Source organism: Myotis yumanensis, unplaced genomic scaffold, assembly GCF_028538775.1.
Source record: "Myotis yumanensis isolate MYYU_CA2020_CCGP unplaced genomic scaffold, mMyoYum1.0.hap1 SCAF_8, whole genome shotgun sequence".
Classification (NCBI taxonomy): domain Eukaryota; kingdom Metazoa; phylum Chordata; class Mammalia; order Chiroptera; family Vespertilionidae; genus Myotis; species Myotis yumanensis.
In genome coordinates, this window is record NW_027223759.1 from 83,199,865 (window position 1) to 83,271,953 (window position 72,089).

At 41.2% G+C, this 72,089-nt stretch overlaps 1 protein-coding gene across 2 annotated transcripts; it reads left to right on the plus strand.

Moving 5' to 3' along the window:
- Positions 1-14,322: 14,322 nt before the first annotated feature.
- INSIG2 (insulin induced gene 2) lies at positions 14,323-42,465 on the plus strand. Of its 2 annotated transcripts, none has more exons than XM_070423121.1 (6): positions 14,323-14,365; positions 22,501-22,890; positions 36,497-36,621; positions 39,944-40,110; positions 40,276-40,375; positions 41,427-42,465. In XM_070423121.1, the coding sequence occupies exons 2-6, from the start codon at positions 22,647-22,649 to the stop codon at positions 41,466-41,468; spliced, it is 678 nt and encodes a 225-aa protein (XP_070279222.1). In that variant the 5' UTR covers positions 14,323-14,365; positions 22,501-22,646; the 3' UTR covers positions 41,469-42,465. The 2 variants fall into 2 exon arrangements, with proteins under 2 accessions (XP_070279222.1, XP_070279223.1); XM_070423122.1 differs by lacking the exon at positions 14,323-14,365 and adding an exon at positions 14,384-14,485.
- Positions 42,466-72,089: the final 29,624 nt, after the last annotated feature.

The window sequence follows — 72,089 nt, forward strand, 5'->3', positions numbered from 1 at the left end:
TAATAAAACTTTTAAAGTTTTTAGTTAAAAATGAAACTGTTAACTATAAGACATTCTAAATTTAAAAAATTTTCTCCACAAAATGAAAGTGAAGATTATATATTAAAATTACAAGTGCTATAAGAATTCAGAGGGTAGTAACATCATAACCATCATAGGTAATCAGGAAAATTTCAAAGTAGAAATGGGGCTTAAAGTTTGGCCTTGAGAAAATTTCAGACTGCAATTGTTGAGAAAGAGGCTTTTTAGTTCTAATGTTATCTTACAAAGAGCAGGACTCCCCAAATGCAGGTCTGAGAACCATTCTGTCCAGGTTGAAGTTTACACTGCTGCATGACTACTAAAAAAGTAAAGAGGAATATAGTGAGTATGTCTGAAAAGTAATTGTAAGCAGTGTCCTTCCTTCATTTTACTGTTAAAATATCCTTTTATGAAATGATCATGGATAGTAGATATTTTTATTTCATGAAGTAATGGCATCAAATTTGGCCTCCATATAATGGTCTTTTAAAAGAATTTTATTTAATTGAGAGAGAGAGAGAGAGAGTGAGAGAGAGAGAGAGAGAAACATCAATTTATTGTTCCACCTATTTATGTATTCAGTGGTTGATTCTTGTATGTGCCCTAACTGGGGATTGAACCCTAACGCAACCTTAGCATATCGGGACAACGCAGTAATCAATTGAACTACCCAGCACATAGGATAGTCTTTCTCTTTCTCTTTGAAATTTTACTGGATCATGAAATTCAAAGTTCTGGGTACCACCATGTAGGTCAGTGATGGAGAACCTCTGACACACGAACTCATTTTTTTGGTTGATTTTTCTTTGTTAAATGGCATTTAAATATATAAAATAAATATCAAAAATATAAGTCTTTGTTTTACTATGGTTGCAAATATCAAAAAACTTCTATATGTGACACGGCACCAGAGTTAAGTTAGGGTTTTTCAAAATGCTGACACACCAAGCTCAAAAGGTTCGCCGTCGCTGATGTAGGTGATCATTCCTGATATTTGACCTTTATTACAGGCCTCACCCATGTAGGCCAAAAGGTCAAGTACAGCTTTCTAGAAAGGAAAAGGACCACTGCATTTTAGGATTTTATTTCCTTGTTCTTGTGATACTGTCATGGGAGTAAATCCTGGTAAGGCTTAGCCGTGATGATGATAGAGTTAAGCTGGAAAGCTGGACCTGGGACATATCCCAGGTCTCTCAACATCACAGCACCCTAGAAAACACCATCTGCTTTGCAGACTGTTACTTGACTCCAGAGCTACATGCCACGTTGGCAGCAGGAGAGCTGCCAGCGTTGCCAAAGTCCCTGCTTTGTATTGATTGAACAAAGGAACTCTTTCACAATCCGTCCTCATTCTGTTGATATAGACTAGATGGCTGGATTTCTACTCTAGTACAGGTATGCTGAGTTCCTTCCTCAGGTGCCCATCTTGGGTGTTGAAAGTGCTGCTTAACTGCTTGCACTCAGGGTGGGTCCACACCTCTAAACCATGTAAACGTTCATTTCCCTCTGGAGGAAATAGGTGTGTGGACACAGTGTTTTATTACAAAATTTTAATATTTCTAAAGTTCCTCCCCATGTCTCCTGGTCTCTTACTAAGGAGTATAAAGGAATTTTAATGGTCACACTAAGGCTGGAGCTATGAAAAAAGAGGAGCTTTCTGTATTTTAACAGGCAAACTTCATACATGTTTTTACTGAAGCACTATGGCTTTTGAGCTAATACGAATATTTTGGAAAAATATTTTAGAAACACAAACTCTGATTTTATCTTTTTCAATTCATAGATAAAGGAAACTAAGACCCAGATTAGGTAGTGACTGGCTCAAGGTCACCCAGCTACTTAGCTGAAGTACAAGGACTTGAAGTTGATCTAGTGTTCTCTCTCCTACCTCCCTCCAATACCCCATTGGAATTGAAATCATTGCAATAGCCACTGCCAAGTACTTAACAATGGATATTTGATGGTGGTCCTTTAAGTCTGTTCCAGGGTGGTTTTCAGTTTTCCCTTCATCAGCACAGGAAGGCAAGGACATTGCACTGACTCTAATATTTCATGCTTAGCTCCGGATTCCCTTGGTTTTTATTTCTGACTCTTCCCTCAGTTTCTTGTAGGGCTTTATGATTTAATTTAATTTCAGCTTATGGCTGGCTTTGGTACCCAGAAGAGTGGTAATTTGTCCTTTAAATTATTCACCCAGGGGAGTCGGTGTTCTTAGAAAGCGAGGGGGGAGAACCTATCAGCTTCATCCCTCAGAGGGATACATGACACACACTGATACCTCACTCACTTGTTCTCTCTCCACAATGCCTTATCTCCTGTGTTCAGCCTGGTTCCTATAATACCGTGTATTCCTAAAGAGCTTTTCACATTCACAAATAAAGCAATTGACAGAGTATTTACACACAGACCAGTGACTAATTATACACCTGCAAGCAATGCAGTCACCTGGACTGGCAGCATTCCTCCACATCAGGTTCTCTGTAGGAAGGTGTCTTAAAGTTATTTGCAGAGAGAAATTTGGGACATGTCCTGGCTCTGACATTCAACTGTCCAGCACAGGGACAGTGTATATCATTTTGGTGCACCCCTGGCCTTTGCAGTGCAGGCCTGAGCTAGGGGATAAACAGGTTACAAAAGAAGAGAAAAAATGGGTGACCATGACTCTAGCGGATCTTACTGAACTTGCTGATAAAACCAGGCAGAAATGTAGGCAGCAGCTCACAAAGAACATGTGATGTTATGAAGTCACCTGGTATACAGATAGACAGGTGATGTTTTATGAAGAATTAGAGTACAGAATGGAGGGGATTGTTACCCTTTTCAGTTAAAAGGATAAAAGATGGATAATATTAGGAGCTACTGTTTTATGAGTCTATTATGTGCTAAGTTCTTTACATGTACTCTTTTATTTAATCTGTCATTTAATCCACTAACATCCTATTTATCACTTAAAATGTGCTAATTTTTAAAGAAGTAAAGCAATGTTTTCAGATTACACTGATAGCTAGTAAGGGAGAAGGAAATTACTGGTAAAACCTAAGTCTGTCTGACTCTTAATCAGGTCATTCACCCAAAGAAAGGGATGACAAGCATCAACAAGAGGCAAACATCTACTGTGTGTATTTGTATATATTAAAGTGTGTTATGCAGACAGAGAAGAAAAGGATTGGTAGCGTTCTCTTTATTAGGAAGCTAAAAAAGGAATTTAATATTCTCAAAGTTTAATTTTGGCAATACAGTGGGATGGAAGCAATGGAAGAGCTCCTAATAAACTGATATGGTTCAGAGGGCGCTCTTCGTTGAATTCAAACAGCAAACAGAAAAGTAATCATGTTCAAAGATAAAACAGTAATATAAGCCTGTAAGAATGTTAGATGTTAACGTCCAGCATGAAGCGTGGTGTATGAAAAATATAAGCAATCAGGAAGGACTTGCACGCTTATGTGGAGAAGGAAGAACAAGTAGCAAATGCCTTTGTTGCATGATGCCTGGGCTCGGCTAGCTGGGCTTCACTAATCAGGTGTTGTCTGCCAACTATATCTCCTCTCTTTGAATCTGGGCTGACCTTAGTGGTCAGCTATCAACAGAGTATGTAGGAGTGACACCATATGACGTAAAGGTGATGCAGCTGCTACCTGGTTTGATGCCCAGCAGTGGGTAACTAGGACACACACCTGGTGAGAAGGTCAGACCCAAAAGTATTGCCCAAAGGAAAGAGCCCATTTGCTGAGGTGGGACGTTTACCATTAGGAGGACAAAGGATATAGGCAAGGCTTAGGAGCAAGGGGAAAAGTCAAAGTATGAGAAGTATCCGGTCTAAGGAGGGAAGATACAAAACAAGTCATAGGGTCAGACTGGATACAGGTCAGACTGTGGAGTGCAAGCACTCAGGGTGAAATTATGAGCACAACAAATGTGAGTAATTTGGGACTGAAGCGGTGAATCATGCAAGACACATTTTCACAGGTGGCATAGAGATGTGCCTAAAGTTTAGCGAGCCTGATACTTACAATGTTAAAAGGGAAGAGGAGGAAAGTAGAACCCCTTCATTGCTTTATTCCCATTTTTTTAAAAGAGTTTTTATTGGTTTTTAGAGACAGAGAAAGGAAGAGAGAGAGAAACATCCATGGGAGAGCTGAACATTGACTGGCTGCCTCTTGCACGCCCTTTACCGGGCATCTAGCCAGCAACCTAGACTAGATACACCAGGCAACCTTTGGTGTATAGACTGTTGCCCAACCAACTGAGCCACACAGGCCAGGGCTTTAATTCCTTTATTTTATTTTTATTTTTGTCCAGCTGAAAGTTTGTCAGAAAGGGAAGAGTGGCACTAACATTAGTTTTTTTAAAAATAAGGTAGGTGAGTTACCTGTAAGAAAGCATTGGGTGGTCAAAATGCATATACATCTCATGACCTAGATGAGGTACATCTCTTGGACACTGAATTTTGGGGTAAAATAGTGAAACTACTGTCAATAATTTTTGAGGAACCTTGAAAATAAAGGAAGACTAAAAATGGACAAATGTCTTATTCTCAAAACAAAGGTGAATTCTGTGAACTTTAGGAGATGGGCTTAATATCTGGGGAATATTCTAGAATAAATCATTAAGGACATGATTTGCAAGCTGGCAAAGAATTCGGCATAAGTTAGTGAATGTGAAATGGTTAGCTTGCATTTCTGTATGAGTGTATCAAAGTCTAACGATATCACTCAAGATGAGCTGGGTGTATAGTAAACAGAGTTCTTTCTGATGAATGGATTTCTGTGAACCAAAAGGCAAGACTGCCTCTGGAGCCCACCACACGCTCTGTGTTTGGCATCGCACTACCCAAAATGTTTATTACGGACTTGGAATTAGAGTTTGAGGGCATGATGGGATGCTGATGCAGGCTGCAGGTAACACAAGCTGAGAGGGCTCCTCATTATGTTGAACGGCGGAATGAATCTGCACCAAAAAGATCTCAATAGGTAGTCACTATGGACATGGGTTAAGATGGAGAAATTCAATAGGAAAACCATAAACCCTTTTATTTAGGCATCCAGCCCTCAACCTCAATGAAAAAATACAAACACCCCCAGAGTCTACCCACAAGTATAAAAGAACAGGATAGAGAAAATGCTGGTTTGTGCACATAAAAAGGATTTAAGAGTTGTTTAAATTTAACAACTCAATACAACTTAATAGTGGGATAAAGCTGCCAAAAATGCTACCGTGATGGGATGTTGTGCTAAAGGAAGGATCCAGAACAAAGGACGTGATGATGCAGTTCTGCTGTTTGTTCTGGAAGTGACCCTATGGAGGGGTACTGACGGATTAAAGTATGTCCAGCAGAAAACAACAATTATGGTCAGGGGGTGGAGAACCTGTCATACAGAAAATGACTGAAGAAACGGGGTATATTTAGCCAGGACAAGAATCTGTGGTGAGTGCGGAGTGGGAGGAGGATTGAAGAATTCAAAGGTTGTCACATGAAATGGAGTCAGAGGGTGGGTGCAGCAAAGAGGCTGAGTAGAGCTAAACCCTAGGAAACCTTTCTCATATCTGGAGCTATGTATAATAAAGATGAAAGCAGTTCCCCCAAGAGGTGAGGAATCCCTAATCCTGGAGGCACTCAACAGAAATAGGAAGGTCATTTGTCAAGAAGAATAGCAAAGTGATTAATAATACCCACAAAACTATAACCTTTTACAACAGGAAGTACTTTAGTGATGAGGAAATGAAGGCTCAGAGAGGTCAAGTAGCTTGCCCAAGAATCCCCAGCTGATAATGGAGAGCAGAGCTTGGAACCAAGATCTGCCTCATTTTAAACAGGCCACATGCTTTTCCACTTCCGCAGGCTTCTTAAAATAGAGCTGAGCGTTCAGAGAGGATGCTGTATCAATCTTTAAAACAACAGCAGCTACAGCAGCGACTGGAGCTGAAGTGTCTGACAACCCCTCTGAGAATATTAAGCATCACCAGGACTTTCCAGGCCACCATTGAGCTACACATATTGTTTCTCAGTTTGGAATGCCTTGTATGGTTCTATCATACTTCAATATTAAAAATAATTTTATAAATCTAAGATCTGCTCTTGAAAAATCTAAGTCCTTTTAATTCTCTCTAATCATTATCAGAGCATTAATTCCTAGCCTTTATTTTTAAAAAAAGCAATGCTCACCCTGGCCAGTGTTGCGCGGTGGTTAAAGCATCGACCCATGGACCGAAGGATCTTGGGTTCAATTCCCCCGTCAAGGGCACATACCTTGGTTGCAGGTTTGATCCCTGCCCTGGTTGGAGTGCATGCAGGAGGCAACCAATTGATGTGTCTCTCTCACATCGAAGCTCTTCCCTCTCTCCCTCTTTCTTTCTCTCCCTCCCTCCCTCCCTTCCACTCTCTCTCAAAATCAATGAAAAAAATATCCTCAGGAGAGGATTAACAAAAATAAATAAATAAAATAAACACACACACACACACACACACACACAAAACAAACAGAAAACAAAACAAAACAAAAAAATGCTTCTCCATCTCAGGGGTTGGTGGGACATTGGGATGGAGTAGAGGGTTTAAGCATTAAAAAAAAAAAAAAAAAGAAAAAGAGAGAGAGAACTCATGAATATGGACAACAGTGTGGTGATCATGGGAGGGGGTGGGGAGGTGGAGGTAGAATACGGCACAGAGGGGATAAATGGTGATGGGAAAACATAAAATAAAAAGTAAAAAATAAATTTTAAAAGCAATGATTCTCAAATACCAAATAAAATAAAGTCACTTCAAATAATGTCTTTATTACTATGGAAAATTCTTTCATTAGTTTTTGGCAAATCTGAGTCCCAGAAGAAATCTAAAATATAAACCCAGAAGAGTTTCTATAAGTGTGTTTGTGTGTATTACATTACCTACCCTTATACACATTTCTCTTGGGAGGTTTTCAACTATCTGATCATTTGTGTTCTTCATCTATTATCAGATGAAAGCCTCTGCTTTGCAAATCTCTCTCTCTCTCTCTCTCTCTCTCTATATATATATATATATATATACACACTAGTGGCCCGGTGCACAAAATTCGGGGGAGGGTGTGTTCCTCAGCCCGGCCTGCACCCTCTCCAATTTGGGACCCCTCGAAGGATGTCCTGCCAGTTTACAGGGATCTGGCCTAAACCAGCAGTCAGACATCCCTCTCGTAATCTGGGACTGCTGGCTCTTAACCGCTCACCTGCCTGCCTGATTGCCTCTAACCACTCAGCCTGCCGGCCTGCTCACCCCCAACTGCGCGCCCCCCCCCCCCCCCCCGCTGCCGGCCTGCTTGCACCCAAATGCCCCCCTACCAGCCTGATCACCCCAAACTGCCCCCCCTGCTGGCCTGCTCGCTGTTACCTTCCCTCCCCACTGGCCTGCTCATCCCCAACTGTACCCCTGTTGGCCTGCTCACTCCAAACTGCTCTCCCCCCCGCCCCGCTGTCCTGATCACCTCCAACTGACCCCCACTGATGGCCTGCTTGCCCCCAACTGGCCCCCCTGCTGGTCTGCTTACCCCCAACGGCCCCACCCCCCACCAGCCTGATCACCCACAACTGACCTCCCTTCTTGGCCTCTAACCACCTCTACCTCGGGCCACCATGGCTTTGTCCAGAAGAACATCTGGAAGGTCTTCCAGTCTAATTAGCATATTACTCTTTTATTAGTGTGTATATATATATATATATATATATATATATATATATATATGCTAAGTGGCCAGATTATTATGAACACCCCATCAGTACTTTGTTGGGCCACCTTTTGCCTTCAATACTGCGGCGATTCTTCTTGGCATTGACTCCACGAGATGTTGAAAGGTGATGCGAGGAATCTGACACCATGCCTGATGAATAGCACTGTCCAGTTCTGTGAGATTTGATGGTTGTGGAACCAGCTGCCGGATGGCTCTTTTAACTTCGTCCCACAAATGCTCAATTGGATTGAGATCTGGTGATTGTGGAGGCCACCTAAGCAAGGTAAAGTCTCCCTCATGTTCTTGAAACCACTCCTGCACAATACGAGCACCGTGGCATGGTGCATTGTCTTGTTGGAAGACGCCATCTCCATTGGGATACGCCATCAACATGATAGGATGAACTTGATCAGCAATGATACTTAGGTATGTTGTGCTATTCAGACGTTGTTCCACACAAATTAAAGGGCCCAAATCATGCCAGGAAAACATGCCCCAAACCATAACACTGCCCCTACCAGCTTGAAGGGTTGTACTCATGCATGTGGGGTGCATGCTTTCATGCTGTTTCCGCCAAATTCTCACTCTGCCATCTGCATGATGCAATTGGAAATGTGATTCATCGGACCACATGACTTTTTTCCAATGCTCGACTGCCCAATCCTTGTGTTCCTGTGCGAATTGGAGACGTTTTATCTTTGTAACTGCAGACAGCAAAGGTATTCGAACAGGCCTTGGGCTTCCATATCCCATATGATGCAGTGTACGGCTAATTTGCCTACAAACATCAGGTGGTCATAATAATCTGGCCACTCATAATAATATATATCCCACGTTCAAAGGCTGTTAAATCGCATTGTTTACCCATATCTTCAGAAAAAATCACTTCTACTGTCGTGGTAAACAACCTGTTTCCCTATTTATAATGGTCTGGCCCTCTAGCAACTTCAGCGCAAAATTATAGCTAATTTGCCTACAAACGTCAGATGATCATAATAATCTGGCCACTGAGTATGTATATACACACATACACACAACACATATACATATACATCACTGGGCAAATCAGAATGAGTGTCACAGAGCTGCAACAACAGTGTGGTAAATTAGCATGAGAGAAATTTCCTAGAGAACACCTTGTTGTTATTATTTATTGTATTCCTCACCTGAGTATATGCTTTATTGATTTTCAGAGAGAGAGAGAAAGGGAGAGAGAGAGAGAGAGAGAGAGAGAACTATTGATGTGAGAGAGAAACATTGATTGGTTGCCTCTGGCAGGTGCCTTGATGGGGGATCAAACCCACAACCTAGGTATGCACCCTGACCAGGAATCGAAATCGTAACCTTTTGGTGTATGGGACAACACTCAACCAACTTAGCCATACAGCCAGGGCACTGGTTACATTTTTTAAAAAAATATATTTTATTGATTTTCCACAGAGAGGAAGGGAGAGGGACAGAGAGCCAGAAACATCAATGAGTGAGAAACATCGACCAGCTGCCTCCTGCACACCCCCCACTGGGGATATGCCCGCAACCAAGGTACATGCCCTTGACCGGAATCGAACCTGGGACCCTTGAGTCCGCAGGCCGACGCTCCATCCACTGAGCCAAACTGGTCAGGGCTGGTTACATTTTTTGACCTCAAATTGTATGGGCTCTTGTAATAATAGCTAGTGTTGCCTCTTTATTCTTGGTCTCTATGATTGCCTCTCTGACAAATAGTGTATAGTCCATAATCTTTCCAGTGTCTTCTCACCCTGATGTTTCATAACTCAGTGACTCTGTCTTAGAGTTGTTCTGCATTTGCTTGCTCATCCATGGTGACCTTGTTTGAGCCCTGTTTAGTTTATTTGTTGCCTGACAATACATACCAAGCCTTACAGGGATCATTGACTTTATATACATTCCATTTATTGACTTTAGTCATCACTGTTGCCTTATAGCCCCCAAAAGCACCCCAAAAGGTGTACACCAAGGCCACCCCTATAGGTGAATGCCCTTCTCACTGAAGGAGAAGAAGGGCATTTCAGGGCTGAGGAGGTTCAACCTTCCTATTCCCCATCCAGCCTCCTGCTTCGCCATGATTTTTCTTTCTTTTTATTTTTTCAGTACCCAGCATTGATCTTACAGATAATCACAGATTGCAGCAATGTAACCCTGAGAATTCAGGTTAGTTTGTCTGCTTGTAACTGTCATCACACACTCTCTTTTTTTCAGTTTGCTTGGATGTGGTATAGAGTTTATCACCGATTAAAAAATTAAAATCAGGTCTGCAATTGCAGAAAACATTGAATAAATTTATATCCAAGAAGATAAGTATCCCTATTATGAAATCTCCTCACATCTGTTAACTCCTACTGAATAGTGGGTGACCTCAGTATAGTGGGTTACAAAATGATAAATAACTTATACTGAATATTATAGGCATATTATCAAGGAAATGTATAAAAACTTTATCTACAAATATACCAGGGATTACCCATTACCATCTCAGAGTCTTTTAAACTAATACAGTAGAAAAATGTATTTTACCATGACCTAAAAAATTTAAAACACGGTCCTTAGATCTGCTTAAAAGAAAAAAAAAAAAGCATTGGATTAGGAATCAAAAGATCTGATACCTATTTTGACCCAACTACCAGGAAACCTTGGGCAAATCCATCCTGTCTGTGAGCCTCTCTCGTCCATCTCGCATCTCTGACAAAAGGTAAGAAGATCCTGCACTTAAGGTAAAACGGAGCCTACTTCATTCCTGGGCTAGTTGCCCCATGCACATCCAGCCCAGCAATTAGGTGTGTGTCCACTAAGAGTTTGTTGTGATTGTTGCCAGGGTCCTTGTAATTACTTAATGCAATACAAAATTTGTAAATTGATGAAATGAAAATATGAAAGGGCAGTTTTATGTCTCTGACAAATAAGTGAAAAGCTATGGGGACTCGGTTAAGGTGACTGTTACTAACGAAACATACAGATGTATTAAATGTGGGCTAGGTATTTGTATAGGACTGGACACAGCATTTAGAAGGTTTCACTTCACAGGCGTTTTGGACTCTATCAGTATGAGGCCATTTTATACAAAATTAAAGACAGGAAGTTTTTGTATTTACAGGGATGGGTTGAATTTGGAATGCGAATTTGCTTGAGGGCCAGCTTGTGGTACATCTTCATAGGTACTTATTTTTTAAGTTTTTGCTTCCTTCTGTTTTGCTCATTCCCTCTTATGGGTGTGGAGTGGCACTGCTTCATATTCCTCTTATGCCAACGGTACTGTTCTTTGGGGTCCCACCTGGTAAAGTTGAGGCCTCTGACTCCCAAGTTTCGCAGGCGCAAAGATTTTATATTTGTCTTCTTGCCTAAAAAGCCTGTCAAAACAGCATTTCAATATTTTCCAATCAGGAAAAAATTTCAGGGCAAGAGTGGCTTCCTTCCTATGCTTACTTCTCTAGGGCCCTACTTTCCCTTAGAGCTTGGACTGCTAATCTCTCTTTACTTTTTCAGCCCTTTGATGATACTTATATTCCAACAAAACACTTTGTTTTCAGCAGGAGGGTTTTTCTTTATAACCTGGCCCACATCACATGCTATAGACTTTCCACAAGTCACTTATTTACGATTCTTGCCGAAAACTAACCTGGCTTTTGAAATGGACACGCCCCTCCGGAAGAGGTTGGTACCGGGTAAGGCTTAGATTGCCATAACAAATTGCTCCTAAAGTAAAACTAAAGTCACGGGGCTCCTTTGCATTACCTGGTTCTGCCACCAACATGCTAAAAGACCTTATAAATTTTAGGTGCCCAAACTGTTGGTAGGCAATGATTTTATTTCACTTCTATTTCGTGATTCTTTTTCTTACCTTGTCAGTATTTTGAGAAAGCTAAATTTATATGTATCATCTAATACAGTACTTTCCAGTAAAACTTCATATGATGACAGAAATGTCCATGTGGGACTATTATACACTTGATATGTAGCCAGTGGGATTGAGAAACTGAATTTTTAAGTAATTTTGTTCTAATTAATTTAAATAGCTGCATGTGGCTAGTGCCTTGCCATATTGGGCAGTGCAGATGCTCAAACTTCTGTCTGATACTTCAGGACAAATATTAGTTATATAAGAAGGCTTCATAAAAATACTTTTGTAACCATGGTAGTACCCCAAACAATCCTACTTATTTGTTTTTGGTCTTTGTTGTGATACTCTGATGAGGGCATACATAGAGTGAGGGACACAAAAGGTCAAGAAATTTTGCCTTTTTGAGATTACAGGATGGATCATTTATTAATCTATTGATCCCTTAACAGCTATCACCTGAACATCTAGCACATCCCAGGCACTTGGCATTGGACCTCAGGAGGAAAGCAAAACAAGGGTCCTGCTCTTGTGAAGTGTGCAGTCTAGTTGGGGAAACACACAGGAAATATACAATATATACAATTAATATACAGTTTTATATTAAACAATTTTAAATCAATGAACATCTCCATACTTTCTTTTTCTGGATATTTTTAATTTGGGAAAGCGTCCAAGTCCAAGGTTCTCAAAAGCTTACTAAAGGCTTAGTAATCAACTCTTGGGCAATTATGTCACTCTAACAATATCTCACTTCAACAAGGCAAATAAACTGTGGGTGTTTGTATTAGCTAAGTAAAGAGTTTCTGTTTGTTTTGTAGTTTACCGTTTGGCCCATTCAGTTGGGAGACCAAACAACATATAAGGTTAATGGAAAAAACTTTTCTCTGAAGTCACAGATTTATCAAATTATTGATATTTTTGCCCATGTAAAGGAGCTTAGAAACAATCTAGACCAACCCCTCATTTTACAAATGAGTAAAGAAGCCTAAAAAAGTAAATTTATTGGACATGAATATGCACTTGCTGTCCCAGCCCCAGGTTTCAAGAATCCTTCACCAGTGTTCTATCGACCATATCACACCAACTTCAAAGTAATCCAAATTGTTCTGATTTCTCAAAGTTCCTAGTCAATTCATTTTCTGGAATCAATTAATTTGAGATTTTAATGTTTTCATGATAACAAAAATTTAGTACAAATTCATGAACTTGACATTCAGATCTCACATGTCTCACCATACATCCTTCCATATTCCAGGGTCTACACACATTGTTTTTCCAACTCTGAGCTCCCACCAGAATGCACTTCCTCCTATTCCTGCTTACTTACCCTCAATGCCTACTGAAAGACTACATCTTGCATGAGAACTGTCTTCAAACCTAACCAGAAGAGGACAACAGCTCTTTGTATTTCTCCTGGGGATTTTGGACTCTGCCTTATACTGCAGTAGGAATGACTGCATTGGGTGTAAGAAACTTGGGAACCGGTGCCACATAGTTCTTACTTTTTTAGCTCTTGTTCCTCCTTGCAATCAATAAATATTTAAACTAAAATAAACGTCCATGGAGGCTAAAATTTTCCATAAGGTTTTTCTTGAGGCAGTTGCCAAGTGTTTGAAAAAGCCAGGATAGGGAGACAGACATGAGTGGGATGAAAAAGACTCAGATTGCTTTATAGAGAACCTTGGTGTCAGGACATTTTGTCTTTTCTGGGTGATTTTTCTTTTCTTTTTAAAATTCCTAATCTATTCAGTGTAATCGGCCCAGATATTATATATATATTTTACTCATAGTGTAAAAACCTACAGAGATAAATTTAAGAGCTTTAGGAAACATTAGAGAAAACAAGAAAATAAAATACTTGCCTGGATGCATTTTGTTGCAATTTAATTTCTCCTTCAATTTTCATAAATAAATGTACCGATAAAAAAAGATCAGAAACATAAAAATCCACTTTATCATTTACCAGTTCAAAGTAAAAAACAACAAAGGAATTTCACCAATTGACAATCCTCTGCAAAGCTCTTAAGCAAGGCCCAAATTTCATTGAAAACTTTCCTCAAGACCACTGTAATCTGACCACACCCATATTTTAATACTGCTTCTGATAAGTTGTTATGGTTCTGTATTTTCTCTACTTTGCTGTAAACCTCTCAAGCTCTTCCTATGAAAACCGGGTTAGGTGGCCGAACCTGGTGAATGATTATCAATGAAAACCGCATAAAGTGCTGTGGAATGGAGATGAAAAAAAAAAAAATCAATTGTGTTCTCCTAAAAGAAATGATGACAGTAGGGAAGGAAAAAAGGTCATGAGTAAAGCCCAGCAAAAACACAAAGGTACAGAATCAGCATCCTCGGCGGGAGAAGCCGGCGGCCTGGCTCCAGAGCCCTCCGGGTTCGGCTGGCTGCGAGGAGAAGGGCACGAATAGCTGCTCCTGCGAAAGAGTGTGCGTGTGTCAGCGCACGAATCTCTCACACCGCCCGCAGGGTCTGGGCACTCGTCACAACTCTTGACCGCCTGGTCAGCAAACAACAGCTGATCTGGCACCCTCCCACTCCTAGACTGTCCACGCCTACAAACAGCCGCTAATTTCGGGCAGACCGGAAGCCCTTTTGCCCCGGCTCGCGGGTCTACTAACTAGGCCGGTCAGAACCGGAAGCTCTTCTGCCCCGATCTTTGGGCGCGTCAGCGCCGCCGCACCGGCGCAGTGGAGCTCAGGTCGAGTTGTGGGAGGGGAAAAGGAAGAGGTGGAGGGGGGCGGGGCCGTCCCAGAAGATGGCGGAGGCGGGGGTGAGTTGGGGTCCACCTGCGAAGCGCCAGTGCCTCGGTGCTGAGGAAAGTGGTCTGAGGAAGTGGGTGGCCTTCGGGAAGAGGAAGTGCTGGTGATTTTGCATCCTAGGAACCCTGCTGGCAAGTGCGGGAGCCAGGACTGAGGATGGGGCCTGAAGGGCGAGGGGTTCCGCTCACCTGAAGAAGGGTCGGCGAGGTCCGGACTGGGACGGCGGTGTCGGGGAGAGGTCATCTGAGAGGCCGAGGCTCCCCCGACAGTGGGAGAGGGTTGGAGAGGAAAGAAGGCTGCAGGACGGCGGGATGGGCGACCCTGGAGATCTGATGCGGGTGGAGGTCGGCGAGCTGTCCAGCATAGAGCTGTCAGGACTTGGGAGGCTGGTAAACAGAGAGACTCAGGCTCGGGAGGGTGGTGGATCCCCAAAGGTGGCTATTGCAGTAGGTTTAGAATCCACAGAAAGCTGTGTTGGTTTGGGTTGAGGAGTGGGACTGTGGCATTGGGTTGGAATTGGAAACCCTGGGAGGTGGTGTGCGGGTATGCCGGAGAACTCTTGTCAAGACCGAGAAGTCGTTGGTGATCACTATCACCCTGGGGTTTAAGAGCTGGTCAGTGGGGATCGGCAATGCGGAAAAGGAACAATAACAGAGTGTGGATGACGGGGGGCAGGGAGGTGGTGCTAAAAAGGTGACCAGGACCCATGCCCAGCTAGTGTGGGAGGAAAAGTTATTGAAATGTGGTCTTAGCCAGGTAGTCCGGGAAAATGTACCTTGAAGAGCTTACTGTGTTGCAGGCTAGATGCAGAAATGCTATAGAAAGGAATGGAGGGACCTGGCGGCTGTGCTGGCCGGGATCCGGGTTGCAGTGCCGCCGAGGATTGCACGGAAGAGAGTCCCAGGCCCGGGTGCAGGGGGAGTGAAGGCAGCCGGGCAGTGGCTAGACTGGGCGCTCCAACGTTTGGATTTGGCCTTGATAGCGAACCACTTTGTGAAAATGAATGAAGAGAATGCGGCTGCTAGTAGGGTTCCCACAGGAAAAAACAATTAGCCAGGTGTTCTTTCTATTTCCACCTTCATTCTTTCTCTGGACATGATGTTGTGTAGTGTGCTTTGAGTTCCCATTAGATATCTGATATGAAGTGACCAAGCTGTGAATCGTGTACATTTGGGGAACAGGTTGGTTCTTTTTAAACTGACAAGTGTTGCTTTTCCATATGGTGGGCTGAAAAGGAAAGGACAAAAAGTAATTCAGTAGTTTAAAGACAACTTGTTTTTATTGTTCTTAGAACATTATTCGACAACCTTTTTAGAGCCTGAGATTTGACATTTAAAAGCAGTAATGGGATGTAAATGCTGCTTGCTTAATAGTTTCTGTGTTCGGGTTTTGATGTTGAGAGGAAAGGTGAGTTTCAGTGACTTCAAGGCAAATGTGTTTCTTCCTGGAAATCTTTAGCTTATGACCCACATGTGTGTGCTTATATGTAAGGAGGGCTAAACCTTTTCATTGATTTAAGTGTGTTTTTCCTAATGTTGATGCTTATTCTGTGTTTGAGAATGCCATTGTAATTAAGAGAGCAGATGAATAAAAAAGATGTGAGGTAGTAACTTAGTTTTATTATTTATTAGCCTATGCTACCTAAGCACCTGAAGGGACAGGTTCATCGTAGGCAGCAAACATACTGCCTCCTTGGAAAATGAATGGCCTTGTTTGGTTTTAGGGGTTGGCATAATTGTGAGAATGCAAATGGTTCTTAAGCTCACTAGGAGATTTTGATTGTGGGTGTGTTTTCAGTGGCCTGTTGCCTGAAATTGTTTCAGTAGCAAATATCAGCTTTGATCTTCATTCACAAAGCCCAGGATCACTTCTAACCCTCTTTTATTCATCTAGAAGTAATAATATTAATCCACTAACAGGTAGTCATGTGTCTTTTCAGTTTTGAAGATTTGTTATTTATCTATCCAAACTATTTGCATCGTGTTGTTCAAGGTAGAATTTTTCATGTCCTGTGGGAGTTTTTTCTTTGTCAGTTATTGAAATAAAAAGCTTATTTTGATATTAACAGTAGTTTATCAACATAACTCTAAAAAGTGTTTCTTATGTGGCACTTAACTTTTTTTGTACAGTGTTTGTAGCTGGAGGACATGGAGTGAAATGGGAAGTGCTCTGGACATGGAGTCAGAGTGCTTGGGGCCAATACTAGTGCTTTTTGGTAATAGTCTTATGATCTCAGAAAGTTACTTAGCCTATGTTATTTTATAAAATGGAGATTATCTTGCCTATTTACCAAGGTTATTATTGTTGAGGATCTGTTGAGTTATTATTCTCTAAAGGGTACTTTTATACCAGAGACTTTTTGCCTGGTCAGCAAATTATTTCTTGAGTGACCTAAATTTTTCAAATATAGATTATTTTTTAATTTTGGAGAATCAAATTTATCATTGATGTAAGAGTAATATTTAAAGGTGTAGGAACTCTTTGTTTTAAGAAAATAATTTCAACACATAATCAGAAAACCAAACTTAAAAACAAACAAATTAGGGGATACTTATTACATGAGCTTTCACTTCAAAACAACTGTTCTTCTAGTGTGTGGTTAATATTATAAACAACATTCCTTTTTAGTAATTTAAGTGTTCCACAGTAGGGAATGAATGGTCTAGTGGAATTTATTTCTTTGAAGAGTCTGGCCATTTCCAGGAGTTCACTTTACATGTTTATGGTAGCAAGATCCAGTGGAACAGTCTTGATCTTGTCACTTCACTTGCCCACATTGGGTGTCATTTGCTTCTCCAGTAAAATGAGAGAACAGTTAGATCACTGCCTCTTAACTTTTTTTGGTTCGTGGACATTTTGAGTACTTGCTATAAATCGTGGAACTTTCTTCCTAGAAAATACACATATGTACAACTTTTCTCCTCCTCCTCCTCCTCCTCCTCCTCTCCTCCTCCTCCTCCTCCTCCTCCTCCTCCTCCTACTCCTCCTCCTCGTCTTCCTCCTCCTCCTCCTCGTCTTCCTCCTCCTCCTCGTCTTCCTCCTCCTCCTCCTCCTCTTCCTCCTCCTCCTTCCTCCTTCCTCCTCCTCCTTCTTTTTGCATTAGGCTCACATATCCCTTGCAAGAGATGATCTCTAATTTCCCTTCCATTTCTTAAATTTTAGGATATTGTGACTCTAAAGCACTTTAACTTTTATTTTTGCCTATAGTAATTACATACTATTGTATTATTTTGTAGTGACAAAGTTAGATTTTTGGACTTGTAAAAATTAGCTTAAAAAACTCACTCAAATAAACATCAAACAAATGTCATGTTATTTTTAAAGAAAACTTTTGGGGTGAAATAGGAAGCTATAAACCAGCACTACAGGAAAGGTTGAATAAACAGCTGTGGTAGAATAACACAAACCATTTAGAAAGTCTCAGGCAGCCTTGAAATAGAATGAGGAAAGAGTCTCCAGCAATCAGTGGCTCTCAGCGGAGAGCGTTGCCTCTCTTGGGGCATATGGAAATGTGTAGGGACGTTTTTAATTGTCTCAAATTGGGGAGAGAGCATATAGTGGCGTTTAGTGGGCATGAGCCAGGGAAGTGTTTTTGCAATGCTTAGGGCAGGTCCACACAGCAAGGAATTGTCCAGCCCCAAATGCCTAAACTCTTTGACAACCCCTGGTGAGTGATTGTGAGATGGGGCCTACCACAACTGAAATAAGTGTTAAAACTAGTTATTTTGCTCTCTTAAAAACATTATTTATTGTACATAAAATATCCTTTGCCATTCATTCCCTTTTGGAAAAAAAATGCACGAACATAAACAAAATGATTTACTAGAGCAGTTTGTATTACTAAAAATATATGTACAGTTCAACCTTGAACAACATGGGTTTGAACTGCATGGGCCCACTTACATGCCGATTTCCCTCCAACCCCCCAATAAATACAATTGGCCCTTGGTACTTCTGCTTTTGTATCCATGAATTCAGCCTACCGTGAATTTCCAATCCATGGTTGGGAATCCACAGATGTGGGGACCAACTGTATGCATTGTTCTATGCCATTTTGTATAAGGAGCTTGAACATCTGTGGATTTTGGTATCTGTGGGCAGCGCTCGAAGATACTGAGAGCCAATTTAGTTAAGTTTTCAGGGCAGGGGCAGAAATTACAGATTTTCAACTGCAAGGGCATCAGCACCCTTTACCCCCTCTCTCCCCCATTGTTCAAGAGTCCACTGAATATTCTCTGTCCTCTAGTAGCTGTTTTAACAGCAAAAGTGGGGCTTTGCTGTGTCTACTGGAAGTTTATGGAGTGAAGAGTCAGCTGTTGGTAATGCAGTATATTAAGTTGGCAATATGATTTTTTTTACACATTTGTTTTACTCTTCGATCTAGTACATTTAAATAAAATTTCAAGGTGTTTGTACACTTATTCTCCTGGTCTTTGTGTTATTATATAGTCTCCCCCTATGTTGGCATTGGTACCTTGAGAATATATTATAGTTGAGATTGTTTTCTAATGTTTACCTGTGAGCAGCAGCTTGAGTTTGGCAAAGAAAGAATTCAGAGCCAAGAGCTCTAGCATAGGAAGTTTATTTAGAAAGTCCCAGAGGTAGAAGAAGTGAGCTAGCTGGGTTGTGTGGACTCAGGAAACAACTTATACAGGCAAAAGAAAGGCCTTGGTGCTTAGGAGGAAGAAAGCAAAGGTAAATACCTGAGGGAAAAGAGCGGGCAGGCTCAGGCATGCTCCAAAGAGAGAGCATGCTGGGTCCTTTGTCTTAAGGGTTTGCGTCTGTTTTCTAAAGGTGGGCATTTTAGGGGAGCTCTCCGGGGAGGATCTCAGCTTTCCAGGTGTGTCCTTTCAGGATCCTGGCCTCTAGGGTCAGTGCTAGGATAAGGGTTCATTAGTCATTGCATCTGGTCCAAATGTCAGTCATTGCGTTGCTTCATCTGTTTTGCTGCTTTTCTGGGCCTGTAGCTGAAACACAACTGAGGCCTAGATATTATCTCTAGTTTGACCAAAACTCTGTTTTCGTGGTCAACAGATCCAAGGCGTTGCTTCTGAGATTATTGAGACTGGTCAGAATTTCATTTTCCTGAGGGCGTAATGCGTAAGGGAGTGGTCGTGTAAGGGAGAAGGACACAGGTGGGTTAGGGTGCTGGATGAGGCTGGTTTGAGTCAGCCATGTCTCAGTTTCCCCATCCCACTTGCCAAGGAATTTTCCTAGCTTCTTACTATCCTGCCTCAAACCCATCTTTTCAGTCATCCTCGTCTGTAGATCCAGATGCCAAAAGAGAAGCCTGAGGAGTTAGGCTGGAATGGGACTCAAGGTTTAGAGGAAAGAGAAGGGGTTTTGGAATCATTCAGATGTAAGGAAAAATTCCAGTTCTAATATTGTATGTCTGGTGACCATAAGCAAGTTGCTAAATCTCTTTGACTTAATATCTTCATTTGTAAAATGAGGATGATAACACCTACCTTTAGGATTATTTTGAAGATTAGAGTTACTGTATGTCTGTCATGGAGTAGGCCCTCCATAAATGGGTGCTATATCAGTAGTCATGGTGATGATGATGATGATGATGATGAAGATGAAGAAGAATTCTGTAGCTACTGAACACCTTGCTAAGTGACTAGAACACATGGCATGCCGGCATGCTGCATACTACTGCAAGGAATAGTCTGCAAAACCAAGTCAGGAGATGTTTCTGGGCAATTTCAACTGGTGTTTAGAGTCTTTTTTTTCCCATGAATCAGCTGTAACATGTATTGTTTTCCCTAGTCCTCTAAGCTGTAGAACTTAGTTATGCTATAGACTAAGAAGGTTTTCAAGGACTAGCTTGAGGACAGAATTCCCCCCTTGAGTGTTGGGCACAGAGCTTTGGGTGTGGCAGAGGCTCAATAAAAAAAGTCTGTTCTCTTGTGTTTATCATATGACACTGGTAAGCTGTGAAAGTTGCTGGTACTTACGAATATTCTCATTTTCATGCGGATTATTTCTAAAGTCAGTATCCTTCCCCTCAATTTACACATGGGTTTTATTCCAAAGCTCATTTGTAAGGTAAGTTGGAACTTGGAAGCTCAGAGGAAATATAGTTTAAATTATGATTACATGCTCAGTTGCCTTTCTTTTCTTTTTAAAAAAAATATATTTTATTGAATTTTTACAGAGAGGAAGGGAGAGGGATAGAGAATTAGAAACATCGATGAAAGAGAAACATCAATCAACTGCCTCCTGCACACCTCCTACTGGGGATGTGCCCGCAACCAAGGTACATGCTCTTGACCGGAATCGAACCTGGGACCTTTCAGTCCACAGGCCGATGCTCTATCCACTGAGTCAAACCAGTTAGGGCTCAGTTGTCTTTCAAAAGGCCTGTTTAACCCAGTGTAGTTTGATTCAAAAAGAGTTAATCCAGCCCCAAGTGGCTTATCTCAGTGGTTAGGTTAGAGCATTGGCCCACAGACTAAAGGGTCACGGGTTCGGTTCTGCTCAAGGGTACGCACCTCAGTTGCATGCTCAATCCCTGGCCCCAGTCAGGGCAACCAGTGCGGGAGGCAACCAGTCGTTGTGTCTCTCTCACATTGATGTTTCTCTCTCTCTGTCTCTCCCCCTCCCTTCCACTGTCTCCAAAAATCAATGGAAAAAAATATCCTCAGGTAAAGATAAACAAACAAGTAAACAAAAATAGTTAACCCAGTTTCATTAACCAAATGTGCATATGTAGAGCTCCCACTGTGGGCTGGGCAGGCACCGCTCTGGGTACATAGACACACTGGAGACTTAATAGTGAATAAGACCTATATAAAAAGTTTATAATCCATGAAGCAGCTATACCTATTATTAAAAGGTAGCTACTATAAGTGTCATCCTAACCTTTTAAATAAACTGCTTTGAGACTCAAAGGAAACATCATTTATGTGCTGACTTCTGATCATGCCCAGGATATGTTATATTGTTGGATGGGATAAAAGTAAGTTAATAAAAATTGTATAGTATTCTCCCATTTAAAAAATACAGTTGTATTCATAGAAAACACAGAAGGATATGCAACACTTTGGGAAGCTGAGCACCATGGTTAGAATGAGGGTTTTGGAGCCAGACACCATGGATTTGAATCCCAGCTCACCCTCTTATTAGGGGTATAAACTTGGTTAAGTCACTTAACCTCTTTTTGCCTCACCTGTAAAATGGATATAATAATTGCACTTACCTTTTAGGTTACTGTGAGAGTTATGAGTTACCATATGTCAGGTGCTTAGAGCAGCTCATAGAAAGCCTTAAGTGTTGTCTTAAATATAAAGGAAAGATAACTTTGGTTAGAGTGAACAAATACACCGATTGTATTAGCAAAGATCTAAGTTTTAGGAGTCAGGATCTATATGGATAAAATTCATCAAAATCTAGGTCATTCTTCATTTTTTTAGTTTCCTTTCTTCTGCTTCTACTCCAGCTTTCTCGCCAAAGCTCCCATGCTTGCAGGAAAGGTGGATTGGGCCCAGGCAGGGGTGGGGCACAGCTGTGGCTCTGGAGGGAAGGGTCAGGTCTAGTTTCTGTGCTTGGTGTGTGTGTGTGTGTGTGTGTGTGTGTGTGTGTGTGTAGGTGACTGAATGGTGGTCTGCTTTTTCTAAGACACTTTCGTGCAGAAATTCAAATATATAAGCATTAGACTTTAAAACATGTCGTTATGTTCCCCACTGAAGATTGTCCTCACGAACAAGTCACATTTTATTGATTTTCAGTCAGAGTATGTTAATTTTTTGTAAAGTATAAATTAGTGTATTTTCTGTAAAGTATAAATAGTTAGGTAGGAGCAACAGATTTGATCTTCCAGATTCTAATGGAAGTATCCCATGTAACCTTTTCTCTGATGTGGAGCAAACTGTTCTTACTATTATTTTAATTTTAAATCTCTTAGGTCACATATTCTATCCTAGTTAAGTGTTAAGTATTGCACTTTTTAAAAATTACATAATTCATATAAAAATGTTTTTTAAACCTTTTTTATTCAGTAAGTAACTAATTTAAATAAATATATCAGATTGTTATTTCATTGTTTGTCCTTTTACATTAATTACTATTGAAATCAGGACAATTATATAATCATTTATTAGACCCATACTAATTTTTTTGTTGTTGTTGTTGTCTCTTGCAGGATTTCTGGTCGGTCCTATTTCAGGGCAAGATGCGGTTCTGTTGAAACGCCAATCTGCTTTGATTCACAGACAAGTCGTTTCAGCTGGGAAGCCTTTTTTTTTTGTTTTGTTTTTTTTCCTGCTGGCCTACTGAACTTATGAAACCATGGCAGAAGGAGAGACAGAGTCACCTGGGCCCAAAAAGCGTGGTCCTTACATCTCATCTGTAACTAGCTGGAGTGTAAATTTGATGATTCGAGGAGTAGTGCTGTTTTTTATTGGAGTATTTCTGGCATTAGTGTTAAATTTACTTCAGATTCAGAGAAACGTGACCCTTTTCCCACCTGATGTGATTGCAAGCATCTTTTCTTCAGCATGGTGGGTACCACCGTGCTGTGGCACAGCTTCAGGTATGTGCAGGTTATTTCTGTAATGCTTAGCAAGAAAATGGGGTGAATGAGTGTGGATTTTTTTTTTTAAATTTAACTTTATTGAGGTATAACTTAAATATAATAAATGTACCTATTTTAAATGAACAATTTGGTGAGTTTAGACAAATGCATGCATTCATGTAACTACCACCTCAGTCCAATTATAGAACATTGCCGTTCCCCACAAATTCTCTTGTGCCCTCTTGCAGTCCACTTCCCAGCCCCAGCCTCAGGCTTCCACTGATCTTTCCATGACTAGGTTATTTTTGCCTGTTATAAAATGTAATGTAAAAGACCATAGAGCATATACTTGTTGGGGTCCAACCCCATTGGGTCCAGGGATCCCCAAAGGTGTGGACGGAGTCGGCGAAGAATGAATGACATGGAAACTGGTTTCAGTTCATCAGCATAGCAAGGTTCTCCCTCCAGGATCTCCAGCGAAGTTCTGGTCAGGATCTCCAACCAAGTTCTGGTGCCATGTTCTCTCGCTAGGTTCTCCAGCCAGGTTCTCCAGGTTCAGTCACCAGGTTCTATCCAGGTTCTTTTGCCATGTTCTGTCTAGGTTCTCCAGTGAAGTTCTGTAGCCAGGTTCTGTCCAGGATCTTTTGCCATGTTCTCTGGCTAGGTTCTGGTTAGGATCTGACGTTTATTGTCTTGTTACATCCGTATTTATACCAGCCGATTTTAATCCTGTCAATTTCTATTACAAAGGTTAGGGGTTTCTTATCTCCATTCCAGGGAGTAAAGATTATGTAGCTTAACTACCCGCCTGGCACTTAATTAAGAGGTTGTATCCCCTCCCTAACCTCAGGGAAAGATCCCCACCTGGGGAAACAACCTTTCTCGGAGAGGTGACCTTGGTTAAAACACATGGCGCTAAAGGGAGCAAACATATTAAGAACAGTATGCTATATATGCCAGGTCCCTTGAAACAGCAAGGATGGACCGGCTCCCGGCAAATTCCCCCTTTTTTATTTTTTAAATGATAGCGCATGTAAATCAGCGGCCACCTCTCTGATTGGGTTGCTTAAGACTCGGAAGAAGACTGGCAAGCAATGACAGTGAGCATAGCTATAAACATAGTGGATGGAGCGCACAAGGAGCCTTGTTCCTGTAGAAGGTTGCTGGCCTCTTTAGTCAAGGGATTTTAGCTGTCCTCAAGTTGGTGGTTTGGTTGTCCTTGTTGATCTGGCTAGCGGGCAGCGTCATTGGCGATGGGCTTCCCAAAGCGTCAGCGAGTTGAAAGGCTACATCAAAGGGTCCATCAGGGCTGTGCTTGATGGTGGTGTTGGTGTCCGGGGAGGAATCAGCTGTGCCCTCTGGGTCGGACGATATGGATGATACCAGGAAGGAGGAGGATGAGGAGGAGACGGAGGGTGGTGTGACATAAGGTCGGATTAGACGGTCTGGAATCCACACAGGTGAGTCTGCATCTTGTGGAAATATACAGGCATCTCCTCTCCCCCAGGTTAAAAGTACATCAGGTCCCTTCCAGGCTCCTGTAAGTAAGTCTTTCCATTTGACGAAATAAGTGAGTTTCTGCTAAATGAAAGTTTCTTTTGCTGATTTACTCAGAGTCCTTGGACTTGGCTGAGAGAGTAGCTTCCAATTCTTGCTTTTCTACCATCTGTTGGGCCTCAGATGTTAACTTCTTCAGCTAATCCCATGGTGGCACCTCAGTCCCTTGCATAGCCTTTCTTTTCTTCTTTTTTCCGCTTTTCTGTCATCGGGGCAACTCTAAGTCTTTGGAATGATGGGACAAGGAGCTTCTCTGGGTCCTTTGTGGTGATGCATGTAATGCATTTACTCAATCCAAAGCAGGCATTAAAAAGAAAAACCCCAAATGCTCTCTTATATCCATTTCAAGAGTAGGATTGGCGCTTTCCACTATTACCTGAGTCCTGATCTATCACCCCAGGGAGAGCTTTCCAATCCTGCACTTTTCCGGGGTGGAAAGGCTGCAGTGGGGTTAAGGATAAGGCTCTTGAGCCTACCTTCTCCCATGCCTCTACATTTACCTTTCCGGCACCTTTCCTTCCTCAGAAAAGCATGGACATACTTCTTGTATAAAACATTCCGTCTGACTGGGAGTAACCTTAACTCCTCTGCTAGCAAGCATATGTGTTAAAAGATCAATCAATACAGAGTCTTTTTTTCTTTAGACTCAGTATGGCACATCTTCTCAATCTAAAGATCAACACAGAGTCTTCTTTCTTTGGACTCAGTATGGCACATCTTCTCAATCTAAGTTCTGTACTATCCACCTTCTTACCCTACTTATCCTCTATAGGGGGGTCTGTAGCACCCTGGTGGAGTCCTATCCGTCCCGAGTGTGGGGGTTCTCAATGGGGGGGGCTTACCTAGGGGAATCCTGTTCCAGGGGTTCCCAAAGGTGTGGACGGAGTCGGCGAAGAATGAATGACATGAAAACTGGTTTCAGTTCATCAGCATAGCGAGGTTCTCCCTCCAGGATCTCCAGCGAAGTTCTGGTTAGGAACTCCAACCAAGTTCTGGTCAGGATCTCCAACCAAGTTCTGGTGCCATGTTCTCTCGCTAGGTTCTCCAGCCAGGTTCTCCAGGTTCTCCAGCCAGGTTCAGTCACCAGGTTCTTTAGCCAGGTTCTATCTAGGTTCTCCAGTGAAGTTCTGTAGCCAGGTTCTGTCCAGGATCTTTTGCCATGTTCTCTGGCTAGGTTCTGGTTAGGATCTGACGTTTATTGTCTTGTTACATCCGTATTTATACCAGCCGATTTTAATCCTGTCAATTTCTATTACAAAGGTTAGGGGTTTCTTATCTCCATTCCAGGGAGTAAAGATTATGTGGCTTAACTACCCGCCTGGCACTTAATTAAGAGGTTGTATCCCCTCCCTAACCTCAGGGAAAGATCCCCACCTGGGGAAACAACCTTTCTCGGAGAGGTGACCTTGGTTAAAACACATGGCGCTAAAGGGAGCAAACATATTAAGAACAGTATGCTATATATGCCAGGTCCCTTGAAACAGCAAGGATGGACCGGCTCCCGGCATATACTCTTTTGTGTCTGATTTCTATCTGTTCCATGTCTTTCAAAAATGTAATCCTAAAAACTTGATTCCCTTAGGGATGAGGCTTTCAGCCTCTTAATTTTTTTCCTATCTTTAACCCATCTCATGTAAGTTTTATTTTAGGTTATTTTGATGATGATCACCACTGTTTGGTTTGAAGGGTGTGGTCTTAAGGGTGTGTTATGGTCTTCTTTTTGAAATAGATAAAAACCTGACAGAATAGTTTTATTCAAGTTAAAAGCTTCATATTGTATGTTTTGTTTAGTGGACAGTGTATAATGGATAAAGTGGAGCATTTCAGAAGCCTTATTGATGAAGCTGATCTGTCATAATGAGTAGCTGTTTAGCTTTTTCTAATGATGAATTCTAATAGATTAATAATATTTTATATAATGAGGTCATGGAAGCCATAATTGTGTAGTAGAAGGGAATTCTGATGAAGGAGAAAATTGCTTTTTTTGAATGTCTGCTTGCTGTCACATACTTAATATACATGAATACTTTACAGTATAATATAGATACTTCTTGACTTACATCCAAAACTGGAGGTTGAAGGGTAAGAAGTTAGGTATAAGGCATTTTGAATGTCCTGGTGAAACTAATTAGACAGTTACATGAGTGGAAGGGTGTTGTCATGGCTTCAGTGTGCTTTATTTATTGATGTCTCACTATTATAACATTCATATCAAAAGAGAAGTTGTAAAGGTGATGGTGCTTAGTTTCCATAGGGTTGTTATTATTCTCTGAGAGAATAGTTGAAATAGTCCAAACAAAGAGAAGACAGCATAAATTATATTTCATTCTCTGTTGTATCATGTAAAAATTCTGAAAAGAGAAAAAGTGTTCCTAACAACTTTTACTAGTTCTTTGTTATTTTCTACCATCATGTAACTGCTGTCTGGCCACCAATAGAAGCTTTTGGTGACTTGGAAGAACATGACTTTTAGGAATAGACAAGGGGAAAGTCAGAGGAGGGAAATAGTTACTGAATGTCTACTAATGTGCCAGGCACATGCTTCCACCCCAAGGACCTGCAGGTCACCTTTGGGAGCACTGTGCCTATTTCGGGGGAAGCTGAATGATAAGAGGATATTAAGGGACCCAGGGTTCCAGAGCCAGTGACTGGTGCAGCTAGGTCAATGTCCCGGGCCTCCTCTGCTCAGGGTGCCTTTTTCAAAGCCTCCAGCCTCATAAGTGCGACGCTTGAATGGAATGCACTGGCGTGTGTTGCACCTTCTGGGCGTGGGCAGGAGAACTTAACTAAGGTTTATTGTATGTACCTCTGTTATGGAGAACAGGGTGGTGGGGGCACTTCTGCCACAAACTCACACTTACTAGTAGGAAGGAAATTCTAAATGTTAATACTACATTTCATTCACTTTGTCCCTGCTTTCCTTCCTTTTCCCAGCCACTAGGTTTCTCACACTTATAAACTCAAGATCACACCTTTTCATTTGGGGATTTGCACTTCTTCCTTAATTGTTTCTCCTGAAAGCAGTGCATTCTATGAGGCACCCAGACAAAAGAAAGTAGAGGCATTAGGAAATCTAGATTTCAGTCACCTCTGCTACTGGTTTTATTGGGTAAGATATCAGATTTGGAGAAGTTGCCAAAAATGGAAAATGAATTCTTGCATAATTGCTGCCTCCTCCCGCCCCCAATTTTAAGGAAAATATTATAGAAAAATAAATGATGTAAGAAATATCATGTGTATGACTCTGCGTGTGTATGTAGCATGCATGTATTCTGTGTATCTGTTGGTATGCATTTTCAAAGCTCTCTAGGCTCTCACCATCTTAAATCAGAAAAACTGATTATTGTCCTTTGATTTTCCTGTCCAACTAGTATTCACACACTGAGGGTCTCTGCATCCCCATTCTCTACATGTAAGCAGAAGGGTCCCTGGTTATTTCTACCTTTCTGTATAACACATAGGGCTGAGAATTTGCTACTAGGGCTTCTGGAGGGCCAACTAGTAGAGAACTCTGGTAAATTGCTTCTCTATTTTTAGTTTAATGATTAGTGTTTCGAGTTGATTAACTTCTTTATGTACAGTGCATTAGAATTGGAGTTAGAAAACTTCAACATTATTGAGGACCATAATAAAGGAATCTTTCTGAATAATAAATAGAAAAAAAGACAACTATAATTATGTGGGTAAAGTAAGTAGAGAAGTTGACTCAAAAATCACAAGTTACCAGATTGTGTTCATACTTATGAAACTAATGTCTAATTTAAAAAGAAAAAACAAATCTTTCCTGTTTAGCCATGCAGTTAGTTACCCAATTTCTGGAGAGCCCCGCAGGTCTCCTGCCTCTCTCTCTCTTAACTCCCACATCCAATTTCCAAGTTTTACATCTTTCCTCTGTCTCTTTTTTGGGCAAAGCCCTCAACCACTCTGCTTGGCATTTTCAGGTCTTTTCTTTTTCTGTCTCTAATTTTGTACCATCCTTCAGCCTCCCTCCCTGATGCAGATGTGATGGCATTATTTTTCTGGTTCCCCGTATCTGTAGGGTAAAGTCTCTATGATATGGCCCTTGCCTACTTTACCTTCCTCAGAGCCTTTCTGGATGCTGAGCTCCCTTTCTGCCTAACCCGGACAGTTTCCAGGTGATACTGGTGTTTTCTGTTCCCAAATGCTTTGGTTAGAAAGCTCTTTTCACATCATTTACCTGCCAAATGCTCCTACCTCAAGGATCACCTCTTCTGTGAAGCTTTCCTGACACCCTAACTTTCTTGACACCTCTCCACCCCTCAGCACATGCCAAGGGAAGACTGAGACCTCACTGGCCCTATCAGTGCTATGCCTAAACACATTACTGTATTTAATTGTTGCTTTGGTCACTTTGGGAATGCGGTCATATCTTACTCTTTTTTTAAAAATTTTAAATCTTTATTGTTGAGCATATTACAGATGTCCCCCTTATCCCCCCATTGCCCCCCCTCCAGCCAGTTCTTGCCCGGCCCCAGGCCTTCACCACCCTATTGTCTGTATTCTTAGGTAAAGCATATATGCATATAAGATCTTTGCTTACTCTCTTCCTGCCCTCCCACCCCCCTTCCCTCTGAGATTCCTCAGTCTGTTCCATGTTTCCATGCTGATTCTACTTATTCAGCAGTTTATTTTGTTCATTAGATTTCTTGTTTGTTTATTTTGATTTTTAGATTCAGTTGTTGAGAGATATGTACTTATTACTATTTTATTGTTCATACTAGAGGCCTGGTGCACAAAAATTTGTGCACTGGTGGTGGTGGGGTGTCCCTCAGCCCCACTTGTGCCCTCTCACAGTCTGGGACCCCTTGGGAGATAACAACCTGCTGGCTTAGGCCTGCTCCCGGGTGGCAGAGGGCAGGCCCAATTCCTAGGTACAGCCCCTGGTCAGGCTCAGAGCAGGGCCGATTGGGGAATTGGGGTGCTGCCCCCTGTCATGCACAAAGCAAGGTGGATCAGGAGGTTGCGATGCCACCCCAAGTCATGCTCAGGGGAATGCTGATTGGGGGGTTGGGGCACCGCCCCCTGTCACACTCAAGGCAGGGTTGATGGGGAGGTTGCGGCGCCACCCCCTGTCACGCACAGAGCAGGGCCAATCAGGGGGTTGGGGCACTGCCCCATGTCACGCACAGAGCAGGGGCCATCAGGGGGGTTGGGGCTTCGTACCCTGTCACACACAGAACAGGGCGGATCAGGGGGTTGGGGCGCCGCCTCCTGTCACCCACAGAGCAGGGCCGATCACGGGGTTGGGGCACTCCCCCCTGTCACACTCAGGGCAGGGCCGATGGGGAGGTTGCGGCTCCACCCCATCACACACAGAGCAGGGCCCATGTGGGGGTTGGGGCGCCGCCCCCTATCACCCACAGAGCAGGGCCGATCAAGGGGTTGGGGAGCTCCCCCCTATCAGGCACAGAGCAGGGCCGATCAGGGGGTTGTGGTGCCTTCCCCGGTTATGAACAGAGCAGGGCGGATAGGGAGGTTGTGGCCCCGCCCCCGTCACACACACAGCTGCAGGGCGATCAGGGGGTTTGGGCGCTGTCCCCTGTCACGCTGCTCCAGGGGCCAGAAGGCCTCGCGGCTCCGCTGATCCCAGTGCTGGGAGGCCTCGCGGCTCTGCTTGACACAGGGGCAGTGAGGCCTTGCTGCTCCGCTGATCCCGGTGCCAGGAGGCCTCGCGGCTCCACTGATCCCAGGGCATGAGGCCTCGTGGCTCCGCTGATCCCGGGTTTGGGAGGCCTCACGGCTCCGCTGATCCCGGTGCTGGGAGGCATATTACCCTTTTTCTATATAGGATAGAGGCCTGGTGCACCGGTGGGGGCCAGCTGGTTTGCCCTGAAGGGTGTCCTGGATCAGGGTGGGGATCCCCACTGGGGTGCCTGGCCAACCTGGATGAGGGGATGATGGCTGTTTGCAGCTGGTCACACCCCCTTCAGGGTGGGGGTCCCCACTGGGGTGCCTGGCTAGTCTGGGTGAGGGGCTGAGGGCCGTTTTCAGGCTGGCGGGCGACTGAAGCTCCCAACCTCTCCTTTTTTTCTTTCTTTTTTTTTATTCTGGAATTTATTTACCTTCTATGGCTGTCACTGGAGCTGAGAGCTGGCTTTAGCTCTGAGGCTCGGCTCCAGCTTGAGGCCTCGGCTGCTGAAAGCAGGTATCTGGTTTGTTTGGCTTCTATAATTGAAACAGTGTTGCAACTCCAGCTCGGCCAGCTGGCTGAAAGCATGGGGTTTGTTTAGCTTCTATAATTGCAACATTGTTTCTTAGAGTGCAAGCTCAGAGCCCAGCAGCGGCAGGCAGGGAACCTTGGCTTCCTCCTTCATTGGAGCAAGCAAGCCTCCTGTTCGCTTCAGCTGCCTGGCTGCCGGCCGCCATCTTGGTTGGCAGTTAATTTGCATAGCACCCTGATTAGCCAATGCGAAGCGTGTCGGAGGTATGGTTAATTACCATGTTTGTCTGTCATTAGATAGGATTGTTTTTTAATCTATTTCTCCTTATTCTTTTTCCTCTTCTTAAAGAATACCTTTCAGCATTTCATGTAATACTGGTTTGATGGTGATGAACTCCTTTAGTTTTTTCTTGTCTGTGAAGCTCTTTATCTGACCTTCAATTCTAAATGATAGCATTACTGGGTAGAGTAAGCTTGGTTGTAGGTCCTTGCTATTCATCACTTTGAGTATTTCTTGCCACTCTCTTCTTACTTGCAAAGTTTCTGTTGAGAAATCAGCTGACAGTTGTATGGGCACTTCCTTGTAGGTAATGAACTGCTTTTCTCTTGCTGCTTTTAAGATTCTCTCTCTTTGTCTTTAACTTTTGGCAATTTAATTATGATGTGTGCTGGTGTGGGCCTCTTTGGGTTCCTCTTGTTTGGGACTCTCTGCACTTCCTGGACTTGTAAGTCTATTTCTTTCACCAGGTAGAGGAAATTTTTGGTCATTATTTCTTCAAATAGGTTTTTAATATCTTGCTCTCTCTCTCTTTTCCTTCTGGTACCCCCATAATATGAATGTTGTTAAGCTTGAAGTTGTCCCAGAGGATCCTTACACTATCTTCATATTTTTAGATTATTTTTTTTTCTGCTTCTGATTGGATGTTTTTTTTTCTTCTTCATATTCCAAATTGTTGATTTGCTTTTCAGAACCCTCATTTCTACTGTTGCATTCCTATGCAAGAATTCTTTATTTTATTTTATTTTTTAAAAAAATATATTTTATTGATTTTTTACAGAGAGGAAGGGAGAAGGATAGAGAGTTAGAAACATCGATGGGAGAGAAACATCAATCAGCTGCCTCTTGCACACCTTCTACTGGGGATGTGCCCAAAACCAAGGTACATGCCCTTGGCCAGAATCGAACCCGGGACCTTTCAGTCCGCAGGCTGATGCTCTATCCACTGAGCCAAACCGGTTAGGGCAGAATTCTTTATTTTAGTTAATGTATGCTTAATTTCTGTTTCGTACTTTTTTATGTCTTTGACATTCTCACTAAGATCCTTGAAAGTCTCACTAAGTCCCTTGATCTGCTCATTAATTCCCTTGAAGCTCTCATTAAGTCCCTTGAAACTCTCATTAAGATCCTTGAGTAACCTTATAACCATTGTTTTGAACTCTGTATTCAGTAGTTTGCTTGCTTCCATTTCTTTCATTTGTAACATGTTTCTTTGTCTCCACATTTTGGCTGCTTTCCTGTATTTGTTTCTATATATTAGGTAGAGCAGTTATGTCTTCTGGAATTGGTAGAGAGGCCTTGTGTATTAGGTGTCCTGTAGGGCCCAGTGGCTCAGTCTCCCCAGTCACCTGAGTTAGGCACTCTAGTTGTGCCCTTGTGTGGGCTGTGTGCAAAGTCTTGTAGTTGAGCCTTGATTGCTGTTGGCTCACTGGGAGGAATTGATCTCAGGCCAAGTTGCTGTGCAGGAGACACCCCCTGTGGAGCAGAACTTGCTTCAGTAGGGCTTTGATGCTCACTAGTCTGCCCCTTGAGTGTGTCACTTGTGAATGTGTAGAGTTGTAATCTGGTATGGTCTGAAGCTGTCCACCGGGTGCACTGGCTCAGGGGCCTCCTGGGAGTTGCAAAGCCAGCCAATACCTGGGGCCACCCATCAGGAGCTACAGAGAGCTCTACAGATGGGTGCTACTTGTATTGGGCTAGAAAGTGCCCAGATGATGCTCAGCTGTGACACAAGGCAGGCTGGTGCTGGAGCCAAGTATTGGGCCTTTTATTGATTGGTTTGGGACATGTTGACTCCAGCTGCTGCTTGTTTAAGAGATTTTAGCAAAGTCTGAAGCTTGAGCTAGGACAGGCCATTCATATGGAAAAGCAGCTGCAAACAGCTTGGGTGGGGCTGTAAATTGGATAGGGCGGCATCTCAGGGAATCACCAGGGCAGAGGGAACAGTGTGGGTCATACTGATGGAAGCTCAGATATGGCTGCCAGTCAGCTCTGCAATGGGGAGGTCCCAGCACAGGAACAATGATCCCTGTAAGCACCCCTGTCTGGGAGAAAGCCACCCCTGAATTCCTGCCCCTACATCAGACAGTCTAGTTCTTCCCCGGATGTCCCTGGATTCCCCCCAATGCCGCCACCTGGCACTGGAGCTCAGAGGAAGTGAGACCGTGTAGGTTTATGTGTGGGCCCTTTAAGAGGAACAACTGTGACTCCAGCAGCCTCCATGTCACTCAGCCATAATCCCTGCTGGTTTTTATAGCTCGAAGTTATGGGGACTTCTCTTCCTAGCTCTGGAACCCTGGGATGGGTCTGGTTTGTGGCTGGGACCCCCTGCTTCTCATGGGAGGCCTTTGAGATATCCCTCCCGATTAAAAAACTCCACATTTGGGTGTCGGACCAACCTATTCTCTGCCTCTGCCCCTCCTACCAGTCTCAATGTGCTTTCTTCACTTCTCTAGTTGCAGGACTTCTACTCAGCCATGTTTCAGGCAGTTCTGAGTGATTGTTGTAATTTTGATGTGGTTGTGGGAGGCGGAGAGCACAGGTGTTTATCTACACTGCCATCTTGGTTCTCCTCTTTTTCTTTTTTTCTTTTTAAATCCCCAGCAAATACCAAGAACCAGAAACAGTGTAGGAGCTTATTTGTTGCATGAAAACATTGCCTATCCTATAATACTTTTTCATGAAAGTATATCTCATTCAGTGGTTTTGTTTTTTTAGCCCCTTTTCTTTGAAAAATGTTTGATTTAGCTATTCCTTTTAGTGTATCAATGCATTAAACACCTTACCATGTAAAAGTGATGATAATATTGGTGTTTTACAAACTCTTTTTGTTTATAGTCTTGATAGGCTATAACTGGTCACTGGGAAATAAATATACAGACATACATTGGAGATTTGCCAAATAAATTACCAAATAAAGCAAATATTGCAATAAAGCAAGTTACATCAATTTTTGGGTTTCCCAGTCCATATGAAAATTATGTTTATGTTATACATTAGTCTATTAAGTGTATAACAGCATTATATCTAAAATGACAATATACATATCTTAATTAAAAATACTTTATTGCTAAAAAATGCTAACCATCATCATTGCTTGCAGTGAGTTGTAATCTTTTTGCTCGTGGAGGGTCTTACCTTCAATTGGAAAAATAAATCTGCAAAGCTCAGTAAAGCAAAGTGCAATACAATGAGGCATGCCACTATCCCAAGAAATACGGTTTTGCATCAGAGAACCATCTGGTTTACCAGGACTTGTTTGCCTGTGATTTTACACAGGCATACTTATAAAATAGTCTTTCTTGTTGAAATAAAGTGGAGAAAGAGGATAAGAAGACCAGACCTACCTTTGCTGAGCTCTTACACAGTGAGCTTCACTGTGCTGTAGACATCGCTATCAGACTCTGACATGCCTTTATTTAAAGGGAAGAAAGAAGATATGTAATGGGAAGTGACAAGTTTCCTTGAATTTTCCCTCTCAGTGAGCAATGGAAAACCATGCATACTCAATGGATTTGATTTTTACTGCCAGATCCCAAGGTTGGCAGCATGGTGGTTTAAATTCCTTTTGTGTTTTTGCTCTCTCTCCTTAGTTCTCTCTCACCTGTGAGTCTGACATCACATGCATAAAAATATAGTCTGTTTACTTATTTATATCTTTGCATACACATTGGTCTTCTCTATGTGATAATTCTTTACCTATGGCATCAGCTGCTGAGGAAAATTGACTTGGAATGCCTAATCTTAGTTGATTTTACTTAGCAATAGGCAAAGGGAGGAGAAAGAGCAAGAATGAGAGTGAGGATTGACATCGGAGCTGTTTCATGACCCCTTAAGGAAAAAAAAAAAAAGAGGTAATATTCATTTAGATACATTTCAACTCTTAGGCATGCTTGTTGCCATTTTAATTTTGTAGAAATTTGAAAATGCTGTCAGTTAATTTTACAGGATTTTAGAGCCTGGCCTTTTAAATAGGAATATATAGTAAGTTCTCACTTGAAGTCCTCATAGGTTCTGCAACTTTAATTGAAATGACAGACAACAAAACTCAGTCTAATATAGACTAATTGATATAAACAAGAGTTTAAGCTCCTATAATGTTATAGTGAAATGACAGTGAATGAAGTGACATTATTCAAGGACCAGTTATAATGTAAAACTTCTAAATTTACTAGCAGTTTTTGCACCTCTGCATTACTGAAGTTTGTTGCTAATCTGTTGATGGTCTATGAACCATCTATATTTAGCAAAGGTCTAACTCAGAAGAGCACCTTCAAGTGTTTTGTGGGTTAGAAAATGCATACATTATTGCAGCCTCTTCTTTATGCTGCGCCACTGCTCTGCTGGCCTGTGAGTTTTGATACTAATTGATTTCCATTTTCCTTGAAGATCGAATGCATCTTTTGTGAGGTATAGGTAGCCAGCATCAGGCCAGGGAGAGCTTCTGACCCTCGGGGACTCAGATTTTGGGACAATAGTTTCATGCTAAGCCATAGGTAGTATGAGACATTTTAAACATGCTTTCCAACTGATGTGACAGTTGTGTCTTTGTTTCCTAGTGAGCATAAGCATCCTGTTTTTAGGAAGATTAACAGGAAATAGCTAGCAGTTTTGCTTTGCTAACTTTAATCGGTGGAAATACATTTTCCTTATAACTTGTTAAATAAAGTTTGGGTTCATTAAAAAGTCTTTTTTTAAATGATTAAGCATTTCAAATCTTCAACTAAATGAATAAAAAGTTGAGGTTTGACAAGTAAGTTAAAAATTGTGTGACAGTATTTTGATACTCAATTATGGACATTTTACATATATTTATTTATAACTAATTATACAGTTAGCAGTCAAGGATGTCTTTATAAAAGATGTGTACTGAAATGATATCTTATATTTTAGTAATGAATTTAAATTACAAATTTTAACAAAAATATGTAATTCTTATAGACCATGTTTCCTTCATTTTTCTTATGTGCAGAATGAGTCTTATATGTAGATTTCTGTTGTGAGTTATTCTGCTTTGACAATACGACCTAGAATCTCATTAAAGGAACAGGGTGGAAGGGAGTGTCAGATCAAGGGCTAGATTCAGGAGACTGAGACAAGAAGCTAGAGGGGCAAAGGTGATCTATGGAACAGGTGAGCCATAGCCATCAGAATATTGTGTGTATGGTGAGCTTGTTGTATGTGGTTAGTTCCTACCTTCTCTGTAGATTTGTGGCATTTAATAGAATGTTTCATGGTAATATAGCTTAGAGAGAACATTGCTTAGCTGCCAACTGATTTGATGCTTGTCAAGTCTCAGAGACATTAGTATTAGAAAAGTAGCATGAATCATCTAGTCCATTCTGCTAAATTGTGAATCATAGCCTGAAGTAGTGTTTTGTCTATCATAATTTAGTATACTGTTGCAATCATTTATAATGCTTCAGTGGTGTTCTCATTTATTTTTCTTTGGGGAGGTAAGTTTAAAATATCAGCAATTGACATTAAGTAACTTGAAGAGCTTTTTTAAAGAATCTTTCAAATCCTTTTGGTGGTTGTAGTGACTCTTAGCTTAAGTTTCGCCAGTATCACATTGGAGATAACATAATTTTTTCTCTTTTTTTCTGCAGCGGTGATTGGGTTATTATACCCCTGCATTGACAGGCATCTAGGAGAACCCCATAAATTTAAAAGAGAGTGGTCCAGTGTAATGCGGTGCGTAGCCGTCTTTGTCGGTATAAATCATGCCAGCGCTGTATCCTTTTTGCTGTAATGAAATGCATAATAACAAAGCAGCTCCTGACAAACCAAAGGTTAAGGGCCCCTTGCAACCTCACTGTTGTCAAATGGTGATATGCCCACTGAGTCATAAAAAGAATGTGCTTTGTATTGTCAAAACATCACAGTAGCATCTATATGTGTGGGATTTAGCCTTTCATTTAAATCCCATTCTTTCCATATAACTTAGAAAATTTGCATGTTTAAAACATTTACATGTTTTTCTTAAGTTAGGTTACTAAATTATTTACATATAGTTTTGGTTAATCTAGGATTGAAACAGGTAAATTTTCAAAAGATTCCTCTTTTTTCATTTAAGGTTGGGCAGTAAAGACTTGTGGTGGCTTCAGGTGCTGGTTTTTTTGTTTTGTTTTGTTTTTAATTTCAAGAACCTATAATTTAAAAAAAAGACTGTTATTTATTGGTTTTGATCAATACCAGCAAACCACATAAATGTTCTTAAAGGTGGCATAATAGAAATATCCAGCTTAGACCATGGTCAAAAAGAACTTTTTTCCTTAGGGTGTGTGTGTGTGTGTGTGTGTGTGTGTGTGTGTGTGTGTGTGTATTTTTCTTTCCTTAGTCCTCACCTGAGGATATGTTTATTGATTTAAAGAGAGAGGAAGGGAGGGAGAGAGAGAGAGAGTGAGGAACCTCAATGTGAGAGAGAAACATCGATTGGCTGCCTCCCATGCATGCCTGGACCAGGGATCAAGCCCACAATCTAGGTTTGTGACCTAACTGGAATTGAACCTGCAACCTTTTGGTGTATGGGATGACACTCCAACCAATTGAGCCATCCAGCCAGGCCAGGGACATATTTTTACAGTTTGATCATTTAAGAATTCTGACATTTTATTTAGTGATTAATGATCATTTTTATAGTGTCCTAGCTAGAAGGACAAATAGCTTCTATTTCCCTTCTTCCCTTCTACCTCTCAGAAAAAAATGTCTACCCCCAGAGAAAAAGTTTTTGCCCTCATAAGGCTTTCATTCTGTCATCCTCCCTACTTCTTCTCCCTACCCCAACTTTCCTTTGTACAAGAGGGTCTGGGGAATGCTAGTTCAGTCTTCCCTCGTCTAGGAGATGTTGCTTACAGAATGGTTGTGGTGGAGCCTGTGGTATTGGGAAGAGCAGGAAGTGTGACTCAGGCTGCCCACCATTTCCTCTTGTAACTGCATTGGGCTCAGGGCTGGTAGTTGGTTGGAGAGAAGGTGGGTCATGTGGCAGCTAGATTGCTATGCCTTTTACAGAAAGTATTGTGTTTTGGAGAAGCTTGGGAAGAGGAACCAAGAAAAGAGCAGGGTCCTCTATGCTAAAAACAAATCACATCTGCCGTTCTGTTCCCAGTGTGCTGGCCCTTGGAGATCTGTGGATTTGGAAGGCTCTCAGTGGCTGTTATTATGTTGGTTTTCCAGTTTCTTTTGTATTAAAAAATTTCCCAACATTTTTAGTTTGGGGAAAATTTTTGATATTTAGGATTTTATAACAAATAAAAAATGATTAGGAAGACTTAAAAAGATAGACTCATGGAATATTGTATCTAGAAAAAAACTTAGAAATCACCTAGTTCCACATTTTCTTTATTAAGATAATACAGATGAAAGCTAGGGAGGTTAGGTGCTTTGCCAAGTCTTCCATACTGTAAGGCTGGGCTATAGCTGAGACCAGACCCCAGAGATCCTGATTCCAATCTAGGGATGTTCATTCTCCTGTCAGGAGCTCCTCCAGTGTGTAAATGCTCTCTATACAGTGGACTAGACCTTTTCATCTCAGACAGTTCAACTATTTTAAGTTGAAAAATTTAATTAACCTTTTCCTAGAATTTAAAAATGTTTATATATCTAATTTAAATTCTTTGCTTTGGTCTTTCTTTTCTTTCTCAATTAAATACTTAAGTATGGCAGTCTAAGCTGGACCTCCTTTAATCCAAACATAAAGTGTTTACATATTTATAGCATAGACTTAAATTAATTTGACTTCATAAAATCTCATGGTACTGTTTTTAAGGTTGATGTTTTACCTGTTTACCATAGAAGCCTCCTTATTTTGCTTGGTTCTTAATGAAGTTAATTTAGTTAGCAAGACAGAACTCAATGTCAAAATCTACTCTTTACAAGAATGTTTTTGCATAGAGAAATCAGAGCTCACAAGCTTCCTTCATGGAGTTTGAGGCATTATGTCTGCTAAAGAATAAGCAAAACTTTTTCAGAAAGCATACTGGTAACCTGGAGGTTTCTTGATAAATCTAGCCTCAGCAGGAAGTGACCTCGAAGGAGAGGCCCCTGACAGCTGAGAAGTAAGCACACTGTGCTCAGGGTACCAGCTGGTTGGGTGGGGGTGTGTGGAGAGGTGAATAGCAGGGTGTTAAAGGAAGTAGGAAATGGTTTCGGATCCCTCTTTTGAAATTCTGCTTTCTTCTCTCCAGTTGCAGCATGGCCAGTTTGGCGAGATTTGTAGTCTCCCCCGGGGAGCTGGATATAGAGCCAAGATGTGGCCTTTGGGACATAGATAATGTCCTTTTAATAATACTTGAAATTAATTCCTTTAGTGTAATCCTCCAGCAAAGAAATGGGAAAATTGAATGTGTAAAGCTGCGTTTTGCTCAGAGATTTTAGAATAGAAAAGGGCTGCACATTTGTGAATTGACGCTTAAGTAGGTGATGGAAATAAAATATCGTTTGTGCTAACTGTCCTATGCCAGAATGTCCCAGGCACCAAAATAGCTTGGCAGGTTGCAAGATAATATTCGCTTCAAGGCTTTATCCTCAACAAATTAAAACTAGAACAGTTGACATAATAGAAAGGGATACTGTGTCCTTGGTACTCTTGTTTCTGAACTGCATTATTATAAAATGTGTCTGCCAGTAAATCATATAGAGAATGTGCACCCTGTTAAATAGCTGTCAGCTCTTCTATTTTCGAGTTCCTGTATGATTCTCAACTAACTCTCAACCTGTTTGAGAAGTAATATTGGTTTTCTTTTTATTAAAAGTGTGTTTCTGTAGTAAATCTTGTGTTCTGAGTCCACCCGTTAACATTTTTAGCAAAGAGAGCAGTTCTCATATAATGGGTCCGATCTTATAATTGGGAACGTATATAAAGTGTTTTGTCTTTGTTTTCTTAGGAATTACAGGTTGGTAGTATCTATTGAAATATCATGCCCTTTGTGTCTGAATGCACTGTAGAATAAGCAATTAATTCCCCTTTTAATAGTAGCATGTCTGATTTTAGAAAAATGAACAGATGATATTATTTGGTTATAAGTTTTAAGATGACTCTTTAACACTGACCTCAGAAAGTGGACTTTGATAACAACGTACAGTTGTCTCTCACACTGGCTGCACTCTCCATTGGACTGTGGTGGACTTTTGATAGATCTCGAACTGGTTTTGGCCTTGGAGTAGGAATTGCTTTCTTGGCAACCTTGGTCACTCAACTGCTAGTCTATAATGGTGTTTATCAGTAAGTATTCTTTTTGGTGCTTGTTTGCTAAAATAGATAAATGATAGCTGAATTCAGATTGAGATTTTAAAATTGGGTTAGCCACGTTAATCTGAAGAGCAACTTATTTCTATTGTAATGATTTAAATAAGTATTTTACCATTAAAAACATTTCTATTATTCTAGATATACTTCTCCAGATTTTCTCTATGTTCGCTCTTGGTTACCATGTATATTTTTTGCTGGAGGCATAACAATGGGAAATATTGGTCGACAACTGGCAATGGTAAGCTGATGCTTATTTAATCACTTTTGTGTTATTGAGATGTAAGACAAGTTTTCTCCAAATGACAGTCCTTTTTTAAGGGAAAGAAATTTGTGAAGACAGCATTCTTTGATTTCTCTCTGCGATTCCATTGAAATAAATCATTTGGAAGAATTTAATCACAAGTATATTAAAAGTTGAAGCAACCATGGATAGGAAAGCTAAAATGTGTTATGGATAGGGTGATCTGATTTATCTTCCACCCTTTTTGTAAATTAATTTGTAGGTTTACTTTTCAAAAAGGAACAATTTTAACAGTGAAAGGAGGTTCTATTAATAACCACATTGCTACAATGACATAAATTAGAATTAGCTTCAGCAAATCAAGATGTTTGACCATTTTAGTTGAGAACGAAGGGACATTGTTGATAAACCCCAGTTATAGGTGGCAAGGGTCCGGGAGTAACATTCACAGGTCATACCAGTTTCACCAAATGGTTGCCACTTTAATCAGTAGGAGAATCGAGTGGTTTGTGATGCTATTTCTAAGTGCATTGGTTTCCTTTATTTTGAATTGTGGGTACATGTTTATAGTTGTACTTTTAAAATATTGTTTTGACTAGAAGCTTTTGCTAATGTAATAGATTTTTTTCCTTTAAATTGTAAAGTGATTTGAAAAAAATATTACCTTAATTCATTGTCAAAAGTGTCAGTCCAGTCCTTAAGTTCATGACCTTCCCTTTGCTGATTCACCTTACTGAGCACTCAAAGAAACCTATTTTGCTTTCTTTCATATTCTAGGACTCATCTGAATCATATACTGTCATTATTTGCTTGTAATACGAAAACCTCATCTTTCCCCTGCTTTTGTCTATGCCTCCACTTCTAGAATGTGAAGTTTTCCCCCCATCACATTTGTCATTTAATCCTAATAGTTGTCTAACTCTGAGATTCTTTGAGTAATAAAATGTGCATAGATTAATAAAGAATTAATTTTTAGATCTTTTAAGTTTAAATTGCTTTTCAAAATAAACCTTTATATGTTAATCTTTTAACCTTTTTAATTTTGCAGTATGAATGTAAAGTGATCGCAGAAAAATCTCATCAGGAATGAAGAAGGCAAAAATATATTTTTTGTATAGAGAAACAAGATGAAAAGGGCATGTACATGATAGATATACCAATGAAACTACGGATTGTAAAATTGCCAGTATGCAGTTTTTACTGTGATTATTTTATATATATATATATATATATATATATATATATATATATATACCTATATATATATATATATAGACATATATATATATACATATGTATGTATATATATGTATATATACACACACATATATTCCTGCAATCTGTGATTGCTTCCTCTGTAAATCAGCTATAAACCTTGTGTATTTGACTTAACTGTAAGATATATATGCACTACATTAAAAATGCCGATTAATAGATGAAATTTTTAAATTAATTTTTTAAACATACTGTATATTGTATCACAATGTTGATGTGCCAAAATATTCTCTTACTGTCATGCAGAGTATAAGAATGCTTTGAACAGTTATAAACTTAGTGTAATAAAATAAGAGGAAAGCCAAAAAAAGAAATGGAAAACTGGTATATTCTCTTTCGCTTACTGTTGTTCCTGTTTATTTTTCTAATTACAGCAGTATGAGTTATGGGTGCCCTAATGTGTAGTTACTTTCTACACATTGGGGCAAAAGTAGTTTTACAGTTGTTCATATGGAAAATAATACAATAATTAATAAATAATAATACAAGAATAAACTGTTTCGCATACTCACAACTATAAACCTACTTTTGCCCAACCCTATATTTTAATGTTGTTTCAGAGAACTTTGGATGTTTTAATATATAATGAAGATGAACTTCCATAGAACATTTTTCAAACCTGCATTACTGGAGAGAGTCCAAAGAGTAATTTTCTGTTTTGGCAGATTTTACTGGAGATAAAAGTGATGAGCAGAAAAGGCTATCAGCATTAAATTGTTTTTCCTCTAAACCTAAAAGAGTATATATATAATTAAAAGTAATGACCATTGGGGAATTTACCTAGAATAAATGTATGTTTTAGAAATACAAAATGACCTTCTGCAGTGCCACAAAGTGTTGAGTAATATTAACTGTTATTCGCAATATAGAATCCTTCTGCTTTTGTACATGGAACACCTAAAAAATCCCAAACAGATCTAAATGAAGTTTCTAATTCTATTGGGTTCTGTTCTTGGGTTCCAAAATCTATTGGGCTGTATAAATTAAACCACTTTGGTTGTGCTGGGTCATTGTCAGAGGAATGCCATCTGGGGAATGCCTGGGCACATAATTTCCTATCTATTCATATGCCCATTAGTGAATAGTCCAAACCTGTTTAAGAATGTAATGAGATGGCATATCATGCATGTTAGAAATCTTGATAACAATTTTGTGCATTTTTTTAACACAACTAGAGTCATTTAAATATGGCTTGAATATATTTTTAGTTAACTTTTCCCTCAATTTTCAGTTTTGAAATTGATGGCAAATTTCTGATACACAAGGATGAATGAAATCTTCTGCTTACTCTGTGTTTGTGTTTGTGTGTGTGCATATGTGCTGAACTGAGTGAGAGAGAGAATATATGTGTGTACGTATATGGATGTGCATGTGCCCATGCTCTTTTGACATGTTAACTAGAAATTTTAAAAAAATTTGGATATAAAACCATTGCTGTCAGACTGAGGTCTTGTATACCAAACTTTAATGTGCTTTTTACATTTTAAGGCTGAAAGTGTTAAAATCCTAAGAGGATTTGATATTGAATAAATGTAAACAATCTTAACTATAGTGGTGGTTAACATACTACTATAATTTATTATTCTGTCTTCCAGATAATGTTATTCATTTAGAACAAAAAAGTATATTTTTAGAATCAACTTTGTAAGCACTATAAATCTTTAATAAGTTATAAGGTCTATGATGTGTTTACTTTGAAAATTGCTGTTAAAAGCAAGGTGTATTAAATACATAATTATATTCTTGGTTAAGAGTCTTTTTTTCTTTCTTGTGTTAAGTCATAGAATATAGTAATGAGGATTAATTTAATAAAATTAAGATGTATGGTTGATTTTACTAGGATATGATGAAAGGAAATTAAGTTTAGTTTTACAGTAATTGAATGATGTCATTTTGGGGTTCTTAAATCATTTTCAAATCATCTAGAAAATATGAAAAGATATGGCAAAAGTAAAATTGATTTGAAATTTTGATAAGTATATAGATATATTACATATTTTTTGCAACAAAAGTAAGTAGTAAACATCTTTTAACATTGTTATATTTGGAGTGCTTTCTTTTTGTTTTGTTCTGTCATCAACATTTTTATTTAGTGTAGTATATGGCAGGATGTAAATATGCCTTTCTTATTAAGGGCAGGCTTTTGTATAATTAAGATTTGTGGACAACATTTTATACAACAAAAGAAAAGTAAATCTATAAACTATCAGAAAAGGAAAATAAGCATTTAATACAAATTATAGAGGGCAGTTACAATGAAACTCCATCACTTTTCTAGCTCAGGTTTACAAAATAAAGTCAACCCTGATAATATCACTCCTAACACAAGATACAGAACCCAAACCTAAGAAATTGGCTGTTATTCCCAAGCCTTGAAAATAGGAGATAATAATGATATTGAATCAAAAGCATATATAGGCAAAAACATAATATTGATAAGTGGTTGCATTATTGGGGCTTGTTGCAAGCTAAATACATGTGAAGTCATCCCTGAGAATACAGTGATCTATGCCGTAGACTGCCTTTGTCAGGTGCAGACTGAGCAACCACAGCTCCAGGCACTGCAGCTGGATTTCCTGATGAAAATCTTGCCAAACTACCACCACTTACAGAAGACTATGATAGACTCAACTCCAGTTAAGAACGAAGAACAAGCCATGACATCAACATTTTCTCTTCGACCACTATCTTTTGAAAGGGCCAAGGTTTTATGTCCTCTTAGCAGGTCACAGCATTGACTTTATTTTGTAAACCTGAGTTAGAAAAGTAATGGATTTTCATTGTAACTGCCCTCTACAATTTATATAAAACGTTTATTTTCCTTTTCTGATAATTTACAGATTTACTTTTCTTTTGTTACATAAAATGTTGGCCACACATTTTAGTTATACGAAAGCCTGCCCTTAATAAGAAAAGGCATATTATTATGTATTTACATCCTGCCATATACTACGCTAATCCCTGTTGGTCTGACCTCTGCATGATCCGTACTTTTGGGTGGATTACTGTCCTAGGTCCTACATAACTTTCTACACACACAACTACTCCAGAAACAATCTTCACACTGTTTTGAGTCTTCTCCACCCTGTTTTTGCCTGGGTCTCCAATTGCAGCTGAGATCTACACAAGCGCCTGGGTGAAACTGATCTCTACTGCATTGCTTTCTTGCTTTTATTATTTAAAGTTATAGAAATTGAGGAGTTGAACTGAGACTACACAAGAAAACAATTAAAATTAGCTGGAACCCTGCTGATACTTTTGTTATAAAATTTGTTTGCACTGAAATACATTATCATCTTTAAGGTTATTGAGTGATGCATACGTTTCACACATCTTGTATTTTCCAGGTAGAATCCAGACTTAGTCAGCATCATTAAATACCTCTCTGGTTTTCTTGGCTCACTTACCTGCATAATGGAGTATATTCTTTGCAAGATAATTCTTTCAGTAATGGTCTTTGAACAGTAGAGACTTACCTTTGTGTGTCTGAAAAAGTCTATTTCATTCTTGAAGAACAATTTATCAGGCCATAGCATTATAGGCTCACAGTTTCCTCCCTACTCCCATCACTTTGAAGATTTAAAAAAAAAAAATATTTTTATTGGTTTCAGAGAGGAAGGGAGAGGGAGAGGGAGAGAGAGATAGAAACATCAACGATGAGAGAGAATCATTGATAGGCTGCCTCCTGCATGCCCCCAACTGGGGATTGAGCCCACAACCCAGGCATGTGCCCTTGACTGGAATCGAACCCAGGACCCTTCAGTCCACAGGCCAATGCTCTATTCACTGAGCCAAACCAGCCAGGGCTCTTTGAAGATTTTTAACTCATTGTCTCGTCATCTAATATGACAAGTCTGCTACTGGTGTAATTTCCTTTGTAGATAATCTGTATTTCTCTCCAGGAACTTTTCCATGACTTTTTATCTTCAAGGTTGTTCATGTTGACTTGTTAAGTTGTAGATTTGTTTTTATTTTTCTTGCTTAGTATTTGGTATGCACTTTCAATCTGTGGGCTCATGTCTTCAGTTTTGGAAGATTCTTAAATGTAGTTGCATATTGGAATATGGGAACCTATAAAAATATGCTGATGCCTGGCTCCAGTCCCCAGAGACTAATATAATTGGTCTGGAGTGTGCCCTAAGCATTAGGAGTTGCTAAAGTTCCCCAGGTGATTCTAATGTGCAGCCCAGGTTGCTGATCACTGGTGTAATGCATGTAAGATAAGAAGGAGGGTGAGAGAGAGGAGATAAGTGGTGACTTTGGAAATGAAGAGTGATGGACACATTGAGTTAAATTTTGGATTAAATCATCTGAACTTGGTGACTGGAGTGTAAAGGTTAAGGAAGAAGAAGTATTAAAGATAACTTAATTTTTATTTCTTGGGAAAGTAAGTGGATGGTATTTACATAAGCCAAAAGAAGTATGCAGAGAAGTAGGTGAATGGGTAAAGATAATGAGTTGGATGTGTATTGAAGTTGAGATATGGAAGGTACATCTGGGAAAGATGAGTCATAAAGAGTGGGATATTTGAGTCAGGGTTATTGGATATAAATGAGGGAATCATCAGCACGTGACTGTAATAAATGAAGCTGTGGGGATGGAGTGGATGAGATTACCCAGGGAGCATGTTACAGTGAAAAGAGGAGATCTGAGGCATATTGGTGTGTTGGCAGTGGAACCAGTGAAGGAAATAAAGGGGGTGTGGTCACAAGTAGGAGGGAAAACAGAAGAGTGGTATGGATGAAGCCAAGGCAGGAAGGCGTTTCAAGCAAAGCCCAACTGGTGGTATTAAGTGCAGATAGAAGGAATAATGAACTGTAGAGAACGGAGGTGATATCTCATGTTGAAAAATGCCTTTTCTAACCTATTTTATCTTAACATTTAATATATTTTCATTGTATACACATAGCTTACAAATATATTTCAGAAAAGCCTGATCATATAGTGAGACATTTATTGCAAGTGACAGGAACTGGAGACGGCTAGAGATCTTGAAAGAATGGTGGAGATTTGGACAACATCTATGAAGAATGGACACAGGAAATGACTAGAGATGAAGAATTGATAGACAGTTTTGAGGCCATCGAGGACCCAGGTGAAATTAGAGATCAGATCAATTTGGAGCCAATTGACATGGTTGTGCCCATCTAAGTGGGCTCAGTAGCCCAGGAATTTAGGCCAGTTGTGATGAAGTAAATTAATTTTAGTTGGGGATTCACTGGTAGACATGGGACAAGGCTAAGAGAAAAATTAATGGTGGATTCAATGAAAGATCAAGAGATTTATCATGGGGTCCAGGCAAATCGGAAAAGGAAGTTGAATCAGCAGAGCTGACCTGATGGCACAAAAGAATAGGGTGAGGTAAATGGAGGGCAAGTCTTAAGGAGGTTAAAACCCTCTTTAATGGGAAGGGTGATAAGTTTGGAGCTCGTAGTCAGGAAGGAATTCAGCGCAACATTTCCAGATCTTGAGGTTCAGGGTGTGATCTTAACAACCATGTTTACATAGTTCACTGAAGTGGGTGGAGATGAACAGCAGTGGAGTAGAGAGCCAGGGCCTGGGTGACTATTAATACTAGTGTCAGTGTTTCTTGGAATGACTCAGGTCAGGTGGAAAGGAAGGGCTCATCTGTAGTCTCATGACCTGTAAGTGGAACACCCAGGTGCCCTGATTGTACAGGCAGACCTTGGAGATGGTGCGAGTCCGGTTCCCGACCACCATAATGAAGCCAGTATCACAAAGTGCATCACGTGAATATTTTTTGTTTCTCAGTGCATATAAAAGTTATGTTTACACTATCCTGTAGTCTACTAAGTGTGCAATAGCATTATGTCTGAAAAAACAATGTAAATGCCTTAATTAAAAGATACTTATTGCTTAAAAAATGTTACCCATCATCTGAACCTTCAGCAAGTCATAATCTTTTTGCTGGTGGAAGGTCCTGCCTCAGTATGGATGAAAATGCAATATCTGTGAAGAGCCATGAAGTGAGGCACAATCTAACGAGGTTGCCTGCATTGAGGTTTTAATAAGAGTCTTTTTTACCTCCATTTATTTATTTATTTATTTATTTATTTATTTATGTTTAGTCTTTTCTCACTGTGCTAGGTGTTCTGAAATTTCACCACAGAATGTTTAGGAGTGGGTCTTTTTCTATTAATTCTGTTCAGTTAGACATCATCTCTTTAATTCTGAGCAATTTTTTTATTTCTTTGTTTACTTTCTCTATTTTTTGTTTCTAAAATTTCTTTTGTTGTTTTTGTTTTTGTTAATCCTCACCCAAGGATAGTTTTCCATTGATTTTTTTTTAGGGAGAGTGGAAGAGAGGGAAAGACAGAGAGAAACATCCATGTGAGAAAAACACATTGATTGGTTGCCTCCTGCATGAGCCCTGACCAGGGCCTGGGCTGGAGAGGAGCCTGCTACCGAGGTACATGCCATTGACCAGAATCAAACCCAGCACCTTTTGGCCTGCAGGCCGATGCTCTATCCACTGACCCAAACTGGCCAGGACTAAAATTTCTTTATTTACTAGTGAGAGATCTTTGACCTTTTGCTTCTGTTTTCTGTGTATCCCACACTTTTTCTCTGTTGTGGGACATTCTGGAAGAATTGCTTCAGTGGATCTTCTGGCTCCATGAGTTGCTCTGCAACTGTGTCCATTCAGTGTTCAGACCATCAGTTGAATTTAACTTCCGTGATCATGATTTAAAATTTTAAAATATCTTTTTTGTGTGTGTAAGTGTGTTGTCATTCTTGTATTTTCTGAGGATATTCATTCTACAGTTCTAAACTCTTTTTTAAAGAACCATTGTGGGCAAGGGCAGGATGAACCTGACTGGCCTTGTCTCTGTGTGTGAGGGCCCTGGTTTGCCTTGGGCACACTGCCCTGCCTCTCTGACCTGAGTGCTCACACTTACTCCCACATTGGCGGGCAGATACGGTGCTGTCTGCCTAGTCTGAGGTGGGTCAGTAGAAGTGCAGATGGTTGGCCAGAGAGCTGCTTCCGCAGGAACCTGCTCAAACTTGCCAGATCATTTGCCCTTGATATTTCCGGCTCCGGGCACCAACCATCTTGAGCTTCGAATGTCCCTGGTTTCATTTTTAGCAGGTCTTTTCCTGAGTGTTTTGGGCTGCAGTTTCTCTCCATCTATCTGCTCTCAATGTTTTCCTGCTTTCAGGGAGTTCTTGTGTCTAATCTACGGAGGATTCTTCTCCTCATTTGCAGAATAGTTGTGGATTTCTTTTCTTTAAAAAAAAATGCATTTTCCTGTTCATTCTATGGATTTAGGATAGGGGAGAGGAGCCATAGCTTGATGCGTCTGCTGCCCTGACTCAGCCTTCCACTACTTCTTTATACCACAGAATCATGCCATCTGCCTGGTCATATTTCTGTACATTTCTAAAACTCCGTTTAGTTGAGAGCTGAGTTAAATAGGTGAAGTCAGTGGTCTCTTACTTGGTTTCAATAAAAATTGAGGCAGTGATCCCCCCCCCCAAACCCCCGCTCCAAAATACGTTTAGCTCACTGAGTTCATTGTGCCAGGAAGTGTAAGTATACTAGTACTAGTGCCTGTTCCTGTATGCCTCCCTTCTTTTTGATCACTGATGAAATCTGTGAAACCTGTCATCTTTCTTTGTGATTTACAAGACAGACTTTCCAGGGTATGTCAACTGTTCTGAAGACAATGTTGTTAAGTATCAGATTTGGCAGATCAGATAGATAATGATGTGCCTGGGAAAGCCTGGGCTATTGATGAGCCCTGTGTCAAAACTGATTGCCACGTACTAGACTGTGTGATGTTTCCCTTTCCCCGTGCCTCTGCCGCCGCCACTGGGAGGATTTCCATGAACAAGGGGCAGTTTTGATTCCAAACTGAAATTGTGTGCTGGTGCACTGCGTCCTGTTCTGCTTTCTCATGCCAGGGCTTGTAACTGCTCAGGTTCTGAGGCTCCCCTGGGGGTGGTGGTGATGGTGCGTAGGGGGGGTTTAAACATAATGAGCACTTAGGAAAAGTACAGCCTTTGAAAAATAATCTGTTTTATTACTGTTCTGAAGACAAATTCACCCAGCACAACTGTTTCCATGAGCTTGTTCCATTTGTAAGATTTGTCTCTTCTAGAAACAGTTTTTGAGGAAACTTGTATGTGATCCTGGACCAATTCATTGTGATGAGCAATTGAGTAGACAGAGGAAAGAAAGAACTCAAGGGCTAAGTCTGTTTGTTTTAGAAGAAAAGTTTCTAAAATGCATTCCCTGGGAATTTCTGCCACTGAATGAAACTCTTTTCTATTCCCTTTATACTCATCACATGTCACTCCTAGATCTTCTGGGAATGTCTGCTCAACCAAAGTGTGACAGTGGCAGTTCTGTTTTGAAACAATTCTTTCTGCTTCTACAAAAGCTTGGGGTTTTCTAGCATTGCATTACAGAGACGAGGCGCCCCCCCATCACCCCGGAGCAGCTGGCTGCGGCTGCTCTCAGGCTTGGGGAACCTGCAGACTGACACATGGAGGGTGATGTTTAAGATCTGTGTAAAGACAAATCTCTGTGGAATTTTCTGTGCCTGAGATCTAGTGTGTGTCAATATGCCTGTACAAGAGAAAGCAGTCCAGCATATGTTGAAGTAACTCTTTCCAAGTTATATATAAAATACTAAAGGCCCGGTGTACGAATTTGTGCACCAGTGGGGTCCCTCGGCCTGGCCTGCGGGATTGGGCCAAAATCGGCTCTCGGACATCCCCTGAAGGGTCCCGGATTGCGAGAGTGCAGGCCAGGCCAAGGGACCCCACTGGTGCAAATTCGGGGCTGGGGAGTGATGCGGGAGGCTGGCCAGCTGGGGAGGGACCGCAGGAGGGCTCCAGGGTGTGTCTGGCCAGTCTCACTCAGTCCCAATCGGCTGGGCCCCAGCAGCAAGCTAACCTACTGGTCGGAGCGTCTGCCCCCTGGTGGTCAGTGCATGTCATAGTGAGTGGTTGAGCAGCCTTAGCATATCATTAGCATATTACACTTTGATTGGTTGAAGGGGTGACCAGATGACCAGACACTTAGCATATTAGGCTTTTATTATATAGGATGTAGCAAAGTTAAGAAGGGTCAGTATTTTATCCCAGAAAAAATAAAATAGTGATCCTTAAAATTTGTTGGGATTAGTTCTTCTCCTTTGGCCCCAAACTCCCTGCAAGGGAACAGTGATGTGTAAGGCCTCCCCCGAGGACAGGAGCACCACGCATGGCGGCCACATAATGTCTCACATGGCTGGCGTGGTGTTTTGTAGCATTCTCTTTCCCAGGAGGGTATGTTTCTTGCTAAGTGATTCACAGTGAACACAGCTATAAGAAAATAAAGTATAGTTTTAGGTGGTAAAATTAAAATTACAGTCTTTAAAATACATAAACTATAGACTGTACTCCAGTCCTGGAGTGGTGGGAAGGAAGGAAGGGGCTCACGCGCCTTTTTTTTTTTTTTTTTTTTTTTTAACTTTTAAAGGTGAAGTGAGGGGCAGAAATGACTTAAGCATTTCCTTGGTGCCTCCTAGGAACATCCCCACCACACTCCTGCAGACGCTGCAGATGTTGGCCAGTTTACAGCTGCCAGTGTCCACGTTTTTCTGAATGGCAGGACAGGGTTTCAAACTCTGGTTTGACTTCACCGCAGTGACCCAGGACTCTCCTTGCCCCCACACTGTACCGTCTCTGCAAGTTCCTACAAGCGGGTTCTCACATGCCATTCCAACGTATTTCCAAGGCTGTCGCTGAAAGGAGAGACTTGGCACTGTGGGCATTGCTGACACACATACACCCCGACTTTGCAGACATATGCCATGGGGTCTGGGTTTTAGAAATTAATAACAACATTCTTAGAAAGCCGAGCGACTTCAGCCCTCCCCATAACTGATGTTCTGCTGCAGCCTCCACACGCACAGTCCCATATGGAAATCGGACAGAATAGAAGGAGATAAATTTTTAAAACAGGCTTTGACTTCTGACCTTTTGAAAAGTTCAGTGTGAGAGAGTCTGATTTATTGTGCCGAGTGGTGTAGTTTAGATGTGCCCCATAAGACCCAAGTACTGGCCTTGTGGGCTCCGTGCAGATGGGCGTGTAGGTGGGAGTCTGGAAGAGTAAGACGCGTGGTCAGCACCGGCCTCGGAAAGGCTGGGCACAGGTGCTGACCGGCTGTGAAGGGAGGGACTGACTCAGCTGGAGGAGGTGAGGGCATTGCTGTCTGGGTGGGAAGGACAGGAAACCACATAGACAGACAGGTGGCCGCACTCTGAAGGGGTGAAGATGGCAGGGGAGGAGGCGGCAGGAGGCAGGACTTACAAGGGGATTTACTTCTCTTGGGGATTTCACTGGCTCCCATGAAGCCTAGAATTAGACGTGCTTCTGCTTAGGCGGCGTGCAGGGCGGCCCTGGGGGTGCCCTTTAGGAAGCCTGCACGTCGGGGCTGCCGCGTGACCACAGTGCACAGCATTCCCATGGCTAACGCCCTATCAGACTTGGACTGAAAAAGAACGCCAGCGGCTGATCTCGATGTGATCGGAAGTTTGGCAGAGTCAGGAGAGAGTGGGCCCTGGAATCAGACTCCAGACCTGAACGGCGGGTGAGTTACTTGGGCGAGTCCCCCAGCTTTCTAACCTCTGTAACATGGAGACACACGAGGGCCGTAACATTAAGGCGATGACATATAAACGGACATCCATGAAATATTAGTTCCTTTCCTGCCGCTGTTTCTTTACCTCGGAGCATGGCAGAGCCAGCACGTTAGCATTTCCTCGGTGTGCGGATACTCCTGATGTTTCTGTCCAAGTGAAAGGCAGGGCAGCGCCTGGGCCCGCTGTGCCCTCTGCCACCTGGCGCAGCTGCGCTCTTCAGGTTCGTCCACAGGGAGCGGGTCTAAGGCAGCAGGGCAAAGACGGCTGGCGGCGTTATGCTGCGTAATTGATAACTGGGCTGGAGGCCTGGCCAGATCAGGCGGGTGTTTTCTCGGGAGGGGAAGGCAAGGTACCACCGGATGGCACGAGGGCACCAGAGGGAAGGAAGGAGTGGGAAACAGGAGATAGGTTTTGTCAGCATCTTCTTTTTGACGAGGAATGACGGCTCTGTCCTCACACTTTACAATGTCACCACCGTGAGAGTGCAGTGTCCTGAGGAAGAGTTACATTTTAATTAGCCATAAGGTACCCGATTTCTAACGCATCAGTTCTTTCCTTGAGGCCTCAGCGGTTCGGATTCTTTTTGCCCATGTCCGCCACCTGCCTACCCTTTCATATGTATCAGAAGGAAGCCACCAAGCAGCCCGTGCATCCCATTACCAGACCTCAGGATAGTAATTGTCAAGTTCTCCCCGGTTACACAAGTGCTGAAGAAGTGCTTCTCTTTCAATAGCGCCTTGTCAAAACGCCAGGCACAGTTTGTTTTTGACATTTGCTGCTACTGTTAAATAATAGTCTTGCTTCTGTCACAGCTAATGTTGACTTGAAGGCACTCGGAGGGCATTTCTCAACTCCAGCCTTAGTAGTGAGACCTGGGTCTTGACAGGTATTTTTCTTGTTTGCCCAAGGCAGCTGAATGTAAGGTGGCGACCTTTGTCTTTCTAAGCTCGATACAATTTCAAATGGGCACACACCACTTAACACTTTAGATCTAATTGTGCACATATGTGTAGTCACAGACATACACACACACACACACACACACACACACACACACACATCAGAGCCCTGAGGTTTTGCCATCCAAGGGATGACATTTGTATCAATTAAGTAGTATCCCATTTTAAGACCCCTTAAATCCGGCTGTTCTGCCCTGGTAAACCTTTGTCTGTTAGAATGTCATACTTAATTACAGATCTCTTAGAAAATCAATAAGCAGTTTTATTGTTTCTGCATTTGCAATGGAGCAAGCCCCCGAGAACTGCCCAGCCAGCAGCATGCACGGCGTGCCACCTGCCAGACAGAACCCGGGCTCCTGCCACAGCAATGTCTTCTGTTGCTGTGTCCATTAGACACTGCATTATGCACCGTTTGTCCCTACTGTTGGGTGAAGGCATCTTTTGAATTTTTCCTCCAAATGCCTCACAGACAAACATGTAGACACCTCTTTCTAATGGGATCATCATTTCTGAAATGTTCACCATTTATGAGGTAATGGAGGAAGGATAAAAAATTGGGCAGAGTGAGAACTGAGTAAGAATTCCATGGAACTGTGTAGGAGTTGGCATCATTTGTATGTGAAGAGGCCAAGAAATGTGCGGTTGGTTTCAAAATAAACACCAAAGGAATAGTTAATTAGATAAGTCTGTTCTGCAGTTTCAGAAAAATAGACATATCCCAGTCATTAGGATTTCTGATAAACTGAGGCGACTTGGGCTTGGAGCTTTCTATGTGTGGCAGCAGATTATAAACCTAATGGATAAGTGTCTACCAGGCCCTGCAACACACTTTGCTTTAACACACCTATGTCACAAAACACATCTTTAAATTTTGAGAAATAATTTTTAGAGATTTAAAAAATGATGAAATCTGAACATGTGAATTCTTGAACTACCACTTCTCTCTCTCTTTCTCTCCTTTTCCCCCTCTCTCCCTCTCTCTTCTTCTGAGGCTGATATTTGTGTGGGAGGCTGGTTTTAAATTGCAGCAGTTTTTCTTCTAAGAAGACTGTGGATTCATTTAGTGTCAGGACGCCGTTACCCCATGGATTCGGATTCATAGGAAGACTGGTAGAGCTGGAAGGGACCCCACATCCACCCAGGGCCACCCAGTCTTGTCATTTTGCAAATGCAGAAGCAAAGCTGGCATTGGTTGAGTGCTCGTCCCTGGTCACAGAGCCAATTAGTGGCAGAAAGAGACATGTTAGTTGCTTTAACATGGCATTAACATTTCAATTCATGAAAAAGGTAGATTTAATTTTATAACTATGGAAGATTTATGGCAATGTTGACAACTGGTAGGCAATGAACACTCATAAATTATGAATGTTTCTATTATGAAGGACAATTATTTGTTACTTTAAGTTACAGCTGGTAAATAACTTATGCTCTATATATACCACCTGATTTAATAACCCATTTAAACTATGGGGTAAATATGATTATAAAGTATAAAGTCAGTCCTTTCTATGTAAAGAAACAGAACTACAGAGATCAAATTTAACCTGCCGATGTCACACAGGAGAATACAGCTGGGGAGGGAGCCGGCCCTCACGCTCCCCAGGCTGCACCTGACTGCTTGTGATGTCAACACAGGAGTACGTTGGTGGAACTGGGCTTATTCCTATGAAATGGATGTGGAGCTTAAACATGTATGTGAAAATCATGCTCTTGACCTTCCGAAGCAATTTTAAATTTCATTTGGAGCAATGAACAACTTCACTGTACAACTCTTGGCTAAGCAACAGGTTCTGAGCCTGAGAATCACAATATTTTTGCTGAAATAAGTTGAATGTCTTAAAAGAGAATGATTATTTGCATCATGAGATTAAAGTGGAGATATTTTTAAATCAAGGAATAGGGTTAAATATTCTCATAATGAAGAAGTAGGATGTAAAACAGCAGATACATTTTCATTTATGACTTACATATGAACCTCCAAGCCACTCTGTCTTCTTCAATTTTATTTTATTTATTTTTTTAAAATATATTTTATTGACTTTTTACAGAGAGGAAGGGAGAGGAATAGAGAGTCAGAAACATCGATGAGAGAGAAACATTGATCAGCTGCCTCCTACATACCCCCGCACTGGGGTTGTGCCGGCAACCAAGGTACATGCCCTTGATCGGAACCGAACCCGGGACCCCTCAGTCCACAGGCTGACGCTCTATCCACTGAGCCAAACCGGTCAGGGCTTCTTCAATTTTAAAATTGAAGTTGGCATACCTAAAACATTAAAATGTTGTTAGCATGTCCACAGGAAAATAATAATGAAATAGGCCCATTGTTTTCTAAATTCCTATTATAATTGCATATGAAAAAACTTCACAAACATTATTGATGAAATTGGAAGTAATTGTTGCATATTATTCCTTATATTTTAAAGTTCATGACCTTTATGAAGGCAAAACAGGAAAAATATGATTAGGGGACTCTAATTAATGAATATAAATGCAAGAGGTTAATTATTTTCTCTCCCTCTGCCCTACAATTATATCTGAAAAGGATAGTCCTATATACCACATTAAACTCCACTCCTCCCTAACCTTGCCCTTCCTAACTAGGCCAATCAGGAAACTAGAGGCACAGGCCATATGAAGGGATGGGGTTGGTGGCTCAGAGGGAAGCCTACTGATCTATCATAGCTCTACCTGTTGGGATCTTAGGGATTATGCATGACAGAATCCCTGGTTCATAAATGACTTGTGAAAGTTATTGGCTCATGAAACTGAAGAGCAGGACTGGCTTCATGTTATAGCTGGGATTCAGTTTGCAAAAACCGCCATCAGGATTCAGCTTCTTTTCATCCCTTTGCACTATTTGCTGTATTGGCATTTGTCTGGGCTTCACAGAGGCAGGAAAGTGTAGGCAGCTCCAACCTCAGATGCTCTCCCATCCACATCCATCTCTTAATAGTCTCTGCAAAAGCCTCATCATATCTATTGGCTCTGGTCAGGTCAGGTCCAATGCCAAATCAATCACCATGGCTGGTTCTCCACAGAGAAGATAGGATATGATGACAAAAATAAGGGTAAAATATAAAAAAAGGTGTCCTCTATCAGAGCCAAAAAGTAATATTAAAGTGGAAGCTGCAAAAGCAGGAGAAAGTTGCTTATTATAGAGAAAATCAGAGACTACAGACAATGAGGAAAAAGAAGAGAGAGGAATACCATCTGATGTCTTTCTACTTCCCATGAAACCTATGCTTTCCCTTCAATAAATTCTGTAAAAAAGGATTTAAACTCACTGGTATTCTGTTCTTTTAACTAAATAACCAAAACTAAGATAGTGTGGTAGTTTTCCCTCTACTGAGTCAGGATGGATTCTGGGTAATATGTAAATTATAGATACCCTACAGATAACTTGTGTTCCTCAATAGGAAGAGAAGCCTGTTTAAAGCATCCAAAGATTATTTGGAGCAATTTGATGTATTGTTTGAACTAAATGATCTTGGAGGCCCCAGAAAACCTGTGGTTCTGAGGGTGTTTGGTTCTCAGAATATATCTACACTCAGTTTCATGCAAAATTCACCCTTTTTAACACGCATCACTTTTATCAGATACCTTGTCATTTATGGCTTATTTAAACCAAGTGAGGCAATTCCCAGCTCAACTCTCTCACTTGGTATGAGAGGAGGCTCCTGGTAACCTGTGCTGTAAAGCATGAATTGCCCACACCTCCTTCTAAATAGAATCTTATTTTGCAAATAATAACATTTAGTCAATGGGCCTGGAGACACCATTGAAACAATTCCCTTGAACCTGAGCTAGGCCACAACTAAATCATTTCCATCTCTTAAAAACTAGGAAAATTAGGAAAGGTGAGAAATTCTCCAAGAAATTCATCCCAGTTTTTCACCTGCAATTATCCTTATTTGGAATTTACCAAATTCTAGGTTGGAAGGCTTGGAAGATCAATTTGCTCATTAAGATGATAGGAATGCATTTTATTCAGTTTCAGCTGCAGGCCCCAGAGTAGGCAGTTTGTGGGACAAATCTTTTCCTGATGTCCTGATTTGAGAGAAAGATCAGTGTTTCTGTTCTCATTCTTCATAGAGATTCTGTACAACTAGAGGACGGGTTCCCAGGGCTGCTTATTGACCCCATCTTGTTGGTTCATCATGAATAAAACCAAGTGGAACAACACTAGCTCTAGCATCAGAATCATCTTCCCTAACCTGAGTTTTCGAAAGCCTCTGCGTGGAGTTGTATAGGAATACCACATCTAGTCATTTGGCTTAGGTCCCTGCCCTAGCAAGTTACAGCACTTTGATTTTTGGCAAGCCAAATAATTTCTCTGGGATAGGACATCTTTACAATTTCAGAATGAAATTCTCTTATCTTGCCAAAACCATTATGTCCTTTCTTAGTAAAGTTGATACACTGGGTCAGTCTCCCTCCAAATGTCATAAACTACGTACTCTTTTCATAATTATTGGAATAAGTATGGAATGAAGAAAAAAAATCTTGCCATCTGAAGCCAAGCTATGTAGGGAGATGTTAGATCACTTTTGGCAAGAGAGAAAGGCTCTCAGAGCTGGGCTTAGATACAAGAAATATGTGAAACTCACCCCTTTATGTGCTGGTTTTTAATGATCATCTTCTCCCCTGAGGATTGATTAGTATTCTTTTCCATTGGCTATCTTTAGTTCCTACTTGTCCTGGGAAAGTGCCTGTTTCCACGCCTGACACCCACGATCCATAAACAAAGAATGAAGGTCATGTGCATGGGAGATGCCTATTAAAAATACAGCCTCCAAGAAGGATTAATCCCACGTAGAATTTTAGTTTTCTGTCATTTTGATATGTTAATCATATTAAAAGTGAACTTATTCTTTAGCTTAATTATTTATTCAGGAATAAAAAAGTATACCTTATTGTCTTCCAGTCAAAATGGCAGCATAAGTAAATGTGGTACTCATATCCTCCCTCAGATACATAAAAATACAACTCAACTACAGAACAGCCATCATTCAGAACCACCTGAAATCTGGCTGAACGGAAGTACTACAACTAAAGATACAAATAAGAAGTCACATGAAGACTGGTAGGAGGGGTGGAGATGCTGAACAGGCTGGTCCTACACCCACCTGTGGTAGATAAAAATTAGAAGGAATATTTCATCTGTGGAGGTACCCCCTGAGGAGTGAGGGCTCCCAGTCCCACATCAGACCCCTCATCCCAGTGTTTCAGTACCGGGAAAAGACCTCCCCTGGTTGGGTAATTCAGTTGGTTAGAGTGTCCTCACAATACACCTAGGTTGTGGGTTCTATCCCCAGTCAGGGCCCATACAAGAAGCAACCGATGAATGCATAAATAAGTGGAACAACAAATTTCTGTTTCTCTCTCTCTGAAATAAATCAATAATAACAAAAATAGCAGTGTTTGTGGCTGAGGGAGATGGAGGCTGCTGGAGTCACAAGCTTTCCTCTTAAAAAGCTCACACTCATGGGCTTATTAGGACTCACTCCCTGAGTTCCAGTACTGGGGCAGCAGCTCAAAGGGAACATATAGGGAGGTACTGAAATGTCTGACATCAGGGAGAGAGCTAGAGGGGCAGCTTTCTCCCAGACAGAAGTGCTGGCAGAGGCCATTGTTTCTCTTCTGAGCTCTCCCCGCACAAAGCAAGCAGATGGGCACCATATCTGAGTCTTTATCAACTTGGCTATCACTACTATCCCCACCCTGGTGATTTCCTGAGACGCTGATCCACCAACTTGGGGGCCCACCCAAGCTGTTTCCAGTGGCTTTTCCATACTAATGGCCTGTCTTGGCTCATGGTTCAGATGTTCCTCAAATCTCTCAAACAAGCAGCATCTGGCCTTGGTGTGTCCTGTAGCCTCTCTAAGTGGCCCCAGATGCAGCCCTGGTGGACGCCAGCCTTGGTTTGCAGCTTGGCCTCGCCTGGGCACCTCCAAGCCCAGCACAAGTAGCAGACATTTTTAGATAGCTTTGTAGCTCATGCCAGGTGGTCCCGGGCAGAACACAAAGGGTGGATGACTTTGGCTTGTACCTCCTGAAAGGCCCCAAAGCCTATGCACCTGGTGGACAACTTTAGATCACATTGAAGCACCACCCAAGCACCTCCACAAGCCACATACTACAGGGGCAGACTCAGTGGGGACTAAAGACTCACTGAAATAAGTCCTACTCCATGGGGTGGGCCTCTGCACAGCTGATCCTCCACAGTGGTTGCAGCCAGTCCTTGCAACTGACTGGCCTTAGGTCAATCTCTCTCACTGACATGTCAACAGTAATCCAAGATTAACTATAACAGGCAGGTGCACATAGCCCACACAAGGGAATGCACCTGGAGTGCCCAGCTTGGGTGAACAAGGAGGCTGTGCCACTGGATCCTGCAGGACATGTACTACACAAGGCCACTCTACCACATCTGGGAGATGTAGGAGGTCTACTGAATACATAGGAACAAACATAGGGAAGCAGCCAAAATGCAGAGACAAAGAAACAGGTTCCAAACAGGAGTAATCTCCAGAAAAAGAACTAAATTAAATGGAGGCAAGCAAACTACCAGATACAGACTTCAAAACAATGGTTATGCCAAGCTGGTATGGCTCAGTGGTTGAGTATTTTGACTTATTGACTAGGAGGTCATGGTTTGATTCCTGGTCAGGGCGCACATGCTTAGTTTGCAGGCTCGATTGTCAGTAGGGGGCATGCAGGAAGCAGCCGATCAATGATTCTCATCATTGATGTTTCTATCTATCTCTCCCTTTCCCTTCCTTTCTGAAATCAATAAAAGTATATTTTAAAAGAATAAAAAACAATGGTTATAAGGATGCTCAAGGAACTTAGTGAAATTTCAAGGAACTTAGTGAGAACTTCAACAGCCTGAAAAAGTACATGGAACCCATAAAAAAGAACCAGTAAGAAATGAAGGATACACTAACTGGAATGAAGAATAATTTACTGGGAATCAACAGTAGAGTAGATGTAGTCGAGAATCAAATCAGCAATATGGAATATAAGGAAGCAAAAAACACCCAATCAGAGCAACAACAACAACAAAAAAGAATAAAAAAATAAGATAGTGTAAGGAGCCTCTGGAACTGGCTTCTGCTCAGCCTTTCCACATCTCAGGAGATGGCAACACATTTTCTCAGATCAGTTAAACCTAAATTAACTAAGGACAAAAAAGACAACATCAACATAAACATAAAGGTATATGTGATGAATATAAATCAAACTATGTGCCCTGAAGATAGGGAATATATTTTTGTTTTGAGTGCCATGGAACAACCACAATAATTGACCAGACCATTGACCACCACAAAGGAAACCACAGTAAATTTCAAAACTAGAGATCATTTTCTGTTCAGAGTGCAGTAAACTTAAAAATAAATTAAAAATCAGAATTTTAAGTAAGTTGTCATGTAAAGAATTTCTGGGTTAAAGGGAAAGTACAAATCCAAATTACAGAATTTTAAAAATCTGTAAATTAAATTGATAATGAAAATACTACATAGTATGTTCTGTAGAGGCTAGAACTAAAACAACATTCATAGAAAATGTCAAGGGCTAAAATAGAAAAGAAATAGTTGTACAAGGTATGAAAGAAATGAAACTGAGAATCACCTCAAAAATTAGCAAAAAAAAAAATAAAAATTCAAGATAAGCAAAATGAACAAAAAAATAAAAGGAATAATAGGGGTTGGGGGGAGACAGAGTAAATAAATGAATTCCTGGATCTTTGGAGCAAAATCAGTAAAATAGGTAAGCATTCTTAGAAACCAAGAAAGAGAACAAATGCAATAAATCAGTAAATAAATAACAAGAAGGAAATAATGCAGGAAGCAAAGAAATTTTAAAAACAGTTTTGCATACATTTATTTAAAAGAAGTGGATACTTTTCTAGGAGAATATTATTTACTGAAACCAATTCCAGAATATCTAAATAAGCTAATTTTCATAGAAAAAGGAAGAGAAAATTGTAAAGGAGTTAATTTTTAAGAAGCACCAGGGCTAGAAGTTTCCCAGGCAAATTGAACTAAAGCGTGGATGAGCTCATTATTTAAATTGTTCCAGAACATAGACAATGAAGAACAACTTCCAAATTCTTTTTATCCAGCAAGGATAGCACTGATAACTGACGCCGTACAAAGAAGCAATGATGAATGAATCTCACACATGAATACCGATGCATAAATCCTAAGTAAAATATTAGCAATCAGAATGCAGCAGCACACTAACAGAACAATACTTCATGATCAAGTGCCGCTTATTCTAAGAAAAGACAGTTCATCAAAATAGATCTAAGGAGAAAAATCATACGATCATCTCTATAGATACCGAAGATGCATTTGACCAAATTCCACACATGCTTGTATTTGCATAAAGAAACCCTGGGAGGACAGTTGAGAAACTAGTGAAATGGGTGATCATGGGGCAGAGAGTAGGAGAAGGCAATGGGGCAGAGGCAAGCGTGAGTGGCAAGTTTCTCAGTGTACCTCTTACATCGTTTTTCTTTTGGAGCCATGTGATCCTTTCAGCCATTTGAAAATTAGAGTTCTTTGTAACTGATAAATATTATTATTTTTGCTACCATTGAATTCTATGCCAGGCACTTTGAACTGTGTTTTTGTTGAAAAATGAAGCTTCCAGTGAATCCCTTGTAGGTCAGAGGTAACCAAAATAAAGACCAGATGTGCTTGTCACTCCCCTTCTAGACTGTCTCTCTCTGTGCCATCTTGACTGCAGGACCTAGGCTGACCTTGTACTTGCTTTAGCACAAACAATCCTACCTGTATGCTTTGATAAGTCCTCTGTAGTCCCAAGCCCACAATGCTGGTCTCTCCTGCCTTTGATGAGAGGAAAATGAAGCCCTAAGTGATATACTCAAGTCATTCTGGCACAGCCTGGCCTCCAATCTTTTTTTTTTTTAATTCTTTATTGTTTAAAGCATTGCATATAGTATAACATATGTCTCCTTTTCCCCCCATTGACCTCTCCCGGCCACCCCACCCCCCAGCACATGCCCTCACCCCCCTAGTGTCTGTGTCCATTGGTTATGCTTGTATGCATGCATACAAATCTTTTGGTATATCTCTTACCCCTCCTTCCCCCCCTACTCCCCACTCCCCTCATCTTCCCTCTGATGTTTGATGGTCTGTTCAATGGCTCTGGCTCTATTTTGGTTCATCAGTTTATGTTGTTCATTATATTCCACAAATGAGTGAGATCATGTGATATTTATCTTTCTCTAACTGACTTATTTCACTTAGCATAATGCTCTCCATGTTCATCCATGCTGTTGCGAATGGTAAGAATTCCTTTTTTTTTTTTTTTTTACAGCAGCATAGTATTCCATTGTTTAGATGTACCACAGTTTTTTAATCCACTCATCTGCTGATGGACACTTAGGCTGTTTCCAAATATTAGCTATTGTAAATTGTGCTGCTATGAACATAGGGGAGCATATGTCCTTTCTAATTTCTTGGGATAGATTCCTAAAAGTGGAATCACTGTGTCAAATGGGAGTTCCATTTTTATTTTATTTTATTTATTTTTAAAATATATATATTTTATTGATTTTTTTACAGAGAGGAAGGGAGAGGGATAGAGAGTTAGAAACATCGATGAGAGAGAAACATCGACCAGCTGCCTCCTGCACACCTCTACTGGGGATGTGCCCGCAACCAAGGTACATGCCCTTGACCAGAATCGTACCCGGGACCCTTCAGTCCGCAGGCTGATGCTCTATCCACTGAGCCAAACCGGTTTGGCGGGAGTTCCATTTTTAATATTTTGAGGAAACTCCATACTGTTCTCCACAGTGGCTGCACCAGTCTGCATTCCCATCAGCAGTACATGAGGGCTCCTTTTTCTCCACATCCTCGCCAGCACTTGTCATTTGTCGATTTGTTGATGATAGCCATTCTGACAGGTGTGAGATGGTACCTCATTGTCGTTTTGATTTGCATCTCTCGGATGATTAGTGATTTTGAGCATATTTTCATATGTCTCTTGGCCTGCTATATGTCCACTTTCGAAAAGTGTCTATTTAAATCCTTTGCCCATTTTTTTTATTGGATTGTTTATCTTCCTTTTGTTAAGATGTACGAGTTCCTATAAATTTTGGAGATTAGGCCCTTATCGGAGATAAATTGGCAAATACGTTCTCCCATGCAGTGTCCAATCTTTCTATTACACGCAGCTAACTCCCTGGAAAGAAACGGTGAAGTGGTTAAATGGGCAGTGTTGCTCAGGACCATCTAAAGCAGTGGTTCTCAACCTTCCTAATGCCGTGACCCTTTAATATAGTTCCTCATGTTGTGGTGACCCCCAATTTCATTGTTACAAATTGAACATAATTAAAGCATAGTGATTAATCACAAAAACAATATGCAATTATATATGTGTTTTCCGATGGTCTTAGGCGACCCCTGTGAAAGGGTCGCGACCCACAGGTTGAGAACCGCTTAAAGGGTCCTTAGAAACCCACTCCAGCATGCTATAGGCATTGCCCTGCGTTTATCAAAGACCTACTCTGTCCTGGAACCACAGAGGGACACGGAGCTAAATGACTCCTCCCCTTCCTGCAGAGAGCTCAGACTAGAAGGGGACGCAGGCTGGGTTACCTACTGATACTGCTCCTGCAGGCATGTACAATGGTTGCAGAAGGATGCAGCTAGGGAGCTCCAGCCAGCCAAGCCTTCCCAAATTTTAATGGGAAGTTGGAGCTGCAAGACAAAGAGGCAGGGAGAAGTGTTGAGAACACAGAGTGAGAGCAAGAGGCCTTGGCTCAAGCCTCCCCTCTGCTGGAAAGGCCCTCCACCTCCCCTTTCTAGCCTTTAAGTCCCCTCCTCAAAGACAGTTCAAGAAGGGCACCCTCTGCCCTTCTTCCCCACACAGGCTGCTGTGCTTGATCATGTCCACCATGCATCCCTAGGACGTGGCCCATTCCTTGGCATCCGGTTGTTGCTTGGTAAAGATTTGTTAAATGAATGAGTTGTAAGTTGTGTTCTGTAAGGAAGGCTGGCCAGGAAGTTTTGCCTCAGAGTGTCCTGTTTCTTGGGATGAATCTTTCTGGCAAGCAAGAAAACCATTCGGGTGTTTATTCATTTCCGAAAGGGACTATGTGGGGCAGAGTGTTTGAGGGCAGGACTAAACTTAAAATACTTGGGAACAGTAATGCCCTGACCTGAGTCCACTTAATTCTTTTTGTTTCCTTTGCTCTGCTCCCTCCCTACTCTTTACTCCCCACACAAAACTTCCCCTCTCCCCATAAACCATAGCAAGGATATCAAGGGAGTCAGTCGTTTAGGTGCAAACACATTTCATAGGGCTGCCTGAAGACTCTCCTCTTGGCTGGTAGTACACATAAGCCCCATTGCTATTTACTTACTGTCTGATCTCCAGCTGCTCACTTAACTGCCCAGGCCTTAGTTTCTCCCTCTGTGAAAGAGAAATGTCATTTCTACCCTGTTTATTGGCCATGTGTGTAGAACTCATAACACAACACCTGGTACATAATAGCTGCTCAATAAACAAGAGAGGAGACTCTCATTTCATGATAAGGGTGGCTATTATTATTGGTGATGGTGATGGTGTGCTTATCGGTTCATTCATCAGCCTCAGCACATTACAAATACCAATCAGCAGAACCTCCTCCTTCATCCTATTATGGCTCTGTGTGCAGGGAGCAGTGATGAGTAAACAAAGATATTGAGAAATTAATTGAACATACTAAATGAGTGGGCAGTGAAATGGAAATCTTGGAAAATGAAGGCTGGGAAAAATGAGACTGAGTCACAAGGGACAGCACCGTCATTTAGATATCTAAGCCTGGGTTTAAGTACTCAGGACTCTGTTGGAAGGAAATTCTTGGTGTCTGACCTAAAACCTTAACCTTCAACTTGCTTTGGCTCCTGGGGCAGACAGTCGCTGTTTTCCTCCTTTCTCTCTGCTCACCCTTTGTCAGTTGCCTCTGGGCTCTGCTTCCTATGCCCTTTTTTAAATGTTGGCGCCTCCCAGGTCTTCCTCCTCAGGGTCTGCTGTATCCACCCTGACTCACCGCCAACTAGACCAGGACCCAGTAGTCACTCTTGATTCCTCTTCTTACTCTTTCATTCCTCTGAATCTTAATAGTTCTCAGACTTTCCATCCCCACTGGCTCAGTCTACTTTCAGACACTAGTAACCGCAGCTAGACTTCCTTGGTGGCCCCAAACTGTCTCTCTGCTCTTAACTACCACCCATCCCCTCTCCCAATACCTCCTTCACCCTGCAGTCAGCGTGACCCTTTTGACACAGTCTCTGCTGCCCTCACATGACAGTCAGGGCCCCTTGGCATGGTGCCCAAGGCCCTTCAGGACCTGGGTCCTGTTCATCTCTCCAACCACATCCTGCTCCCTCCCATTTTTCTCTCCCTGTCCCTCCCACAGTGCAGGACGGAAGCTCTGCTCTCACCCCCAGCATCTTCTCACATGCTCCTCTTGCTGGGCACACCTTCCCCCACCTCCTCACCAGAACTCAGCTCAGGGACCATCTCTAAGAAACCTTTGCTGACAACCCCTCACCCCTCACTCAACTTACTCTCCTTTCTTGTCCCTAGGCATCAAGTACACTAACTGTATCATAACCCTCATAGCACTTCTGACATTGGGTCATGGTTCCCTAACTGTCCAGCTCCCTAGATGAGGTAGTGCTGAAAAGTAGGGGCTCCAGAGCCACCTCACATCTCACATGTTGATGCTACCACCCATCAGCTGTGGGGCCGGGCACAAGTTTCTTAATCCCTCTGTGCCTCATTTTCCCCACCTGCAAAATGAGAGAGTGATCATGGTGCCTGCTTCTCAGGTTGTGGAGCGGATGAAATGGGCCAATATATGGAGACTTTTGGGGACAGAGTGTGGTGCAGGACCGCCTCTGCACCAATGTTAACCGTTATTATTCGACTGTGATCGCTTGAGGGCAAGGCTCTGCTTTAGTCATCTCTGAATCCTCCCTCTCCATACGAGCCCCTGGTGCTGAACTGATGACCAATTTGTTGGAGGAGTAAACAGTAGAGATAAATTCAAACCAGTTGTTCTGACTTTAATACTCATACTTTTGGAATTGGGGGGGGAGGTGTTTCAATAGCTGAGATTTGGTCAGCATCTTCTCTTAGTCTAGAAGTCCCTTTTCCAGATGTTGGTTGGCAAACTCGTGCTTGTACTTTCATTTTCAGCTTCAAAGTCACTGCTCCTGGGGAGCCTCCCTGACCCTTGCCTGCTGCCCCGACCATGTGATCTGTGCCACCCATGGCATTTCCCTCTGTGTTTCTCTCTCGTTCTGATGTATTCAGTACTCTGGGAGCTCTTTAAAGACCAGACCATTTATGATTTATCTCAGTATCTCCCATGCCTAGCATGGCACTGGCCTGTGAAGGCGATGGGACTAAAATGACCTGAAACTTGGTTCCTTCAGCATGTGGTGTGCTAACAGGGGGGCATATGATGTGGATCATAGGTACAGGTGCACTGTGGATGTGGGGGGCTGGCCAGGACCCCTCCCTCGTATCTGATCCCACCATTGAAGTTCCTGGGCCTTGTTCCTCAACTCGTCCCATAATTTCTCAACCTTCCCCAGGGAGACCAGGATGGCACTTCTGGGGAGAGCTGGACATAGCCCCACTTCCCACCTTCTAGCACCATCCTGACCTCCACCTCCACAGGAAGATCTGCAGGTTTGAGGTAGTTTTGCAGTAGGTAGCTAAAAGCAGCTGTCAGTACAACTCCTTCATCCCATCTTTCTAAAAGAAAAAAAGAAAAGAAAAATGTGCTTTGTCCTTTCTAAAGGCTGGCAACCCCTTTTGAGCCTTCATGCTAAATGTATATCCTCAAACTCTGTGATATGATCTACCTTCAGGAAACAAAAAAATGCTTTGTATTCATAATATTTTCTTCTCCTCAAAGTCTGGCTCTCCACAGAATACAAGTCTCAGTGACCTCAACCAGGAACGTCTCACTCAGTACAATCATGAGCGTAATGTGTGGTGAGGCTGTGGATCACGGTTGATGCACTGGTTCTTTCCTGTCATGGTTACAGCACATTAGCAATTGACACTGTTGTTAAGAGTTCAGTTTCCCAGGGCTATCCAATGAGAATGGACAGATCATTCTAAGCAGTTTTGGAAATTGTTTCAACTAATCTTTTTGAGCCTTGATATCCTCATCTATAAAATGAAGACCCTATTAATGTTTTGCAGAGTAATTGTAAAGACAAAATGATGAAAATGGATATGGTTATTGCCCTCAAGGAACCTCTTTTCAGCCAAACTGAGAGCCAAGCCTTTGGCAGATCAGTGTGATTGGGGCCTGTGGTGGACTGTATTAATGGTTCCCATCCTCCCACTAGATCTATGCTCATTACCATGCATCTCTGTAATGCTTTTCTACTCTGACTCTAAGCTCAATTTTGTGACTTATTTTGGCCAAAGCATAGTGTGCTAGTTCTGAGACTGAAGAGCCTTTGCATGTTTCGCTTGTCCTCTGGTACTGCTCCCATCATTATGAGAGCATGCCTGAGCCAGCCCACCAGAGAGGATGAGAGACTCATGAAGCAGAGCTGAGTCACTCAAAGGCCAGCCTTGATCCACCAAACCCTAACCAAGCTGAGATTCCAGCTGAGAGGATCAAAGCTGTCCGTCAAGCCCAGTTTGGATCAGCACTGGACCCTGCAGATGTGTGAGAAATCAATGTTTGTTGTTTTAGCTTCTGAGGTTCTGTGTTCTTTTGTTTTTGTTGTTACACAACAATAGTTACATGATACCTGGTATCATGTGTCAAATCGCTTGGAATAATAATGGGATTGAGAACCCACAGGCTGGTGGGGGCATGAGTAGTCCTTATGAATAGTTCACCACAAGTGTGTTTATAGGTTTGGTCCTTTTGGTATGAGGTCTTGCCTGTATAAAGCCAGATTTTCAAATAAGCTTTGTGATTGTAGAAGTGTTCCTGGGTGATAAATAGCAGTAGAAAGAAGGTACATGTAAAAGGGTTTCTCTATTAGATCAACAAATTACCCCTGTCTCTGTACAACTAATCAGGATTTTTCTTGTCTGTCCTCTCCTCTCCTATCCTCCACTTGCTATTTGTATTTGAAGGACTACCATATAATTAGTGTTAAAGATGAATATTAACTAAAAATAAGGCATCAAATACTTCTCTTATCCAACATGTACATATCATGTTTCTCACTATTCATTTGGGAAAAATTATTATAAATTCTTTGTCTATTAGTCTCCAGCAAATAAATGTCAGATTTAATTAGTTACTGTCTCTCTTTGAAGTTTTATGGAAATGTTGTTATTAGTGAAATTGTGCCATGTACCAACTTTGTTTACATAATTCTCCCTTTGTTCATAAGTTCCTCTTGAATGCCCTTCATAATGAAGGACCTTAAATGTTATAAACCATATTCGCATTGATGTTCTCATCCTATTTTACCACTGATCTCAATCCTAGCTGCCTAATAGCATGAGTTTGGCCATTAATCAACCTGGAGATTAGCCTAGCCAGGCTAGTTGCTGAGTGGCCTTAATAAGATTAAACTCTCTGAACCTCTGTTGCTTAATTTCTAATTGGAGTAAAAAGTATTTAACCCGTAAGATTGTTGTGAGTATCAACTATGATGACAGATTAAAGCACCCAACACAATGACTAGCACATAATCATAGTAAAGAAATATTAGTTTTCCAATGGACATTTTTGAGTCTGAGGAACAGAAATAAAAAATACTGAAAAACCTCTGTGGAGAACAGTATGGAGTTTCCTCAAAAAACTAAAAATGGAACTCCCATTTGACCCAGTGATCCCACTTCTAGGAATATATCCCAAGAAGCCAGAAACACCAGTCAGAAAGGATATATGCACTCCTATGTTCATAGCAGCACAATTCCCCATAGCTAAGATTTGGAAACAGCCTAAGTGCCCATCAACAGATGAGTGGATTAAAAAACTGTGGTACATCTACACAATGGAATACTACGCTGCAGTAAAAAAGCAGGAACTCTTGCCTTTTGCAACAGCATGGATGGAACTGGAGAGCATTATGCTAAGTGAAATAAGCCAGTCAGAGAAAGATAAATACCTCATGATTTCACTCATTTGTGGAATATAGAGAACAACATAGACTGATGAACAGGGACAGATCCAAAGACAGAGAAACAGCGATCAGACTATTAATCCCCAGAGGGAAAGTAGGGGAGGGAAGGGGCAAGGGGAAGAGATCAACCAAAGGACTTGTATGCATGCATATAAGCCAAACCAATGGACATGGACAACAGGGGGATGAGAGCACGAGTGGGGGGAGGGAGGATAGGGGTTTAATGGGGGTGGGGTGGGATGAGGACACATATGTAATACCTTAACTATAAAGAATTTTAAAAAAATACTGAAAAAGAGTGAACACAGCTGAAGGGACGTGCAGGACAACATAGAGCAGACCAACATGTACACTGTGGGAGAGAAAGAAAGGAGAGAGAGCAGATAAAAAGGCAAAGAATATTTGAAAAAAATAATGGCTGAAAACTTCCCAAATTTGATGTCAGAAATTAATATAAATATCTAAAAAACCCCATTAAGTCTAAGATGAATACAAAGAGATCCACACTGAGACACATTATAATCAAACTTTCTAAATACAAAGAGAATATCTTGAAAGCAGCAGGAGAGAGTGACTTATCACATACAAGGAATTCTTATAAGATTATCAGCAGATTTCTCATCAGAAACTTTGTAGGCCTGAAAGTAGTGAGCCAATACAGGGTGTCCCTCCAAAATGTATATGCACTGTGAATGATTATATATAAAGTCAGTGTTTATTAACATATAGTTCATTTTCAAAATTTAAAAGAATCTACAGAAATGAATTTTTTTTTTTTTTTGTCAATGCCTATTTTCAAACTGATTATCCTTCTGGTCCAGGCACTATTTTTTTTTTTTAAAGATATATTTTTTAAAAATATATTTTATTGATTTTTTACAGAGAAGAAGGGAGAGAGATAGAGAGTTAGAAACATTGATCAGCTGCCTCCTGCACATCTCCTACTGGGGATGTGCCCGCAACCCAGCTACGTGCCCTTGACCGGAATCGAACCTGGGACCTTTCAGTCCGCAGGCCGATGCTCTATCCACTGAGCCAAACCGGTTTCAGCACCAGGCACTATTGATAACGCGAAGCAATGAATCACAAACACCAAGAGTCCTTTCATTTGGTATTTGTGTGCCTTCAATTTATCGACTGTTGACAGTTTTGTATCATAAACTTTATCTTTATGTATCCTCATTTAAAAAAAGTCTAATGGCACTTTAGGATACATTTTCTTTGTTCAAAGCTTAGTCTGGCTCCACCTATTATTTCAAATCAGTTAAATCTGAAAAGGAGTGAAAATTAAGTGAGTTATCAGCTGTTAAAGTGTGTTTATATATTTTTTGGAACACCTTAGGCTTATATTTTCAAAGAGCTAAAAGAAAAAACTAGCAACCAAGAATCCTAAATTTGGCAAAACTGTTTTTTAAAAGTGAGAAACGAAGACATTCCCCGGTAAACAAAAGCAGAGAGAGTTCACTATCATTAGATCTGCTCTGCAAGAAATGCTGAAGGAAGTCTTGCAGGGTGAAATGAAAGACATTAGACAGTAACTTGAAGTCATTTGTATAAATAAAGATCTCAATAAAGGAAAAATACATAGGCAATTGTAAAAGCTTGTATTTTATAACTGATTTGTAACTCCACATTTTGTTTTCTATGTGGTTTAAGAGACTACTCATTTATAAAAATTATTAGTTTATGTTTTGGGGTACACAATGTATAAATATGCCATTTTGTGACATTAACAACTGAGAGGATTGGGAAGAGAGCTATAAAGGAGCAGAATTCTTGTGCTACTGAAGTTAAACTGTTAAAATTAAATTTAAAGTGTTATAACTTTAGGATGTTACATGAAATTCCCATGATAACAGCAAAATAAATAAATAAATAAATAAATAAATAAATAAATAAATCTGTAGATATACACAAAAGGAAATGTGTAAGTTACTTAAATATTTCACTAAAAAAATCAACCAAACACACAAAAAGACAGTAATATAGGAAATGAAGGACAAAAGGCTATGAGGCATATAGAAAACAAATAACAAATACATGAAGTAAGTTCTTCTCTATTAGTAATTACTTTAAATGTGTATGGATTAGACCCTCCAGTCAATTTAGTAGAATGAATAAAAACACATGATCCAACTATATGCTGTTTACAAGAAACTCTTTTTAGATAAAGACACAAATAGGTCGAAAGTGAAAGAATGGAAAATTATATTTCATTCAAATAGTAACCCAAAGATAAAGGGGCGGCTATACTAATATTAGACAAAATAAACTTTAAATAAAAAAAGTTTATGAGACAAGAAGGACATTATATATTAACTAGAGGCCTGGTGCACAAAATTTGTGCACTCAGGGTGGGGGCGTCCCTCAGCCTGGCCTGCACCCTCTCACAGTCTGGAAGCCCTCAGGGGGTGTCCAACTGATGGCTTAGGCCCTCTCCCTGCAGTTGGATATCCTTAGCGCTGCTGCCGAGGCTGGAGAGGCTCCCGCCACCACTGCTGTGCTCACCAGTCATGAGCCTGGCTTCTGGTTGAGTGGTGCTTCCCCTGTGGGAGTGCACTGACCACCAGGGGGGCAACTCCTGTTGAGCGTCTGCCCCTTGGTGGTCAGTGCGCATCATAGCGGCCAGTTGTTCTGCTGTTCAGTTGATTTGCATATTAGCCTTTTATTATATAG

Bases quoted from the DNA above. Each gene is read 5' to 3' on its own strand.
- INSIG2 (XM_070423121.1), top strand. From the start codon at position 22,647: ATGGCAGAAGGAGAGACAGAGTCACCTGGGCCCAAAAAGCGTGGTCCT. The intron at 36,622-39,943 runs GTATCCTTTTTG...CACTGACCTCAG, and splicing joins GTATAAATCATGCCAGCGCT to AAAGTGGACTTTGATAACAA. The intron at 40,376-41,426 runs GTAAGCTGATGC...TTAATTTTGCAG, and splicing joins TTGGTCGACAACTGGCAATG to TATGAATGTAAAGTGATCGC.